Source organism: Bos indicus, chromosome 19, assembly GCF_029378745.1.
Source record: "Bos indicus isolate NIAB-ARS_2022 breed Sahiwal x Tharparkar chromosome 19, NIAB-ARS_B.indTharparkar_mat_pri_1.0, whole genome shotgun sequence".
NCBI classification, from domain to species: Eukaryota; Metazoa; Chordata; class Mammalia; order Artiodactyla; family Bovidae; genus Bos; species Bos indicus.
The window spans coordinates 34,113,403-34,174,350 of record NC_091778.1 but is presented as its reverse complement, the minus strand read 5'-3'; the positions used below and the strand labels follow the sequence as shown (position 1 = coordinate 34,174,350).

At 49.3% G+C, this 60,948-nt stretch overlaps 1 protein-coding gene across 4 annotated transcripts; it reads left to right on the top strand.

The window, feature by feature from the left end:
* Positions 1–1,488: 1,488 nt before the first annotated feature.
* On the top strand, positions 1,489–31,428 carry CDRT4 (CMT1A duplicated region transcript 4). 4 transcript variants are annotated; one of them, XM_070774353.1, is made up of 5 exons: positions 1,489–5,346; positions 5,697–5,874; positions 19,637–19,718; positions 25,993–26,067; positions 28,040–31,428. In XM_070774353.1, the coding sequence occupies exons 3-5, from the start codon at positions 19,649–19,651 to the stop codon at positions 28,492–28,494; spliced, it is 600 nt and encodes a 199-aa protein (XP_070630454.1). In that variant the 5' UTR covers positions 1,489–5,346; positions 5,697–5,874; positions 19,637–19,648; the 3' UTR covers positions 28,495–31,428. The 4 variants fall into 4 exon arrangements, with proteins under 4 accessions (XP_070630454.1, XP_070630455.1, XP_070630453.1 ...); XM_070774354.1 differs by lacking the exon at positions 5,697–5,874 and having other exon boundaries at positions 28,043–31,428; XM_070774352.1 differs by lacking the exon at positions 5,697–5,874 and having other exon boundaries at positions 1,490–5,346.
* The last annotated feature ends 29,520 nt before the right edge of the window (positions 31,429–60,948 follow it).

Sequence of the window (60,948 nt, the reverse complement as noted above, 5' to 3'; positions counted from 1 at the left end):
GGGGTGGGATAAATTGGGAGATTGGGATTGATGCATATACACTACTGTGTATAAAATAGTGAGAACCTACTATAAGGCACAGGGAGCTCTACTCAGTGCTCTCTGGTGACCTAAACTGAATGGTATCCAAAACAGAGGGGATATACGTACACGTATAGCTGATTCACTTTGCTTTATAGCTTTAAGCAATAAAAAGCATTGCTTTTTAGTTTTAGCAACTCCAATGAAATAAAAATGAAAAAATGTATTTAAAAAGGACCCACCTCCCAGAGTAATGGAAATAAAAGCAAAAATAAACAAATAGGACCTAATTAAACTTAAAGGCTTTTGCACAATGAAGGAAACTATAAGCAAGGTGAAAAGACAGCCTTCAGAATGGGAGAAAATAATAGAAAACAAAGCAACTGACAAAGAATTAATCTCAAAAATATAGAAGCAGCTCATGCAGCTCATGGAACAGGAAATGGCAACCCACTCCAGTGTTCTTGCCTGGAGAATCCCAGGGACAGAGGAGACTGGTGGGCTGCCATCTATGGGGTCACACAGAGTTGAATATGACTGAAGTGACTTAGCAGCAGCTGCAACATGCAGCTCAATACCAGAAAAATAAACAACCCAAGCAAAAAATGGGCCAAAGAATTGAACAGACATTTCTCCAAAGAAGACATACAGATGGCTAACAAACACAAGAAAAGATGCTCAACATCACTCATTATCAGAGAGATGCAAATCAAAACTACAATAAGGTACCATCTCATGCTGGTCAGAATGGCTGTCATCAAAAACTCTGCAAACAATAAATACTGAAGAGGGTGTGGATAAAAGGAAACCCTCTTACACTGTTGGTGGGAATGCAAACTAGTACAGCCACTGTGGAGAACAGTGTATTTCCTTAAAAAACTGGAAATAGAACTGCCATACAACCCAGCAATCCCACTGCTGGGCATACACACCAAGGAAACCAGAATTGAAAGAGACACGTGTACCCCAATGTTCATCACAGCACTGTTTACAATATCTAGGATATGGAAGCAACCTAGATGTCCATTGACAGACAAATGAATAAGAAAACTGTGGTACATATACACAATGGAATATTACTCAGCTGTTAAAAGGAATGCATTTGAGTTCTAATGAGGTGGATGAAACTGGAGCCTATTATACAGAGTGAAGTAAGTCAGAAAGAAAAACACCAGTACAGTATATTAATGCATATATATGGAATTTAGAAAGATGGTAACAACGACCCTATATGCAAGATAGCAAAAGAGACAAGGTTGTATAAAGAACAGACTTTGGGACTCTGTAAGAGAAGGTGAGGGTGGGATGATTTAAGAGAATAGCATTGGAACATGTATATTACCATACGTGAAATAGATTGCCAGTCCAAGTTTGATGCATGAAACAGGGCACTCAAAGCTGGTGCACTGAGACTACCCAGAGGGATGGGATGGGGAGGGAGGTGGGAGGGAGGGTCAGGATGGGGAACACATGTACACCCATGGCTGATTCATGTAAATACATGGCAAAAACCACCACAATATTGTAAAGTAATTCAGTTCAGTTCAGTTCAGTCACTCAGTCGTGCCCGACTCTTTGCAACCCCATGAATCGCAGCACGCCAGGCCTCCCTGTCCATCACCAACTCTGGGAGTTCACCCAAACCCATGTCCATTGAGTCAGTGATGCCATCTACCATCTCATCCTCTGTTGTCCCCTTCTCCTCCTGCCCTCAGTCTTTCCCAGCATCAGGGTCTTTTCCAATGAGTCATCTCTTCGCATCAGGTGGCCAAAGTATTGGAGTTTCAGCTTCAACATCAGTCCTTCCAATGAACACCCAGGACTGATCTCCTTTAGGATGGACTGGTTGGATCTCCTTGCAGTCCAAGGGACTCTCAAGAGTCTTCTCCAACACCACAGTTCAAAAGCATCAATTCTTCTGCACAAAGCTTTCTTTATAGTCCAACTCTCAAATCCATACATGACCACTGGAAAAGTAATTAGCCTCCAATTAAAATACATACATTAATCTTAAAAAGATAATGCTTTTCAATATACTTAAATCCCAGTACAATACAATTGCAGTATGCTAAATTAATTATAGGATTCCCAAAAAATGAGCTCAGTCATTTAGTCATGTCCGACTCTTTGTGACCCTGTGAATATAGCCCGCTAGGTTTCTCTGTCCGTGGGATTTTCCAGGCAAGAATACTGTAGTGGGTTGTCATTTCCTTCTCCAGGGTTCTAAGAAATAGTAGTTCAGTAATGTACAGCAGGAGGTGTGCCAGGTACATCGCCAGCCTTTTATGGCTCAGATGCAGCCGCCAACTAAAACACAGCTGCTAACCCTCAAGAAGCCAGAGCATTTCTACCTTATAGCAAAGTGAGTCAGCCATATGTACACATATGCCTCTTCTTTTTTGGATTTCTTTCCCATTTAGGTCACCACAGAGCATTGAGAAGAGTTTCCTATGCAACATTATAAAGCAACTATACTCCAATAAAAGTTAATTAGAAAGATAAAGACAAAATTAACATCTCTGATAAATATTATTGTGTAGTAAACACTTTGATGATATTTACAATATTGTTTTCATGTCTTTATATTTTTTTGTTTACGTGCAATTTATTTTTATTTACACACTTCTGTAACTATTAGGAGGGAATTGCTCAAATCTAATATACCAATGAATATGTGTGTGTGTTAGTCGCTCAGTTGTATCTGACTCTTTGCGACCCCATGGACTGTAGCTCTCCAGGGTCCTCTGTCCATGGAATTCTCCAGGCAAGAATACTGGAATGGGTTGCTATTTCCTTCTGCAAGACCAATGAATACATAATGGCCAAAAAAAAGAAAAGAGGAAGAAGCCATTGACCCACTGGGGTTAACATGCATGTGAAGAAGTGATGCTGTTACCATGAGACACGTATGCGTGGCACATCGGGAACCTCCAAGGGGGAATTAGGGGCTCTGCCTGGTGGGATGAGAGGCCTCGTGGAGGTGAAGTGAGCCTTGAAGAATGAGCGGTTTTGCACGTACAGAAGAGGGCTTTTTGGGTGCAGGGCCCAGCACGAACACACCTGATGGAGCTGGGAATAGGGAGCATTCTGGAGCCTCACTGGCTCAGCTCAAAAGGAAGCAAGCCCCCCGCAAATTTCCACTTGGTTTCTCCAGGGCAAGATTTTGCTTTCATGCCCCCAACCCATCATGGGGTTTTTGAGTCTCTCCTCCTGCTCGACTGGCGGGGGGGGGGCTGTTGGATGGTGGGTGTCTGTAGTTGACGGGTCACTCAGGGTCCACAGCTGACGTCAGGTTGGCCAGAGTCCCTTGCTGTCAGGGCTGCAGGACTCCAGCTGTGGACTCGGCTCCCTCCCCATCTGTCCTCTGTCCCCTCCACCTGCACCCGCTGTAGCTCCAGAGTTTCACCTGGGAGCAGCGGGAGCTCCTATTAATAGACACCCAAAGATTGCCCACAAAGCGGGACACCTGGGTTTGATCCCTGGGTTGGGAAGATCTCCTGGTGAAGGGAATGGCCACCCACTCCAATATTCTTGCCTGGAGAATTTCATGAACAGAAGCTACAGTCCATGGGGTCGCAAAGAGTCAGATACGACTGAGTGACTACATACAGTAAGAGGTGGAATTAGGTATGTGGATCTCTTGTGAAATAAATTATGTAGTGTTTCAAAGAGAAAAGAAATTCCTGCAGGCTTGCCTAGTCTGGAGCACTGTACACAGCACTTTCTGTCTTTATGGATTTATCTATTCTGGATGTTTCAGATAAATGGAATCAGCATATACTGTCTTTTAGGACCATCACATAGCCTTTATCCATGTATGTTCTGGAGTTGATTCTTATAGACTGTGTCAATGGACAACTCACTTACCATCTCTGTGCCTCATTGTGTTCACTTGTAAAATGGGGATTGAAGTAGTGAAACCTGCCTGTTAGCACGTGGAGAAGATTTTGAACGGTGGATCGGGGAGGGCCTGGTGAGATGAGGACAGTCCCTGGCACGGGGGGCATGTACCCGGAGCCGGCGCTTGACCCCTGGGTGTCCTAACTCATTGTGCTCCCGGTGGAGGGAGGGTGGGGCTGAGCACGTGCTGCAGGGCGATCACGGGGGAGCCAGGGATGAGGCTGGCCCTCCCCCATGGGGGGACGCTGGAAGCCTTGGGGCACTGGGAGGCCCATGGCTCGCCCTGCATGTTCCCTTAGGGGTCCCTCTTGAGGTGATGGCAGTGGGTGGGTGACTGCAGGGGCACAGCATGCTGACTCTCGGGGAATTTTCTGCCCACAGAGGAGGGAAAAATGCACCTCTCTAAGAGGGGACAATCAGAGGCCAGGCAGGCCCAGTGGGAGGAAGAGAACTCAGGCTGTAGGTTTTCTCTGTAGGGCTTGCAGCCTCGCCACAAACAACACAGACACAGCGTGACTAGCATCATGGCCCCCTGTGTGCTGGCAGGCGGTGGGGCTGAGGTCACTCCCAGAAGGCTCCTTAGCTGGTTGGTCCAAGGGTCTGGTCCCTGTTACCTGCAGCGCTAGGCCTGTGAGGGGCTCCAAGAGCCACCTTAAGCTGCAGAAGGCTTTACGGGCTGATTCTTTGGAGGTTCTTGTGAATCTGTGCTCACCTGCCCACCCTCCATGCTGCAAACCAGCCGCCACCCCAGGCCTTTGCACACAAGTGTCCACAGTCTCCCTAGGCTCCCAAGGAGAAGATGGAATGTTCTCAGAGCCCCCAAATATCACACAAGTGTCCACAGTCTTGTCTCTCTACACCCACCAGGAGAGAGGGCAGATTCTCAGAGCCCCCAAATGTCCAGAAATATGGACAGGTGAGTTCCAGATCTACTGAATCAGAAACTCTGGGGTGGGGTCTGGCAATCTGGGTCTCAATAGACCTTCCAGGTGACCACTGAATAGGGGTTTATTTGCCTCTCTGGGGCAGAGAACCCCCCTGCTACCTGGGCTAAGGCCCAGGACCCAGTCGGTGTTTATGACCGGGCCAGGGGTCGGGGGATCCCATACCAGGGTTTGAGGACAGCACCCTGCAGCAGGCTGAGCTCCAGGGAGATGAAGAGAAGAGGGAAGGAGCCTCTTCTGCTCCTCTTCTGTTCAGGGTGGTGACCATAACACCTGCTGACATCACAATGCCCATTTACTCTGGCCGCAGGCTCCTGGACCACCTGGGGCAGTGGAGAGAGGATGGCTGGCGGCCACGAGTAGAGGACCAACGGGGAAGTAGAGTCAAGGATACGGGGACATTTGGGGGCGAAAATAAGCCCCGGGAGGGAGAGTCACCAGGCTCCTGAAGGTAGCATGGAGAAGCACAGAAACCTCTCAGGTAACTTGGGGGTAGGTCCTGTCTTGCCTTGGAGCACCAGGTGTTCCAGAGAGAACAGTCAGGGATGAATGTGGAGAAAGGCCAGCCTGTCACAGTAGCAGGAGCCCTTTTGCTGGACGTCGGAGCCTCGGTCTTCCTCCTTCCATGCCATCCACCCCTGGACTCTAACTCTACTGAGGTCTGGATTAACTTTGCAGGAACTTAGGCCTGTCTTTTAAAATGGTCAGGTGACTCCACAAGGCAGCCAGGGCAACAAGTCTAAGAAACCAAAACAAACACACGAAATAAACCCGTTTCCTCCCTAGGGGTGGGGGACGGGGCTCCTATCACGTTCCCTCCCCACCCACCAGGAGCTCAGCACCCAGGACATGCTACATCGGGATTGGGGGAGGCCTTGACGGTTAAGGACCTATAAGAACCCGGAGGGGAGAAGGTCGTGACAGCCACACAGACAGCAGGTTTTAGAAAAAGTGATGATGAATATTCCAGTTGCTTATTGAAGAATAATAAAGAACAGGAGGAAAAAGGGTGAGTACGTAAACACAGCAGTCCATAAGCTTTCTGATCAGCGTGGACACAGTGTGAATGGGGAAGGGGAAGAGGGAGGGGGGGCTGGGCTCAAACCCAGGCCCCCAGAGGCTACCGTCTGTGCCAGCAGCTTCGGTTTTGCATGTGCTCGAGGTGTGAGGAGCTGCTGTGGGAGAAGCAGGAAGGGAGGGGCAAGGATGAGGGGGCCAGAGTCCTGGGTTCAGTTCAGACTGCCCCGTGTCCGGGAGAGGGTCACTGGCCAGCCTAGGGTCAGGGAGCTGGTCCTGTCCACTTCACCTGCTGCGTTCCAAGGTCACAGTCTTCCTTCAGGCCTCCAACCAGCACTTGCCTCCTTCCTTTTCAGCTGAGTTAGTTCGGAGTGTTTTCTGAGTGCTCCCAGCTGGGACCTGTGCAGGGTACAGGGACGCTTCCTCCCTAGTAATGAATGGTCAGGCCCACATGGCCTGGGTTGGAATGCAGGACAGCCATTCCAGTGTCTTCTCTTTGCCCTCCTGGTGCTGCCATGAGGGGTCTGGAGCCCTGGGATCCCTCCTCCTCCCCTAGTCAGAGCAGGGGGCCCTCGGTTGTTGTATTGGAATGGGTTAGTGTGTGTGTGTCTTTGTGTCTGTGTGGGCATGTGTGTATATGTGCTTGTGTGTGTGTTGGGGGCTTCCCAGGTGGCTCAGTGGTAAAGAATCCACCTGCCAATACAGGAGACTCAGGAGATGTGAGTTTGATCTCTGGGTTGGGGAAATTCCCTGGAAGAGGAAATGGCAACCCGCTCCAGTATTCTTGCCTGGAGAATTCCATGGACAGAGGAGCCTGGTGGACTATAGTCCATGGGGTCACAAGAATCAGACATGACTGAGTGTGCACATGTATTTATGTCTGTGTGTGCATTTCTGTTGTCTCTATGTACTTGTGTGTGTCTGGTGGACTCCAGTCGCCCATGGACACGGTTGAGCATGCACACGTGCATGGGTGTATGTATTCGTGTCTGTGTGTGCATCTGTTGCCTCTACGTATTTGTGTGTGTCGGTGTATGTCTGGGTGTGCATGTCTGTATTTCTGTGTGTGTGCCTGTGTGTACATGTTCGTGTGCATTTGTGTATATCTGTGTTCCTATGTGCATATGTGTTTCTGTGTGCATCAGTGTATATGTGTGTGTGTGCACACATGGGCCCAACCCCTGCACTTTCTAGCCCCTCCATGGCCGTGCCCCCTGTCCTTCCCCGTCAGCCTGTCAGTGGGGCCGTGGGGCTTGGTGGATGGGCGCCAGGCAGCTGGGCCTGGGGGAGTGAGGAAGGAATAGCAGCTGGTACAGGCCACTCCCTGGGGAGTTTTGGCAGAAGAAGGAGGAAAATAGAAGTCAGAGAAGCTTGGGGTCAAGGGAAGAATTTTCTAGAGGAGGGGAGACTTGGGAACGTTTGAAGCAGAGAGGGAGGGACATTTGGAAAATGCTGGTGATGGGGGCGAGGAGTGAGGCCAATGGGCGGGGTGGGCGGAAGGGGCCGAGCGTGGACAGTGGACGTCAGCACTGCTGCGGTCTGTCTCGGGCCAGTTGCCATGCGCCCAGATTGCTCACACCCCCAGCATCCATGCTGTCGATGTCCCCAGTGAGCGCTGACCAGCAAAGGGCGCAGAGAGAGGATGCCAAACACCATGCCCAGGCCGGGAGCTGGTCTCTGCCTTTAACAGGCTCAGCATCTCCTGGGACAAAGACGTATCAGTCTCCCGCTCCTGAGGGCTTGCCTGGCCCATGGGTCTTCACTTCTCTGCCACCCTTACCCTCACCCCTGCCCCACCCCCACCCCACCCTCTCTTCACTAGACAAAAATGAGGCCAAGTGAGGTTGGTAATTTGCCCAAAGTCACACAGCTGGCAAAAAACAGAACTAGGACAGGAACCCAGTACCCTCTGACCCGTGTTCGCGCTCTGGGCGAGTGTAGAGCACTGGGTTCCCAGCCCCTCTGGCAACCCTGACTCTGTTGCTTGCTTGACCTGTCATTTTGCCCACTCCTGGCGTGGCCCTTCACTGTCCAGACCTCAGCCAGTCCATGTGCCAGTTCTGACTTTCCCACCAACTACTGGCCCCTGTTTCTTCTCCAGGACCTCAGGACCTTCTTCTCCCAGTTCCCGTTTTCCTCAGGCCACCAGGTCTCTGGTGATGGGACAGACAGGTGTGCGGGAAGTCAGGCTCTGAGGAGGGGGCTGATGACAGGGCATTTCCAGCCGGATGGGTCAGTGTCAGGTCTGATGGCACCTGGTAAACTGCGTGGTGGGCAGTCTGCTGCAGAGAGAAGATGGGAAGTTGCTTCCTCAGCTCATGGAGGCTGGTGCTGCAGGGAAAATGCCCAGAAATCAACAGAAAGGAAGGAAAAGTTTGCCAAGTTGCTGTGAGGAATGCTCACGAGAAGACTCTTGAGAGTCCCTGGGACTGCAAGGAGATCAAACAAGTTCATCCTAAAGGAAATCAACTCTGAATAGTCTTTGGAAGGACTGATGCTGAAGCTGAAGCTCCAATATTTTGGCCACCTGATGTGAAAAGCCAACTCATTGGAAAAGACCCTGATGCTGGGAAAGACTGAGGGCAAGAGGAGAAGGGGGCAATAGAGGATGAGATGGTTGGACAGCATCACTGACTCAATGATGAATTTGAGCAAGCTCTGGGAGATTCTGAAGGACAGGGAGGCCTGACGCACTGCAGTCCACAGGGTCACAGTCAGACTTGACTGAGCGACTGAACAACAACAAGCGAGTGTCTGGTCTAGGTTAGGCATCAGGAATGTGCAGCAGGTCAGGCCAGCAGCCTGGGAAATACTTGGCCCGTTTTGGTTTTCATTTTTCATTGTTTATTTCTAACAAATGTTTATTTCACCGTTGTAATTCTTCAAGTTTTTAGGAACATGCCAGAGAATGACTTTGTTCTGGTTTTTAGACTCTTGACTTTTGGTCGCAGAGAGACAGAAGCCAATTAGCTAATCACAGTCATGGGCTGTCAGCCAGGGCTTCTTGGAGGGGCCACCTGCAGGATGTCTCCAGCCTGTATTGTTCTCCAGCCACCCTGGAACCATCATTTCACTCTTGCTCATCGAGACCCTGACCCTCCCTGACTCTGTAGCCCACTGGTTTTTCCACCACATCTGATCCTTTTTTTCTTCTTCCCAACTTCTTCAAACCAAGTCTCCTCTCTGACGCTAAAGAGAATCCCCTCTCCATATCTAGATGCACCCCCAGCTGGTGGCCCTACAGCGGTGCTGACAGTGGGGGATGTAAGGGTCCCCCTGACTCGGCTCCACAGTCTCTCATCTCTCTTTTCACTTCCCACACTCTTGCCTCCCTTTTCTGGCCCCTGCCATCCTTACATCCTTAAAACATTTTACATTAGTATGTGGTCTGCTGAGTTGCTTCAGTCATGGACTCTTTGTGACCCCATAGACTGTAACCTGCCAGGCTCCTCTGTCCATGGGATTCTCCAGACAAAAATACTGGAGTGGGTTGCCATGCCTTTCTCCACGGGATCTTCCCAGCCGAGAGATTGAACCTACATCTCTTGAGGCTCCTGCATTTACAGGTGGGTTCTTTACCACTAGTGCCACCTGGGAAGCCCCTTTACATTAATACACTTTACAATCAGCTTGTGAGTTTCTATAGACACTTTCAACTTGGTTGAGGTGACGTTGAATCTACAGCCCAAAGTAGGAGAACTGATATTTTTACAGTAAACATGGCATTTCTTTCCATTTATTCAGACTTCTAAACTAACACCCCCAAAAGATGTCCTTTTCATTATAGGGGACTGGAATGCAAAAGTAGGAAGTTAAGAAACACCTGGAGTAACAGGCAAATTTGGCCTTGGAGTGCAGAATGAAGCAGGGCAAAGGCTAATAGAGTTTTGCCAAGAGAACGCACTGGTTATAGCAAACACCCTCTTCCAACAACACAAGAGAAGACTCTACACATGGACATCACCAGATGACCAATACTGAAATCAGATTGATTATATTCTTTGCAGCCAAAAATGGAGAAGCTCTATACAGTCAGCAAAAATAAAACCGAAGCTGTCTATGGCTCAGATCATGAACTCCTTATTGCCAAATTCAGACTTAAATTTAAGAAAGTATGGAAAACCACTAGACCATTCAGGTATAACCTAAATCAAATCCCTTATGATTATACAGTGAAGTGAGAAATATATTTAAGGGATTAGATCTGATAGACAGAGTGCTCGATGAACTATGGACAGAGGTTTGTGACATTGTACAGGAGACAGGAATCAAGACCATCCCCAAGAAAAAGAAATGCAAAAAAGCACAATGGCTGTCTGAGGAGGCCTTACAAGTAGCTGTGAAAAGAAGAGAAGCGAAAAGCAAAACAGAAAAGGAAAGATACACCCATTTGAAGCAGAGTTCCAAAGAATAGGAAGGAGAGATAAGAAAGCCTTCTTCAATGATCAGTGCAAAGAAATAGAGAAAAACAATAGAATGGGAAAGACTAGAGATCTCTTCAAGAAAATTAGAGATACCAAGGGAACATTTCATGCAAAGATGGGCTCAATAAAGGACAGAAATGGTATGGAGCTAACAGAAGCAGAAGATATTAAGAAGAGGTGGCAAGAATACACAGAAGAACTATACAAAAAAGATCTTCATGACCCACATAATCATGATGGTGTGATCACCCACCTAGAGCCAGACATCCTGGAATCTGAAGTCAAGTGGGCCTTAGGAAGCATCGCTACAAACAAAGCTAGTGGAAGTGATGAAATTCCAGTTGAGCTCTTTCAAATCCTAAAAGATGATGCTGTGAAAGTGCTGTACTCAATATGTCAGCAAATTTGGAAAACTCAGCAGTGGCTATAGGACTGGAATAGGTCAGTTTTCATTCCTATCCCAAAGAAAGGCAATGCCAAAGAATGCTCAAACTACTTCACAGTTGCACTCATCTCACATGCTAGCAAAGTAATGCTCAAAATCCTCCAAGCCAGGCTTTAATAGTACTTGAACCGTGAACTTCCAGATATTCAAGCTGATTTTAGAAAAGGCAGAGGAACCAGACTTCAAATTGCCAACATCTGCTGGATCATTGAAAAAGCAAGAGAATTCCAGAAAAACATCTATTTCTGCCTTATTGACTATGCCAAAGCCTTTGACTGTGTGGATCACAATAAACTGTGGAAAATTCTGAAAGAGATGGGAATACCAGACCACCTGACCTGCCTCTTGAGAAAGCTGTTTGCAGGTCAGGAAGCAACAGTTAGAATTGGACATGGAACAACAGACTGGTTCCAAATAGGAAAAGGATAACATCAAGGCTGTATATTGTCACCCTGGTTATTTAACTTATATGCAGAGTACATCATGCGAAATGCTGGGCTGGATGAAGCAAAAGCTAGAATCAAAACTGCCAGGAGAAATATCAATAACCTCATATATGCAGATGACACCACCCTTATGGCAGAAAGTAAAGAAGAACTAAAGAGCCTCTTGATAAAAGTGAAAAGGAGAATGAAAAAGTTGGCTTAAAGCTCAACATTCAGAAAACTAAGATCATGGCATCTGGTCCCATCACTTCCTGGCAAATAGATGTGGAAACAGTGGCTAACTTTATTTTTGGGGGCTCCAAAATCACTGCAGATGGTGATTGCAGCCATGAAATTAACAGACGCTTACTCCTTGGAAGGAAAGTTATGACCAACCTAGATAGCATATTCAAAAGCAGAGACATTACTTTGCCAACAAAGGTCCATCTAGTCAAGCCATGGTTTTTCCAGTGGTCATGTATGGATGTGAGAGTTGGACTATGAAGAAAACTGAGTGCTGAAGAATTGATGCTTTTGAACTGTGGTGTTGGAGAAGGCTCTTGAGAGTCTCTTGGACTGCGAGGAGGTCCAACCAGTCCATCCTAAAGGAGATCAGTCCTGGGTGTTCATTGGAAGGACCGATGCTAAAGCTGAAACTCCAGTATTTTGGCCACCTGATGTGAAGAACTGACTTCATTTGAAAAGACCCTGATGGTGGGAAGGATTGAAGTCAGGAGGAGAAGGGGACCACAGAAGATGAGATTGTTGGATGACATCACTCACTTGGTGGACATGAGTTTGGGTAAACTTTGGGAGCTGGTGATGGACAGGGAGGCCTGGCGTGCTGTGGTCCATGGGGTCGCAAAGAGTCAGATGCGATTGAACTGAACTGAAACGTGTTTTTTTAATAATGTATAATTTTCTGCAGAGAGGACTTGCACATATTTTGTTGGATTTATTTACTGACTTTGGCATTTTTGAAGTAATTGAAAACAGTAACTTTTTCAGACGTTTGTTTCTGGCTGGTATTTAGTAGTATGTTGTCTTTGCCTCCAACAAGTTTGCTAAACTCGGTAATTCTAATAGTTTATTTGTAGATTCACTTGGGTATCTACAGATACAGTCAGAGTCTTCCCTCTGTGTCCTTGGGGGATTGTTCCAGGACCCTTTGAGGGTATCAAAGTCCACGGATGCTCAGATCCCTCACAGTTGGTCCCATATACGCGGGTTCAGCAGCTATAGCTCCGAGGGGCAACTGTCCGCTAGTTACAAGCAGGTTTTAGAATCAAATTGACTTGCTTTTGAATTCTAACCTCAGCATTTGCCAACTGCAGGGCTTTGAGACAGTTGCTTGGTGTTTCGGAGGCTCATCACTCCCTTTACAGAATGGGGACACCATGTCATAGGTGGACAGTGGTAAGGAATGAATGGCATGAAGTGGGTCCCTCTGGTGGCACTGCTGGCCCTCCCGGGTCTCCATTTACATTATTCCCATCCCTGTCCCCACAGCCGCCTCCCCCATGAACTCTGTAGCTCTCCCAGTTCTGGCTTTCACCCCATCATTTTATGGAATCAGCCTCATACACGCTCCTAGTGTCAATGTCAACGGATTCATTTGGTCCTTGAGTTTCTTGACGCCTCTGTGGCCTTCACATGTCCATGTCCATGACATCTTTTTTCTGACACCAAATGTATAGCTTCTGACACCAGCTGATTCTCCCCTCCTCCACCACCAGCTGGGTGCTTACACGTGAATTCAATTCAGCTTCTGTCTCCCTGGAGAGCGTCAGATAGAGGGCTCAGTCTCACAAGACTGCCCCCATTTCAATTCAAGTCCCAAGGGCCTCCTCTACTTCTCACTGGCTATAAATTTGGGGGATCCCATCACCCCTTCCTCAGATTTGCTCATTTGCTAGAATAACTCACAGAACTCAGGAAATGCTTTACTGTTACTTTACAGGAAATGTTCACCAGGTTATTGTAGAGGATACAGTTCAGGACAGCCAAATGGAACAGATGGAGTTTGGTGACGTGCAGTTGGTCAGTTGCTCAGTTGTGTCTGACTCTTTGTGACCCCATGGACTGCAGCACGCCAGGCTTCCCTGTCCTTTACCATCTCCCACAGTTTGCTCAAACTCATGTCCATTGAGTTGGTGATGCCATCCAATCATCTCATTCTCTGTCACACCTTTCCTCATCCTGCCTTCAATCTTTCCCAGCATCAGGGTCTTTTCCAACGAGTGGGCTCTTTGCATCAGGTGGTCAAAGTATTAGAGCTTCAGCTTCAGCATCAGTCCTTGCAATGAATATTCAGCATCATTTGCCAAAGGGACAAATGAGATTTTACTTCCTCGGCCAGTACTTTTCTTTACAAATCAGCTCAGTCAGAGAGTCTGGCTGTATCCTCTCCTTGTCGCCCCTTGAAGCACTAGGTGAGGAGGGAGCCCTGGCAACAGCAGGCCCTCCAAGCAGAGCTGTGATGCGCCCAGGGCTGGCAGCTGCTGCAAGAGCCAAGAAATCTCGCCGTTTTCTTGCCCGCCCCTTGGCTTCAAAGTAAAGTTTTAGAAACCACCCGTCAAGGGTGACCACACTGAGGTGGAAAAAGTGTTTCTGAAGCTGGAGTCAAAAATTTCCACTGACACCAGACTTTGGCACAGCAGTTCTTAGTCCAGGCGACATTCACACACCATTTCTGTGACTTCTTGGAAGCCAACATGAACCTCTCAGCCTTTCTCTGCTATCCGGTGGGGAGATGGCAGAGGACAGCTCTCCTGTGAACCAGCATCGCCTGGCAGGCTTGTTGAACTCAGGTTCCAGCCCCATGCCAGAGTTTCCAATGCAGCAGGCCTGGGTGGACCAGAGGAAAAGCATTGCCAACAAGCAGCCAGGTGATGCTGAGGCTGGTCCCCGGACCACCTTGGTGACCTCTGGTCCGGGTCATATGCTCACTGAGCAGGGAAGTCCCAGTGGGAGTCATCAATGTGTGCGTGCTCAGTCATGTCCAGCCCTTGGAGACCCTGTGGACTGTATGCCATGCTTCTCTGTCCGTGGGATTTCCCAGGAAAGAATACTGGTTGCCATGCCCTCCTCCAAGGGATCTTCCTGACCCAGGGATCGAACCTGAGTCTCTTACGTCTCCTGAATTGGCAGGCAGTTTCTTTACCACTAGTGCCACATGGGAAGCCCAGTGGAAGGCATCAATAAGTCCACTTAAATACGCCCTCTGTGCATCCTTTGGGGCTGAGGACGGGGTGAGAGCCATGGTGAGGGTCAGGGCCCACAGGGTGGCCGTGCACCTCTGTTGCTGCCCCTAAACTGCTTGGCAGCCCTGCTGGAGGTCCTGGGGCAAAGCAGCCATCCTCAGGCTCTGTCTGCACCGTCTCCTTGAAGCCTTCTTGACTTGCAGAGTTCCTCCTGAACTGTGACTGTCAGAAACTGTCAACAGTTCCGGTCAGGCCTATCTGTTGGCAGGGGCACTTCAGGCAGAGGGACGCCATGACCCAAAGACACCTTCCTGGGACCCCCACATAGCCCCAGGAAAAGCCAGCCCCTCGTCTCCCCACCCCAGGGCTGGAGAACATGGGGTGGGGCCGGGCCCATGGCTCCTTCAAAGCCAGGTAGATGCTGGCGGTCAAAGCGAGCCCGGCCCTTGCGGCTCCTGGTTGCAGGCGCTGCGTCCCCGCTGCATATACAGAGCCTCCTTTCTTCCTCCAGGAGAAGCCACTATTTCATAGGCGGTGCAGTCGAAGGAAGTGGAAAGTCCCAGACAGAGCCTATGAGCCCCTCTGGGTCCCTTTGCCTCTTCTGGCCCCTCCCAAGGACAGGGAGGCGTGGCCTCTGCAGGTGGGCAGGGTCCTGCCCAGAATCAGGGTTTCTGGAGCCAAGGCCAGGATCGAGGGAGGGAAGGGGGAAGCCCCAGGCCTGGGCTCTGGGCTGGACCGCAGCCTCAGCCGGCCCTCCCGCCGTGGCCCAGGAGGGCCGTGCTGAGAAGCTGCTGATCTCCACCCCGCCGGCTCCACATTCCTGGATGCTGAGGGAGGGATCCCAGTGTTTATTCCGAACAATGTTTTCCTCTGTCTGTACTGACTGGGCGGTAAATTCTTCCAGATTTCTGGCTCCACGTCGTAACTCCAACGGGAGAGAAACAGGTTTACGGCAGTTGGCAAGGGTGGGAACGCAGGGTCGGTTCCTGTACCTCGTGCGTCTAGAATTTCCATGGGTGGATGGAAAGACTGCTGGCTGTTTGGTGGCAGTGGTGGTGGGGCTCACCCCAGCTCTGCACCCTGCCTTTCACATTTCCCACCCTAGAGGGCAAAGTGAGCTTTCTCTTCTGGAACCCGGCAGAAAGGGGGCCGAGTGCTGAAGGTCAGGGCTTGCTGTGCTTTCTTGGTTGCGATAAACTCAGAAGTTGGGCTCACATGGAACTCATTTGGTGGGGTGCTGGGAAGCTGGCGTGCATCCTGGGTCCTGGGCTGCTGTGTGGGGAGGAGGTCAGAGCTGGAGAGAGAGAGAGGAAAAAAAACAACAACCCTATTTTCACAGAGAAATCTAGTGACATGAGGGCTAGACTGTTGGGCCAGAAAGACCCCAACATAGCTGGTTGGGTCTCAGAACCATGCTGGTCGGTGCCTGTGATGATCTGTGACTGTTGCTGTCCTTTAATAGGATGTCCTTTAGCAGGATGATCACACAACGGGGCCACGGAGACCCTCTTCTCTTTATTAACGATATAGAGACCTTTGGGAAACCAGTGGGATCAATTCAAAGATAAAGGCACCCTTCCCTTGAACACAATAACCTGGTTCCTGGATTTTTCTCGGTGATGATTTGCTCTCTGTGGGGTCCTGGGTGAAGCCTCAGCCCTGGGGGCAGGTGCCCTTCAGCCTTTTGGATAGGAACAGCCTAGATCCACATCAGGCAGGGGGCAGATGGGGGCCTTGAAACCCCCAGTTTTCTTATCCTGTGCTCTCAGACCCTGAAAACCTACTTCTGAATCCCATTCATGGTTTGTGTATGTGTGTGCATGTGCGAGTACACACATGCACTCATGCACACACAGCAGGAGAGAAAGGTGGCTGGCCAGCCACCCAGATCCAGAGCCCAAACAGCATTTATGTTGTAGAGGGGGTGTATGCGTAAAATAATTGCGTGATAGAACTTGACTTTATAATCTGGCTGCTTTCACAAAGCCATTTTGATGCCAAAGTCATTTTTACTTGGCATCATCTAACCACTAAAGCTGCAGCTTTCTGAACCTCTCAAGGAACATGTGAAGAAAGCACCCTGGCATCATCTCTGAGCCCCACCTCCACCCCTTTCCACCCCTCCCTGTCCCCTCTCTGCCTTGACCCCTCCAGCCACAGCAGTGTGTCTGCAGTATCAAGATGGCCTTGTCCAAACTGGCTTTGTTAGATGATGGCCTCATTTCTGTGGTGTTTGATAGCCATGAATTCTTTACATACACATGCTCCCTTGTAGCAGGAGTTGCATTGTTCCCCAGAGATGGGAGCAGAGTGGAAGGAGGAACCATGTAGGGGAATTACCCCCACGGCTGGCGGAGTCCACGTCTCTGTTCAGTATCAGGAGTAGGATCCTTCCTTGGGAAGTCTGATATGGGATGGGCCTTGTATCAGTTACCTCTTGCTGTGTAACAAGTACCCCCAAATTTAGTTTCTTAAAACACACATGTACCTCCCAGTCTCCATGGGTTGAGAATCTGAGTGGGACTTAACTGTGCCTCTGTCTCCAGGCCTCTTTGTGGGGGACAGTTGTGGTTTTGGCTGGGGCTGTGGTCCTACCCAAGAGGCTAACTGGGGAGGGTCCCTGCCAGAGCTCACTCGCATGGTTACTGGCAAGATCAAGTTCCTCACAGGTTGTGAAACTAAGGGCCTCCGTTCCTTGCTGGCTAGAAATATCCCTGGCCATTAGCTTCCCCCTAGGGTGGCTTATAATAGGGTTTCCCTCTGATGTACAGAGACAAAGAAAGACAGACAGAGACAGAGAGTGAGTTCAAGAAGGAAGCCAAGGTTTCTGTGTAACCTAATCGCCATGTAATGTCCCATCACTTTGATCACATTCTATCTGTTAGAAAGGAGACATTAGATACTGGTGGGGGGTGGGTTTCAGAGGATGTGAGTTCTGGTGGGCAGAGGATCTTTGGGGGCCTTCTGGGAGGCTGCCTGCCAAGGCTTCTGGGCCCAGTTCTGTTCAGTCTGTTCAGCCTGTGGGCCCTGGAACCCTGGTGGTTCTGATAAGCCCGTGGCTGTGAGGGGAGAGATAAACGAGTTCTGCGGTCACCAGAGAGTAAGACACAGTGTTCTGAAGACCACCCGGGGCTGGTGATTCTGAGCTCCTGAACTGGTTACACTTGCCCTCCACTCTCTCCTCTCGTCCCACCTCCACCCTCTGCTCTCTCTGGAATTCATCTAGTTCTTGTCTTGGGTGCCCATGTTACGTCATCATCTTGCTACACACACGCGCCCCAGTCACACATCAGAGAGGTATGTTCATGCCATTAGTTCAGGCTTCCTGATCTTCTCTACAAAAGCAGACAGTTTAGAACTTACTGATCATGACATCCTTCTCCCTGAATCAACTGGATTGGAGTAACATCCATGGGACAGGGTGTGTCTCATGGAGAAACTGAAATTTGGAAGGACCGAGTAACCTACTCAAGACTGGACCAAAGATGCAGAGCTGGGTCTCAGAACTCTCCTCCAGCCCACGTCCCCTTTAAGCTGCTCACATACCCAAGTCTCCAGATTGTTTCCAGCAGGAATCTGGCGAGACTTTTTGGCCCGGTTTGCTCATGAAGTCATCGCAGGCTGGAGCTGCAGTGGCCTGAGGAGAGGAGAAACGGGGTCAGCTGGGACCAGGGGTGTTGAAGCTGAGGGTTTCCCAGAGGCATGCCTGGGGACATCAGGGAGTTGCATGGGGCTTGTGTGTGCACGTGTGCATGTGCACATGTGTGTGTGTAGATAATAGAACCCCCCCTTCACCTTGGGGATCAGGGCCGTGCGCATATCTGTACATTTGGACTCGAGTGGCTGCAGATTGACTGGGATGCCTCAGACCTGCTGGGCTCAGGTCACCTCCAGAGGGTGTCGTTTCTACAAGCAGATGATATAAGCAGGGCTTCTGGGAACTGAGAGTGGCATTGATGTGCGGGATGGGTGGGACTTGGGGACAGAAGTGTGCCCCCACTCCTGTAGCCCATCATTTCATCTCCCCCTGCTCCAGCCTCTTCCTGGATGTCACAGTCCTGCATGACAGTCACCCAAGGAGGGTGAGGGCGGTCCAACCTGGGCTCCCACCTGCTTCACATAATGTACCTCACGACAGAGCCGTCAAGGCCAGAGAAATCCTGTTACTGCCCCTAGTTTACAGACGAGGTCATCGAGCCTCAGGAAGTTTAAGGATCCCACTGCAGGTCACACAGCTGGGCAGCAGCCGGCCTGTCCTGCCCTCATGCTCTTAATTGTACATGCTGTGTTGTGCTTAGTCACTCAGTCAGGTCTGACTCTTTGTGACCCCATGAACTGTAGTCTGACAGACTCCTGTCCATGGGGATTCTCCAGGAAAGAGTACTAGAGTGTGTTGCCATGCCCTCCTCCAGGGGATCTTGCCAACCCAGGGATCAAACCCAGGTCTCCCGCATTGTGGGCAGATTCTTTACCGTCTGAACCACCAGGGAAGCCCACGAATACTGGAGTGGGTAGCCTATCCCTTCTTCAGGGAATCTTCCCGACCCAGGGGTCGAACCAGAGTCTCCTGCATTGCAGGCAGATTCTTTACCAACTGAGGTACCAGGGAAGCCCCTTGATTGTATACTTTACTCCATACAACTGCTTCATATGTATCTTTGTCCCGTTAGGTATATTCTCGTATGTTGCCTCTTGGAGTTGTTGAAATACAAACACAGTTAGGTCACAGAAACACTGTGGGAGCACTGAGGAGAGAGCTGGCTCTCATGCAGGGCTGCACGAGGCTGGGTCTGGAAGGTTGGGCCTCTGTCAGGAGAGGATGTCCCCCCAGCACATATCGTGGAGGGCCCGTTCCCGGAGAGTAAACCTGCTCCGTGCACCCCTCTACTGTGCTAAGGGGAGACACATTAAAACCCTTGTTGAATTGGATTTCTGACTCAACAAAAACTCCTTTTGTCAGAGCCTCAGAACTTCCTGGCACGTGACCGCACATATTTCCTATATGCTAATGGGTCGCTGTGGACTGTTTGTATGTCGGTGCCTAGAAAAATTCGTTTAAAATGAGTAACTCAGTTTTTCTCTCCAATTGCAAAGACCCCTTTCTTGATCTTTGGGTACTCAATCTTTGCTATTTTCTCTTTTAACTGCAGGCAACAGTTTTCCTGCATATTCAGCTGTCCGTTTCCCCTAGAGCATCCATGGTAGTTACATGATAGTGTATTTTACCAGTTTACCTTCCTCATTCTGTATTTTTCAGAAACCTCTTGAAATGAGCCACACCAGAGACTTTCAGAAGCTTGCACGCTGGAGAAACAGAAACCAGAGACGGTCAGAGCGAGGTGAGCAAACCTGGGGAGAGAGACCCCAATACCAAGTCACGCACAATGGGACAAAGGGCCCTGGTAGACCAGGCACAGATAAGACACTTGAGAGAAGAGGTTAGAGTAGGTATAAGGCCGCTGGGGGTGCTGATCGGCCTCCCAAAAGAAGAGTCAAAACAGTCCTGGAAGGAGAGATGAAGGGGTGTCTGAATTTATCGTCGTTCGGAGGGAAGAAAAGGCCACTCCATCCTCTAAGAGCAGATGGGAGGCCGCCCGGGGCCGCATCGAGTAGCAGCGGCATCCCTGTGTATGGTGGGCGTGCAGGGGACGGAGCGCGTGCTGGACCAGACGAAAGGACACGCGGCTTCCGAGGAAAAGCGGGGTTGGAATTCAGTCTGTTTGGGCCCTGTGGTTTTCTGTGTGAGACAGGGTTTCAGTGAAGCCTGAATCCTGGACTTGCTGGCTTCAAGCCAGTGTCTTGGGCTCATTTCTGGGCAGGGCTGCCCGGGTGCCACTGGTGGTGTATCCTCCTCCCCTCACTCCGCTGCTTTGCAGGAGACGCAAGAGATGCAAGTTCGATTCCTGGGTCAGGAAGATCCCCTGGAGAAGGGCATGGCAACCCACTCCAGTATTCTTGCCTGGAGAATCCCGTGGACAGGGAGCCTGGCGGGCTACGGTCTATGGGGTTGCAAAAAGTCGAACATGACTGAAGCGATCTGGCACGCATGCATGTATATGTGTATGTATATGTGTATGTATATGCTGAGTTGTTCAGTCGTATATGACTCTTTGAGACCCTAGGGACTGTAACTCATCAGGCTCCTCTGTCCATGGAATTTCCCAGGCAAGAATACTGGGGTGGGCTTCCAGTTCCTTCTCCAAGGGATCTTCCTGACCCAGGGATCAAACCCCTCTCTCCTGCATTGGCAGGCAGATTCTTTACCACTGTGCAACCAGGGAAGCCCATAGGTTATGTGTATGTTGGGATAACTGACCTCTGAAGAAGGTGGCCACATTAGCTCTTTGCTTCCAGGCAGAGTCTCAAATGCAATCACCATTTTTCTTTAAAAAAAAAAAAAAAAAACAAGATAGGGATTTTAATATGATTAAGTGAAGTCGCTCAGTTGTGTCCTGCTCCTTGTGACCCCATGGACTGTAGTCTACCAGCTCCTCCATCCATGGGATTTTCCAGACAAGAGTACTGGAGTGGGTTGCCGTTTCCTTCTCCAGGAGATCTTCCCAACCCAGGAATCGAACCAGGGCCTCCTGCATTGCAGGCAGATTCTTTACCAACTGAGCTATGAGGGAAGCCTCCTCATATTTTATCCTTTTAATATGATTAAAGTGAAGTTAAAAAAAATCAGGTAAAACATGGCCTTATAAAAATCTTCCAATTAAGAAAAATATACAGGTAAACAGGCAAAAAAATAAAATTAATATTGTGTAAGGATACATAAAATTTTGCTCATCATTATTATCTAAAATATTAACTTTTGAAAAAGAAAGCATTATTTCTAGGATTTGCTTGATATTTATTATTTTTTTCTTAAAGATATTTTAAATGTAAGTAATATATACCAGGTTGAAAATTCACAGTGTTCATTAAGGATGAAATGAAATTTGATTTCTCTCTGGTCTCCTGGTCCCTGACTTGAAGGGTAATCAATGTTAGCTGTTAGCAAGTCACCATCTTTAAAGCAAACCCTGGGTTCCTGGTGCTTTGAGCACTGTAGAATCGGGTGGTGGGGCCCACTGATTGCAGCCACCCTGGAGATGCCAGTCTGTCCTCCCATTGTTCCAGTGGAGCAGAGCTTCCTCTTTCTGATTGATTACACTCTGCGAAGCCACATGTTTTCATGGTCCCTTTACTCCTGAGCCAGCTGTCAGGCAGAGAGAAGGTCCCTGGGCACAACTGCTTCACGCCTTTCATGTCTGATTTCCTGAGTATGAAGGCAGGGCTGGTTCCTGCTGCCTGTCTTTTCATCTTTCCTAGCCGTCTTGCCTGTCTGTGTACCCGGCTACTGAAAACATCCACAGAAGGAAAAGGTTGAACAGTGTTCCTCTGATTGTGCCTGTTTGGCTCATTTTGGAAATTTTATTTAAAAATTTGAACCTTGATCTCTAGACAGTATGGCCATGGGTGCTGTTTGCTGAATGAGTCTTCATATTACATTTAAATTGGGAATTTTACTATTTATCATGGAACAGTCCTCAGATAAATATGAAATTTAGATTTGTAGTTTTACCCAAGGCTCAGTTCTGCTTCCTGCAGCGCATCTGTCAAGTGTTTATTCTGCCAATTCAGCATCATGGTTCATAGGCAGAAACCCTGCAGCCTGTGTGAGCTGCACCCAGAGAGGAAGGTGGGCCCGAGTAGAGACACACTTCACTCAGGACTTGAACTCCTCAGGACTCACTGCCCCTCCCCCGCCAGTCCATCAGGACTCAGCACAACCATCTTCTCTTCTTGAACCTGTTTCATGCTTTCCCATCCTGACCTGGGTTGAGTTGGGAAGCTTGTGGTCTGGCTCCTCAATGGGCCGTGTGCTCCTTGAACTGAAGCTCCAGGCCTGGTGCGTGGTGACAGTGGACCCCCCCATCTGCAGAGTGGCTGAGGGGCCTGCTTCTGGTCTCTGTAGGAACTTCTCTTCTTTTATTTTTGATGACTCGGATGACATGGGCCGGTTGTGTTTGATGTGTTATGGGCATGGGAGACAAACGTGCTTTGTGGACCCTTGGCACTGTGAAGGGTAGACCCCTTCCCCCCCACCCCCCGAAAGCAAGAGATGAACATGGAGAATCCACTGTGAGTTCTCGGGGAGGGTGGGACCCACACCTCTTAGAAGTGCTGTGTTTGGGGCTCAGTATGGATTTGGTGAACACCTGCACCTGTGCATGAACTGATACGTGTGGCAGTGGGCACTTCAACTCTGCTTCCACTTCTGGTGTCCCTCAAAGTCCACGTGTAATCATTAGAGAACATGGATGTGCAGAAGCGTCTTCAAGAAGCAGCGTGCCCCCCTTCTCCCTCCTGCCACTGTGATGAGTCAGTGATGCCAGGCCTGTGTCAGAAGATGGGCACTTCGATGAGACTCCTGCCTCCCACCCCAGGGTGGTGCCCACCCCCCTCATCCCTGCCCTGGAAAGAGGTGTGATCTCGATCAGGACCAGCTGACAGCTACCATAGCTGCCCATCGTGTACAAGTAGGCTTTTTAGCAGAGCTCAGTGATGGGCTTGTTTCTCCTCTCTTGGAGTAGGCGTGTGTTTGAGGTTGAGAAGGTGGCCAGCAAGTTGTCTCATAGGGAGTGGGGAGCGGAGGCCAGTTTGCCCCTCCCCACCCCTGTCCCCTCTGTCTTAGCTCTGGAATTCTCAGGGCTTCCCAGTATCATATCAGGATCTCCTGGGTGCCCTCTGGAGCCTGTCAGCTCCATAGTGTTGGGTGGGGGGATGGGGCAGCGTGAAGAGGTGGAGGGAGTCTTGGTAAGTGGGCGGTGGGCTCATGGTAAGTCTGTTGGGGGGCCCAGTGCTTCCCTAGGTCTGAAGTGCGGGGTGTCAGAGAGTGTTCTCAGCCTATAAGACGAGGGTCCGCTCAGGATGAAGGTCAGCATGGGAACACCACGCGGCACCAGGCTGGTTCAGGTCTTAGAGATAAGACTCCCAGGACACTTCTGCCCTAAGTGGAAGCTTCCTCTTCAGCCCAAAATAAATGCAGAGTAACCAGAAGGCAGACAAGGAAACGGGCAGGCCAGGGAGGAGACCGGAGGTTGAGAAGGGTAAGTGCAGAGGTGGAAAGAAACTCTGCACCAGCTTCCTGCTGGAGAAAATATGGTTCTCCATCCGTTGGGGGTGGGGGGCCGAGGGGGGGTCAGACAAACTCCTTGGATGGCTCAGGGAGAAGAGGGAGATGAGATGCAAGCAAGACAAGATGCCTGCAGTCTGAAGCAGAGAAGGGGGCAGGCCAGGCAGAAGGAAGGAAGCAGGTCTACTTTCCAGGGAGCACTGAGCCCTCCATTTGGCTTGGCCTTTCCCAGGTGGTGCTAGTGGTAAAGAACCCACCTGCCAATGCAGGAGACATAGAGATGTGGGTTCGATCCCTGGGTCAGGAAGATCCCCTGGAGGAGGGCATGGCAACCACTCCAGTATTCTTGCCTGGAGAAACCCTGTTCTTGCCTGGGAAATCCCATGGACACAGGAGCCTGGCAGGCTACAGTCCTTGGGGTCGCAAAGAATCGGACATGACTGAGTGACTAACACTTTCACTTTTTTCACTGTTTCTTTTGCATTCTGTGGGGCACAGCTTGGGAAACACTGGATTAAGACACTGTCCTGCCCATCAGGGGTGTGCATACAGCACTATTTTCACAGTGTCTGTGGGGCAAACAATCTGAGTGTTCGGGGTGGATTTGTACCCGCTGATTCATCAGTCTTTCCTGGAACCCACAAAATCCTTTTGCAGGATGGTTTCCTGAGATAAGAATTCGGCTGGTGGCCATGGACAGAGTGTGAACCAGTTCTGCATGAAAGCACCATCCTTAGCCCCCACTTTGAGACACTGGTTCTTTAATCTTCCTGATTCCAGTATTAGCAGGTGGTGGTGGGAATGCTCTACAGCCCTTCATTAAAAAAAAAAAAATTATTTTTTAAAGATTTTTATTTTGATGTGGAATTTTTTAAAAGTCTTTATTGAATTTGCTGCAATATTGCTTCTGTTTTATTTATTTATTTATTTGGCTGTGAGGCATGTTATAATAAAGCTCTGACCTTGGAAATGATTTACTTTATAACTACAGTAGGATTGATGGTGGCCCTGTTGAGAGCTCCCTTCCCTGCCTTCCCCAGTGGCTCCTCAATGGGGAGGGAAAGGGGGCAGACAGTCTTGGAATTGCTCACCTGAGGGGCGTTTCCTACCTGCACAAGCCAAGCCTCGTGTATGTTGCAGCTGAAAGAAAGATTTTAGAATCATCATTCAGCCTCTAACAGGGCCACTAAGAGTAGGTCCTCACACTGGCAGCGGCACCTGGGCATGACTTGCTGCTGCTGCTGCTGCTAAGTCGCTTCAGTCGTGTCCGACTCTGTGTGACCCCAGAGATGGCAGCCCACCAGGCTCCCCCGTCCCTGGGATTCTCCAGGCAAGAATACTGGAGTGGGTTGCCATTTCCTTCTCCAATGGGCATGACTTAGACATGCACATTCTCAGGCCCCCAGAGCAGGCGGCGGACCCTGCATCCCTGGTGCGGGACCCTGCTGCTGTGTTTTCCCAGCCCCACCCCCCAGGGTTCCCATGGAGTGGCACCCATGGTTCTCAAAGCAGGGTCTCCTGGACACAGCTCCAGACTCACCCTCAAGCTTGTTCAGAGCCACTCAAATTCTTAGTCCCTGGGTGTTGACAGGAGGCAGTGGGCATGCTCCCTGGGCCCTCCCAATGCTCAAGGAATGAATCTATAAAGTCATCCATTCTCCGATGTGCATTTCTGGGGCTTGGAAGTAGAAAAGAGCTGAAAAGGTCGCTGCTGCTGCTGCTGCTGCATCACTTCAGTCGTGTCTGACTCTTAGTGACCCCATGGACTGCAGCCTTCCAGGCTCCTCTGTCCATGGGATTTTCCAGGCAGGAGTACTGGAGTGGGGTGCCATTGCCTTCTCTGGAAAAGGTTGCTAAGTGGTTAATAATAAAATCTCACCAATTTCCTTGCTGAAGATTTGAGTTGTGGCTCTGGACCTGGGCCCAGGGATGTTTTAACAACCCTCCAGGCGGATGGACCCTCAGGCTCGAGTTCCTAGACTACAGTTACCATCGGATTCCCACATGTACATGGTCATGTTGGGCAGGAAGGCAGCCTTATTGCAGCCTCTGCCTGAGGGCCTGAGGTTGACTACAGGCAGCTGCCCATCTCTGCTGCCCCTTCCCCTGATAGCAGGCCAAGGGTGCTGCCGGGGAGAGGTATTCCGCCCAACGGCAGTAATGTGCTCACTTGGGCTCTGGTGGAGAAGAAGACGTGGTTTTGAAGTGGGAGCGTTTCTTTCTTCACTTTTTCCCTAGTCCAGCCTTGATGCAGCCCCCAAGCCAGCCCCGCACTGGGTCCTCAAAAGCTGGCAGTCAGAAGGTGGAGGCCTGGAGCTGGCCTGCCCTCCCAGCATGCCCTGGGTTCAGCCCCTCTCTCCGGCTCCCGGAGGCTCCTCCTTGTCTCTGAGACGACAGAGGCCCTTGAGCTCAGGCTCCCAGGGAGGCTGCTCGTTGCTTTCTTCCAGGACTCTCTGTTGGGAGTCCAGGCTCACAGATGTTTTTCTCCTAAGGTATCCAGGCCTTTGCTGTGAAGAATTTGGTAAACATGGAGAGGCTCGATGCAAGAAAGATGAAGATGGAAGAAGGTAAAGCTCAGGTCTTTGCAGCGGGCGGGGTTGGCCGAGGTTAGGGGGTGGTGGGGGCAGGGGAGGCACTGAGGTGGCCGCTCTGTCACACTGGTGCGAGGATCTGGTGGCTTGGAGAGACAGAAGGGGCAGGTCTCTGGGTAGTTTCATCTCTGTCCTGTACAGTGGTTGCCCTAACCCGCAGGACCCTGGAGTTTTGCGTCTGCTTTGGGCAGGCAAGGACGGGTGGTCACGTCTGTGCCTGGAAGCTTGGATGCTCTTCTTCTAGAGTGAGGTGACGTCACGCATCCTGTCTTCCCCCAGGCACAGTGACACCCTTGTCGGGACCTGGAACCTTCCACGATGCTCTTCCTCATGGCCCTGTCTCCGAGAAGCTCTTGTTTCCCCACAAGGGAGCCTGAGAATCACTTTAGTATCTGCCTCTTCTCTTGAGTTATAGTGCTTTTCACTGAATTCAGGCTGGAAATGGCAAGATGAACCTTTTAAGTCCCCTGCCTCTCCAATTCATATCAAAATGACCAAAGGACTATAAAATTAGGGCAAGTAGGCAACACCTGAGGAAACGGGGGAGGAGAAGCTGTGGGAGGGAAATTTGGAGGCCCTTCTTCGGGACCAAGTGAAGCTGCAAAGGAAAGAAAGAAGATCTGACCTGGAAGGACTTGGTATTCACAGAGGGATGGGCTGCTTGGCAAACTAATGGGTGGATTTTCCAGTAAAGCTCGCCCCAACCCAGACACCCAACACTTCTGGCCAGCAGCCAAAGTGAAAAGCTTATGTATGTGTGAGCCTGTGAGACTTGAGTTCAAACACACCATGTGCTAGCTGTGCAGGATGGACAGCCGTGGGCTTGTCCTCTCTTAAAGGGAGATGACACTCTTTATCAGGTGTAACAAGGATTAAATGAAAAAGGCAGTGAGACTCAGCCAAGATGTTCATAGTTGCTGTTCACTGATTACTCTATGCCAGGTACTGTGCTAAATAAAATCTTTACATATATTGCTTCCTTTAATCCACAAGAAAGCTCTTTGGGGTTGGTCTTTTTCTAATCACTGCTTTACACACAAAGCCGATGAAGTTAAGGAGGGTCAGAGACTTGCTCGAGATTCACAGATAAGAAGACGGGGTGGAGAATGAATTTGAACTCAGATAGTCCAAGTGCACGGAGAAGGCAATGGCACCCCACTCCAGTACTCTTGCCTGGAAAATCCCATGGACAGAGGAGCCTGGTGGGCTGCAGCCCATGGGGTCGCTAAGAGTCGGACACGACTGAGTGACTTCACTTTCACTTTTCACCTTCCTGCATTGGAGAAGGAAATGGCAACCCACTCCAGTGTTCTTGCCCGGAGAATCCCAGGGACCAGGGAGCCTGGTAGGCTGCCCTCTATGGGGTCACAGAGTCGGACATGACTGAAGCGACTTAGCAGCAGTAGCAGCAGCAGTCCAAGTGCAAAGCCCATGCTTTCAACCCTGAGCTACACCGTTACAAGTCCTTGACTTATATTACTTTATTTCATCCTTCCTATAGCCTTATGGTAACCATTTTTACTGGTGAAATGACCAGTAAAAAAAAAAAAAAAACACCTGAAAACCAGCAGGTTTATAGGTTAAACAATTTGATGTATGCAAAGATTTGAAACCAAGCCTATTGGACTCCAAGGTCCCACTCTTGTTTTCCTTAACTAATATACTCCGTGGAGTGTCATTCTGTATCCCAACTTTACAGATTTTCCAGTAAAGTTCCCCCCACCTCAGACACCCAAAACTTCTGACCAGCAGCTAGAGTGAGAAGTTTATGGATGTGTGAGCCCATTAGACTTGAGTTCAAGCCCACCATTTTATTCCCACTGAATATAGGGGGTGGAAGGGCTATCATGCCTGATGGGGAGAAATCCAAACTCTGATTCCTCTGACCCCTAAAGAATGGAACCACTGCCGCGAGTGCCTCTAAATTGCCCATGTTTCTCTTTGCCAGTAGAACTCACTGAGAACATCGGGCTCCCAGTGAATCTGCTTGAGAAACACGACCCGTGGCCAGCCTATGTCACGTACACCTCCCCAATGGTGAAGAGACTCATCGAGAAGAGCAAGGCCAGAGAGCTGGAGTGCTTGCAAACGGTGGAGGAGAGTCGGCGGGTGGGCAAGCAGAGCAAGCCAGCCAGCCTCATCCAGCTGAAGAGGAGGAAGTCCTCCAAGTCCTCGGGCACCACCACCTTCAAGGACCTGAGGTCCGAAACCATGCTGTCTGTGTGGGGCCCCCTCACCATGTCGGCCATGGGGCCCTCGGGGGTCCCAGAGCCCCTCCACCTGCACTCGGACTCCAGGGCAAGTCCCACCGCCAGCTACAACAAGATCATCTTTGCCCGGGCACCCACCATGAGGACGCTCCCTTACACGGCCGGGCGGCCGTCGGAAATGTTTTGCCTCTAGCCAGAGTCCCCGCAGCCGACCCCCGAGCTTGTATGGCAATTAAGTGCCGTTTGCCACACATTATGTGGCGGCCCTTGCATTGGAACTCGCCCCTGCTGGTGCAGAGTTTGGCTGAGATCAACCCCACGGGATGGGGGCCATGGGTGGGCGGGTACGTTCCCTCTGGCAGTGCAATTAAGTGGGCCTGGGAATGCCAGGCTCCAGTTCCTGGTGTAGATGCTTAGGACCCAGCTGGGGATGAATCAGTTCTGGTCCAGGCAGCAGACAGAAACCACACCAGAGATTCTTTCTATTAATAGAAAGAATCCCTAAGCAGGCCACTGAAAAGGCAAGAAGAGGGTTCAGAGGGCGTGGATGGAGAGGCACCTGCAGGAAGCAGCCTGGGGCATGCACCCAGGGAAGAAGCAAATATATTAAGTTAGACGCTTGGTGACGGGCAGGTGGGCTGATCTCTGATTCCTGAGGTGGGCTAACGAATGCTTCTCAGCAGACACTGGTGTCCTGAGCTCGGAGGACAGCCCTGTGGGGTGGCACCCCCACCTCTTGGCTCATGGACGCCCCAAGCTTGGTTCCAAGAGTGTTGGGGAAACCCAAGAGGGACTCAGATTTTTCTGGAAGGAGTTGACACCGCCCAAGTGAATGAGTATTGCTGAGGAGAGGAAGCCAGCAGGAACCAAATCTGGAGCAAGTCTCTTCTTCCTCCTCCAGCCTTGACGCTCCCTCTGGTCTCCTGATAGGCGGAGCCTAACTGGGAGGGAAATAGAAATGTGGTTTGCAGCAACTCAAACCCTGCGTCTTGAAGCAGAGTGTGAAAGGATGGACTTAGAGCCAGGGAGTTAAGCTTGAGTCCCTTTCCAGTGGGTTCCAAGAGATCCCACCTTGCCATCCCACTTGGTTCCTGAACCTGTACTGGGAGGTTTCTTCCTTGGAAGTGCTTACAAAGCCGCCATGGGGGTCCAAGTGTCCGCTGCTGAGAGATGGGGGATTCTGTCCCCTGGACTTCTCTGAGGCTTGTGGAGCGGAGCTGGCGGGGAGACAGCTCCAGCTGGCCCCCAGCTGTGCTTTGTCAGACAGCTGGAATTGGTCCACCCATGCTTGGGCTATTCCCAGCTGGCCCTAGAGCAAACGATGCTGTCCTCAGTCTGGAGGCAGACACACTACGTGTTTAGTCACAGAGGGACCCCATGTGACAGGCAGACCACCCAGTCTCAGCTGTGGGGCTCCTCCACTGAGCGTGGCTTCACTGATCGCATCTCTCTTCTTTGCCTCACCCAGCTTGTGTTAGTGAAATGGTTAATACTCACCCAGCTTCTCACAGAGACACAGAAGATGCAATGAGTTAGTTGTTGGAAAAGGTGGAAGCTGCCCTGCGAATGTGCCCTCTCCACCCAGGAGCCCTGCAGAAACACTTGGCTGCACTCTGGCTGCCGTAAGCTGTGTAGAGAGCTGCACAAGTTAGGAGCTCCAGATCCATTCCTGGGTCCGCAGCTCTTGGCCAGAATGAATTCTTACAAAAATAATGTGATTTACAGTGAATCCGAATGACTGTCTTTTGGGTCCATGGAACATTTACAGACATGGAGGCAAGTGATGAATTCCCAACGAAAAGTTTTCTTTTCTCTATCCCTTTATGGGAGTTCATAGCTAGAGTATACTTGGGCAGTGATGGATTATAGATTTTCATTGTGTCAGTATTTGCAGGGGTTTAGGCTGATTTCTTTCCATTCCTTTGAAGGCAGAGTTGTTACATAATGTTTTGTTTTGTTTTTGGTGGCTGTTGCTTTTTAAATTTCTAGGTGTTTCACAGTTTTTACAAATATATACTCTAAATTAATGGTTGTTTTATAGATAACATTGCTTAGATTAATTTAATTCTCAGTCTGTTATAACATACAAGCAGGAGCTAAGCACCTTACGCTGTGATGAGAATGGCTTGTGTCTGTGGCTGCAGTACAGATGTGTTGCCTTCTGGGGCTGTTTTAAGAAAGAAAAACTATTAATTGCTTTGAAAGGGAGGAGTCTGTTCAAGGCCAAACTGGGTTCATGGGTTCAGCCGCTTCAAGGACTTGACCATGTTGGCTTGAGGACCGAGGGGGCTACCTGGAAGGGGTTCTCCTGGGGAGGCAGCTGATGGACAGAGTAGCTGGACCAGTGATGAAGCCTCCATCACTGAAGGAAGGAGGGTGACCCTGAGGTATCAAAGCGGCGGTTGCTTAAATTTGTCTCCAGGCCCAGATGCCTGACTGCATGGAGGTGGGGGCCCTGGAGCTGAACTTGTGCTAAACTCGTGGAGGACTCGCTAAAATCCTGGGAGGCCCTGAAGTAACAACAAAAAGTGGGGGAGAGACTTCTTGATGTCACAAGGCACCCACGTGCAGGTCCCCGCCCTGGGTGTGGACATGAAACTGTGGGTCTGCAGAGCCCAGTGGATGCTTGGCAGGACTGGACAGCTTTGTTCATGAAGCTGGGAGACTTCCCCGTGCTCCCAGGGCCCGCAAGCAGCCTTCCAGCCGCCTGGAGTCGGCCCAGTGGGCGGGGCTTGGAGTGGAATGTGGATTCTTCCGAGTGCAACCTCCAGTGCAACCTCAGCCGCCTTCTGAGTAGAGGGCCTGGGGGAGCTCAGGTTCCCTTGGATGTGCTGGACTCAGCGCTGGGAGTCCACAGCCCGTAGCCGCCGCCTCTTTATCTCCACAGCATCTGAAAAGTTCTGTTTGGCAGGGGAGCTGTTTTGTCTCCCCACTCTGGTTGGTGTGTGAAACACCAGAGTGTATCTTTTGTTAGCCCTTCTGTGCTGCTCAGTAACTAAGGACCCCTCTGCCTCTGACACGTTGAGTAGCTGTTTTTGAGCAAATTCTCTGGCTCCCATGCATGATATGGTTTTTGTCTGTTTGCAGATTCCACAGTCGGTGTTTAAACAGTTGACGTTTACCTTCAGCTGAGCCTGTGGTCCTTGCCATTCAGGGGTTCGGAGGGGTGGGGGTGGGGAAGGTGGGCTGTAAGGACAGACGATCTGGCAGTTCCTGGAGCTGGTGTGTGCCAGCCAGATGTTTGGGGGTGGCCCAGGGATCCTCCAATTGAAAAGGGAGGCCAGGGCGGGGCCTAAGGCCAGGGGCTTGGTGGAGCCATGGACTTAACTGACAGTGCGTGTGATTACAAATCCTTCTGGTCCATTAGGGGGCCTGAGGGCCTTGTGTGGGAGGCATAAATGCCTCACAGTCCCCCTAGTCTTTTTTTTCAGGACAGAGATAAAATAATGGGTCCCCTGAGGTAGGGGTTTGGACCCCTGGGCTTTGGTGGGGGCTCTGGGAGGGAGAGGGGACACAGCTCAGGAATCCCAACCAAGGGCCAGCCCCACGTCCCTGGAGACGGAAAGCCAGCAGCGGGAACCCCAGCCCTGCAGCCTCACTCCGCATGTCCACAGAAGTGGTAGAAAAGATTGTAAAGTGCACTGTGGGATGTGGGTGCGCCCATTGTGCCTGTCCTGCCCCTGCGGCTCTCTCCAGCTCTATCTGAGTCAGTCACTCCTTGAAGCTTCTTGGAATCCCCACCCTTCTGGAGTGACGGGCGTGTGTGCAAAACCCACACCTTATCAGTGATGAGACTGAATGAGAGCTGGAGGGGCAGTAAACAAGGGCCTGGGATTTACCAGGATCCGGTGCTTGAGAGTAATGTTACTGATTCTTAAGTATAATGGCATTTTCTTGATACAGGTATGTATAAGTGTACTCCTAACCTTGAAAAGGGATGGTTAATAGATATTCTTATGAGTAGGAGAATCTAAGAGTGTTCATATAACTCATAGGTGCTTAAACTTGTCTTGGCAAAGAGTTTTTCCTTCTTCAGATTAAAACAGTAGTTGAGTTAATGAACTGGCGTTATCTGTTGAACACAGGTGGCCCTTCTTAGTCTCTTACAAAGAGGAAATAAACTCAAAGCGACTCTAAAAAGATAGAATGTAAGGGAGATAAAATTTAGATATGAGGAGCTTCCTGTTACTTTTGCTTACTTTAGGTTACCAGTGAGAAGTAAAAAAATTGGTAGAACTTAATAGTATTTAGTCTTAGGTTACCAACCCAGTGAGAAGTAAAAAAATTGGTAGAACTTAATAGTATTTAGTCTGTAGGCTGCCCTGCTCCTGTGTGGGTGCTCAGTGCTCAGTGTTGTCTGACTATGCGACCCCGTGGTCTGCAGCCTGCCAGACTGCTCTGTCCATGGAGGTTTCCAGGCAAGAATACTGGAGTGGGTTGCCATTTTCTACTTTCCAAGCAGGAGGCCCAACAAAGCAGACAAAATCCTTGCCCACAGAGATCTTATGTTCTGATAACAGACTCTTCCTTAGTTTACAACTGTGCTCCTTTCATGGATGACTTGAATTATGAGTGGGATTTGGCATGTGTGACGTTTTCTACACTTTGCTTAGAAGCTGTGATTCGAGCTTTACTATTTTTAACAAGAGAGAAGGAAGAGGAGGTTTTCTATAACTGGACAAAAACTGAAATATGAAAAGAGGAAGTAGGAAGGGGGAAATAGTGTTGTACCTAAGATTAAAATGTGAGCCAAAGATAAAAAAAAAAAAGAGATTCCTACATTAGGCATGTGGGAAGCTGGGGAAAACACCATTTACTGTCCAGTCTCAGATAGAGGAGTTCTTGGACAGGAGAATGGGCGAAAAGATGGAATAGTGGGAGAAGGGTAAACAGGGCTTTTAACAAGTCTGGTTTAAGTAACTTGGGATGTTCCTATAAAATATATGTTATTTGTGTTTGGAAAAGACCCTTTTCCTTTTCTTTTGTGAACATAGTTGAAAGATTAGTGGTTGGCCAGTAGTGTCTGAAATACTGTCCCTGATTTGTGACTGCTGATCTGTCTCTGGTTAGTTGACAGTTCTGTTGAGGTTAGCTGATGGAGTCAATCCATCTCTTAGTTTATTGTCCTCAAATTGCCCTGTATATCGAACTGCATCCCTTAATTCCATAGCTGTTTATGTATTACTTGAAGTTGTGCCTTTGTTTTCCTGCCTTGTAAGTTTCTGCATGATGTCCTGTTGTACTTAAGAGACAAAGCAGGTGCTTAGTTTTCTACTTTCTGTTTACAGCTTTTTTTCAGTGACCATCCAGTTTGGTAAAGAAGTCTCTTCTTGAGTTTACACAATACATTGCACACTTTTAAAGATAAGCATGAGAGATCTTTGATGTTTGTTTTTGTTTTAATGCATAATCGTTTTTTGCTTTCATTTATGAGTCATTCCGTCAGAGTCTCATGTGATCTTGCCTGCTGTAGTGAATTGAGATAGATTTTTTAATGATTTTTTTATTATAAAGCAAATCAACTTCTGTTTATTTCAGTGCTCCAATATGAAAATGAACACTAGTTCCATTCATGCCTAAGAGACTCCCTTTATAACACCCGAATAAGCCTTCAGAGTACTGGTTTCACTTTTAATGTATTTTTGTAACTGTATTTATCACTTTTATCAAAACTCTAATGTGCAGAACTTGAACTTTTGAATATATTAAATTTAAGATTGTAATTCAGACAAGGTTCATTAAGCTGTTCAACATCTGGACATCTTTGAGTGCCTATATTTTAGACTGAAAAATGAAGCAAAAATAACCTTACTTGATTTCTAAAATTATCTTTTATAAAGTGTTGGTGACTCTAGGTCCTAAATGTAAGGAAATTGAGTTTAGCTTCTTTCTAGTCAACTGTTTTGGAGTGTTTTGAATCAGAATGTGAAAGTGAAATAGTAACTTTTAGCTTAAGACATAATAGATTCAGTTATACTTTCATTTTGTTTTTGTTTTATAAAATCTGACTCTAGTTTGTAAGGGAAGTAGAGGCTTCTAAGGATTAGTGATAATTTAGGATGTTATTACTCTTAACATCGTGAGTCTTTTTCTCAGTGATAGGTTTGTATTTTAGTTCAGTTTATTTGCTGTTGGGCTTTTGATTTATGTTGCTCTTTCTGCCTCTGTCTCTGCTTACTTGCCTTTTTTTTTAAGTACAGGGTGGCCACCAAATCTGGAAACAACAACAATAAAAAACCATACACGACAAATGGTTTATTGATGTTATAGAATATGTTAACATAATACCCATGTTTTCAGACTTTATGACCATCCTATAGAGTGGAATTCATGTAAGTAGGTCTTCTGTTTTTGTTTGGATATATATTAATTACATGGCTATTATGGAGTCAGGTATAAGGTATTGAATATAAAGGAGTAGAGATACATAGTTAATGATAGACAGAGCTGGCTAGAATAACATTGATCCTGGGATTTAAGGGGACTGAAAACTATCTAACAAGGTAAAAATAAGTGTGATGGTTAGTTGGTTTGCAATATTTGGCTAACAAAGTTTGGGAGATGTTGGATAAGCAGTAGCTTCAGGACTATATTTGAGAGATGGTGTTGGGAAGAGTCAGACACGACTGAGCGACTTCACTTTCACTTTTCACTTTCATGCATTGGAGAAGGAAATGGCAACCCACTCCAGTGTTCTTGCCTGGAGAATCTCAGGGACAGCGGAGCCTGGTGGGCTGCCGTCTATGGGGTTGCACAGAGTCGGACACGACTGAAGCGATTTAGCAGCAGCAGCAGCAGCAGTGTCGCTGAGCCTTGACTGAAGTTCAGACAATCAGGAAATCTTCCCTCTTCTTTGCTCACTACCCCCTTCCCCAGCCCCAACTCTCACCAGGGACCCAAAGCCTCAGCCACCTGCTTTCCTTCTAAGTTGCTTCAGTTGTGTCTGACTCTTTGCGACCCCACGGACTATGGCCCGCCAGGCTCCTCTGTCCAGTGGATTCTCCCGGCAAGAATACTGGAGTGGGTTGCTATGCCCTCCTCCGGGGGTTCTTCCTGACCCAGAGAGTGGACCTGTGTCTTTTACGTCTCCTGCATTGGCAGGCGTGTTCTTTACCACTAGTGCCATCTGCTTAGGTACTTGGAACTCACACTGTGCTGCCCTAAACCAGTGAGGCATGGCTGGGCATATGCAGGGGGCTTCCTCTGGGGCATTGGGATGGGCATGGGGGGCAGGCAGGGGATGCGGGAACACCCCAGTTTTAGGTGGAGCCCACCACTGCCCCCACATTCTATGCCTTGGTCCCCACCTCGATCCAGTTTCCACATGGGACAGGCAGGAAAAACAGTGATATGGAGATGACCTTGGACTTGGTGCCGAGAGCCCCGTCTCTTCTCCTAGGCTCTCTGTTCCAGGGCAAAGAATTTCCACCCCACCCAAGGCCTTTCTAGGAAGCTCCTAGTTCTGAGGGCCCAGCAAGGTTCCAGGTAACACACTTCCCCTTCAGGTCCAGTTTCCAGCCACCCAGTAACCTCCATCATTTTTTGGTAGATAAGGCAGGCAGGAAGCTTCTGCATTTCAGACAAGTCAGAATGGTTTCTGTGGGTCCACCAGTCGGGAGGGGTCTTGCAGAGAGGCGAACTGGTCCCAGGGGAAGTGACCACTGGAAGGACGATTGCCCTGTGGGCCCTGAGTGCACCAGGCCCTCTGTGCCCACTTCTGTGTGTTCCAGCTCGTCCAGGTCCATTCACTGCCTGGGGGCTTCTGTCTGCTGTCCTGGCTAGAAGGGAGCCATTCTGGGACTGGACCCAAGCCCTCAGGTCTAATTCCTGGCTACCTTCCCTGTACCTGGGTCCCCTTCCCCCCTCTTCCTTCTCTTCCTCCTTGTTTTCATCACTGGCAGTCCTGCTGGTGTATCCTCAGAAGGGCCAGGTGAGCTTGGCCTGTGGCTTTGACCCTCAGGGTCAGTGCCAGGCATCCTTTTGGAAGGCATCCACTCCTCCTTGAGAGTGGCTTTACCAGAAGCCCGTCCTTCATGGCCCATTCCCCAAGGCCAACTCACCTGCCGCCGGACCAGCCAAGTTGGGAAGGAGGCTCTGAAAGTGTCGTGAGAGCTGGACGAGGTCAGCCATGCTCATGGTCATCTTCCTAGAACATGGCCCATGGCCTGACACATGATTTGAGCTCAATTACAAATAATTTTCAACAGCAGTTCCCAACACCTGAAACAGAATGAATTGCGATGTGGTGGTATCTTTTGTAATGTTCAGAGGCTGGAGAAACCACTTGGCCAGGGTTGTGTAGAAGGTTTGAGGCAAGGGGCAGGCGGCTTTGCTGCAAAGCTCCTTTTGGCCCTGATGGTGTGATTTGAATAAAGACGCAGGCGGTACCCTGGATGTGCCCTTCCCTGAAGGACATGGAGGAGCAGTGGGCACAGTTTCTCAAAATTCAACATCTAGTTACTTTGTCCTCTTAAAATGACCAGCCCATGCCCGTCTGATGGAACTCCAAGTTAATGTATTTTCTCCATCCTTTATCAGAAGGGATGTAAATTCACAGACCTAATGCCATCTCCCTTTCTGACATCAGCAGCCATCCAATGGGCACCTGACAAATATGTGCTGGGTGCTGGCTTGTGCCAGGGACCCCATGGGAGCCCAGCGTGAGCACGGCAGACACTCGGTCTTCCGTCTGGCAGTGCAGACCCTGGTCCGTCGCCCTTGCATGTTACAGAGAAGCTTGGGGTTCTGTGGAGTGCTCTTGCTTGAAGCACCTGGTGTGTTCCCCCAGGCTCATGAGAAAGGGATTAGGGAAGAGGCAGGATTAGTATCAGGACAGCTGCTTATAAAAGGGGGTGAGGTCATGTTGAATTTTTGGCCAAACTGAAGTTTGGCGGCCTGCTGAGTTTTTTGAGCTTTGCCAAGCTGCCTTCAGTTTACGCTTACCCGGCTGCCGTGTTTGTTTCTGTAGCACCATGGAGCTGTCCCCGGGGCGTGGCCTCTCTCTCCCGGCCCGGCCCCTCGCAGCAGAACAGAGGCAGCACCCACATCTGCAGGCTGCTCGCCCTAGGACTCTTACCTCTTGCCTTCCTGGCTGGAGGGCTGGGGCTGGGCGAGGCAGCTTCAGATGTAGGGGGCCACCTCCAGTGTCTGTACTTTCCCCACCGGGTGGTGCCAAGCCCTTAGCATCTGGGCCCCCAGGCACATGAGCCTCACCTGAACTTCCCCAGGTCTCAGAGCAAAGAGACCAGGTCTGGCTTTCCATGGTTTCTACCTGCCTTTTGGGTTTTGGGGGACCCCTCTGTAGACCAGAGCGAGGGGTGCCCTTCAACAAAGGGACAAGGCGTGGTCCCCGGCTCCACCTCGTCGTCCTCCTGGTCATACCTGCAGAGCCCTCCCTCTCCGCTTGCCTGTCTCCCTCCCTTTTCCTCCTTCCTTTCCATCTGATTTTCATTGTTGTTTATTTTTTTGTCATTGCAAAATGAAATGATGCTTGTTGTGACTCAATCTCCCTGCGGTAGAAGTGACTGAGATGGCCTGGGCTGCACAAATTTTGGGAGAAGCAGGTCCCTTTGTGCTCAGATCCTGGGTCTGAGCCTCCATCCTGAGGAGGTGAGATGTGCTCAGGTGCCCCCTGGGAAGCTCTGAGGACTGTGTGTCACCTGAGGTCACCCTGGCCATTCTCTCCAGAGCCATTGCTCCAAGGTCCCAGGCCACTGCTGTCCCTCTTCTCCACTGGGTCCCCCTCTGGTTTCCTAGGGCATGGCTCCTCCAGGTTGACACACATCAGTAAATCTGCCCTGAAGGCCTGGGGGTGGCAGAAACTCAACAGAATAAATTACAATTCTACTGGAAGTGTGTATTTGGGGAGGCCCACAGCCTAATTCTGAGTGGTACTCCCTGGTGAGGACCAGCTCCACCTCCAACATGGATCTCAGGGCATCTCCGTTAACTCAGATTCCGGAACCAGTTCCCCCTGAATCCTTCATCTTCCCTTCCTGCATCAATAGCTTCCCTCTTGATCACAGAATTGCTGCTAGGATACCAGGTGCCCCATTTCTAAGAAGACGTTTAGTAGTTCTGACCTGGAGAAGGCAGTCCCAATGTTCAACAGAACACACTGCAATTAATAGCTCAGAATGGTTAGCAGGGGGCTTTTGTCTAGTCCTCTTTAGGGTCCTGCTGGCAGAATTTGGGCAAACTTTGCCTTCTGATGTGCCAGAGTGGGGAGCTCCTGGCAGAACACACACTACCACACCACCACCACCATTTCCACCTGCAAATCCATCACCACGACCGTGACCATCACCACCACCACCACCACCATCACCGTCATCGTCTTCATCACCACCACCACCACCATCTCCATCACCGTCATCGTCTCCATCACCACCACCACCACCACCATCTCCATCACCATCATCGTCTCCATCACCACCACCACCGCCATCTCCATCACCGTCATCGTCTTCATCACCACCACCACCACCATCTCCACCACCGTCATCATCTCCATCACCACCACCGCTTTCACCTTCACCACCTCCATCAGGCCACGTCACCTCTGAACAAACTTATTAAAGTGCAGCCCTTATTTATTGAACAATTATGAAACCAGCAAAGACACAGTCTCATTAAAGGGCCTATTGATAAGTTAGACGGAGGAAGACAAATACTGTACAGTGTGTGAGTGCTTAGTCACTCAGTCATGTCTGACTCTTTTGGGACCCCATGGACTACAGCCCACAGACTCCTTTCTCCATGGACTTCTCTAGGCAAAATACTGGAATGGGTTGCCATTCCCTTCTCCAGGAGATCTACCCAACCCAGAGATCGAACTCAGGTCTCCTGCATTGCAGGCAGATTCTTTACCATCTGAGCCATCAGGGAAGCCCTTAGGTAGAATCTAAGAATGCTCAACTCAGAAACAGGAGAGTGGAGTGGTGGTTCCCCAGGGGCTGGGCGTGGGGGAGGAGTAGATATTAGTCCAAGGGTAAAACTTCCAGTTATAAGATTGATGAGACCTAATGTACAGGATGCCGATTATAGCTAATAATACCATGTAAAGGTTTGAAGGAGGACTGAAGAATGCATTCTGAGAAGCCCCAGTATGAGTGGGTGGGGTGGGGTGAGGGATCCAAGTAGAGGTTGGGAAGTAAGGGGGTAAGAGTGGGTCAACTCAGGACACAAAAATGAAAGACCATTTTCCCCCTAAGAATGACCAACAGCTACAGCAGGGTTTCAGGCAGGGAAATAGCGAGATCTATGAGAGGCTAAACTCTGTTTGGATTCCTGGTTCCCTGGCCTGGTACCATGAACATGAGCTCACCAACCACCTTAAACATCAAGAGACGAGGAAAAGAGGGATACGAGGCCCGCCTCTGAGGAGTAAAGAGTATTATATATACATGAATTTTGTTCTCAAGTGAGGGCTATCCCCTCCAAGTCATCCATGTGATGCCGTGTCCTCAACCTGAGAAGTTGTGTCCTGTTCAAAAAGCTGGCTCTGCTTGGAGCCTTCTGAGCTCCACTTTCGTTGTCATTTTCTGATTCAGTTCATGGGCTGTAGCAAAACTCAGCTGCTCTAGGACCACAGAAAGAGGGAGGGCCTGTAAGAGTGGCTTCTTTAATCTCCCCCAGTCATTCTGAAGATAAGAAGACAAGGTTAGAGAGGCCCAGTGGTTTCTGGAGGATTTGAAAGCAGTTCATCCTGGTCTTCCTGATCCACTGCTGACGTCTGCCATGGATCAGGGAAGGGGGCCTCTCCAGATAGCCTTGAGTGCGAGGCTGGAATTTCTTTGTGGAGGGGGTGGGTGGACCACTATCTGCAATTCCTTTTCTTAAGAAAATCGCCAAATATAGTTTTCCCCAGAGATTTTGTTGAAACTTATTTTCCCAGCAGAGCGCCCAGGCAAGTCATGTTTGCGTGCAAACCCTCCTTCCAAGGTGGTTCTAGATTCTTGTGCTCCAGGAGAGTTTTTTGAAACATTTCCAAGCCCACCTGGTTCTCCTTTACTGATTTCATCTTCATGTGGAATGAGTTAAAGACCAGCATCCTTTACAAAAGACAGGGTGAAAATACCCATGGGGCAAACCACTGCCAAGACTTTTTAAAGGCAACATTCACGTCCCCTCCCCTGCCCGCACTCCAGGCACCAATAACTCTCCACCTGGAGCTTTCTCTCGATGCCCTGGAGGGGACAAGGAGTTCAGGTCCCGGGAAATGCCCTCAGTATGGCCAACAGGAGTGGGAGGACAAATAGCCCAGCTTCCTACCCCTCCCCCACTCCCCAGTTTGGGCGTGTAAGTGAGGGAGTCCCATGCTGGTGACAGACTTGAGTATTTGAGTGGCCATCTGCTCAAGGATGCCCTGTACCTCAGCCTGTGTTCTTCCTCTGCCCACTTCTCCACTCCCCTGCCTGTGTCTCTGGGTTTACACCCCCCAGTAGGCTCCTTGTTCTCCAATCCTCATCTCAGAGTCTGCTTTTGGGGAACCCAAGCTAAAACATCATGCAGGCAACCCCTGGCTTACCCAGCCACCCAAGAATAAAGGAGGCCCTTTGCGGGGGAAGTTCTTTATTTTGTGTTTCACTCAGGGCACAAGGGCTCTTTGAAACGTGAAAAAAAAGCAAGGCGTGCATGTTTGCGGTCAAGAAACAAAAAAGACATCTACGGAATATGATGAGAAATCATTCTCCGCCCCCACCTCCCTGCCGGCCTCCTGCCATTCCTCTGCCTGGAGGTGACCACCATTAACGGGTGGATGTGCAACGGCAACCCACTCCAGTATTCATGCCTGGAAAATCCCATGGACCGAGGAGCCTGGTGGGCTACAATCCGTGGGGGTCACAAAGAGTCGGACATGACTGAGTGACTTCTGTGTGTGTGTGTGTGTGTGTGTGTGCGTGTGTGTGCATTCCTTGGGGGATTTTTCTCTGTGCGCTCTTAAACCCTGAAGTCAGGTCACGTCACATCTCCTCTCAGTAAGAGACCAGAATCCTTTGTACAACCAGCAAGCTCTTCTGGCTTCCTTTCTGTGCCTCTTCTCCACGTTCTCCTTCCAACTGGCAGCTCCCGCCTGCCTGGACTGTCAGGCTTCCTTCTCTGCGCCCTCCTGGCTGAAACGCTCCCACCCCATCCTCACTCTCTCTCTCCCACATGGTAGGAATCTTGGCTCAAATACCCTCTTCTTGGTAAAGCTCCAACCTGTCCCCTGCATCCCTCATATCTCTTCGTTTTTTTCTACATCACTTTCCACCTGGTGGCCAGCCCCCCCACCTACTTACTGCTTGTCATTCTCCCAGGAGGATACATTCTCAGGAGAGCAGAGGATCTGTGTTGTGTTTACCGCTGGGCCCCCGGCTCTTGGAACAGTTTCCATATCAGGCAGCTGCTTGGCAAAGCTTTGCTGAATGAATGCACATGTGTGTGCATGCGCACACTCCCCCCACCCCCCCACATGTTGTATGATACGCAGCGTCCTGCTTGGTGCTTTTCGCACTTAGCCATCTTGGAGGTGGTTTCTCTGGGCACATAGAATCACTGCATCCTTTTAAGCAGCCACAGAGTGTAATGTTGTTGTGTGTCCACCATGAATATAGCTCTTTAGCCGGCCTCCCCGTAGTGGACATTTGGTGGTTCCTGGACGCAGAGCTGCTGTGTGTCTGCTCACACGAGGGGCACATCAGCAAGGTGAATTCCTGGAGTGCAGCTGCCCTGGTTCATTCTTATCTGGACAGAAACTATTACCAAATTGACCTCAGAAAAGGTCACACCTATTCACACTCCCCCTACAGTTGTGAGAAGCCCTGTTTCCCCCACTTCCTAATCGGCACATGTGTTAATAAATTTTTGGTCTTTACTAAAAGACTTCCCTAATGGCTCAGATAGTAAAGGGTCCACCTGCAATGCAGAGACCAGGGTTTGATCCCTGGGTTGGGAGGATCCCCTGGAGAAGGGAATGGCTAGTCCAATATTCTTGCCTGGAGAATCCTGTGGACAGAAGAGCGTGGAGGGCTACAGTCAATGGGATTGCAAAGAGGAGGACACAGCTGAGCGACTAATACTTTCATTTTTGACCTAATTAGTAAAAATTTTACAGATTTTAATGTGCCTTTTCTTTCTTTGCATTTGTTTATTCACCATTTCTAATGCTCTCTCTGTGTGAACCATTTGTAAAATATGTTTTACTGATTAAAAAAAATTAACTTGGCCTTTTACTTGTGGCTCTCAAGTCCTCTTTTTGTATTAAGCTCTTCAGTCCTTTGTTCATAACCCATCTTTCCAATATTTCCCAACCTTTCCTTTGTATTTTGATTCCATTTTAGTACTTTTGAAATGCATAAACTTTAAAATATTTATACAGTCAGCCTCATCAATATTTGTCTAATTCAGACAAAAAAAATTTGTCTTAATTATAAAAGCTTTTTCCTCTCCTAATCAGATGTGAAAAAATTAACTCATATCCTTTTCTAGTACTTTTACAGTTTTTCTGTTTTTTTTAAAATTAATTTTAGTATAAATTGTAATTAATTAATTTTAGTATAAAGGCAGGAAGGAGGATTTAGTTGAACTTTCCCTCTCCGGTCAGCCAGTTTTCCCAACAACATTTATGGAACAATCCATCTTTCCCTCAATGATTGGAAACTTGCCTTTCTTATACCTTAAATTATTCTACATTTTCCAGTCTCTTTGGGGACTTTCTATTTCAGTTCATTGATCTGCCTGTTTGCCAGAGTCAGATTGCTTCCATTATGGCAGCTTTAACATCTCTTTTATTGTTTGATAAGAGTAAGCCCAGAGAATCTTTCTGAATTTTTTTTCCTGATGACCACTAAGCCTCTTGGTGAGAATGAAAGTGATTTTCAGGTAGTAAAATTGCCCTCTTTTCTCTTAGGTAATGAGACTGGTGACTAGAAGGCAGGCTCCTTGACCCTTGTAATTGACAGTCCTCTTGTTCCTGCTGAAAGGCTGAACTCCATAACAAGGTGACAGCAAGGTACCTGTATTCCCTCACCTCCAGGCAGTGATAACCATGGTGTGCTGGGGCTGACTCACCTCCAGCAGGTGAGATGGGAACATCAGAACTTGAATTTGCCAACTCACGTAGTGGTCTGAAGGCCTGCCCTTTCCACTTGGGAAAGTGATACCAAAATAGAAGGAAAACGCAGTTCAGAAGGAAATTCCTCCTTCGTCACCCTTGGAAAAGGACTGGTGCAGATGATGCTGACAAATATTTAAGGACACTGAAAGCTCAGAGCATGGGGCCAAGGCCTTGGGGCCGCCGCGGACCTAGAAGTGGTGCAGAGCAGCCGCCCCCACCCTGACAGCTCCTGTCTCTGGTCCCCAGCAGTGGGAGCTTGGTATGAAGTTAATGTTCGCAGTGGGTGAGGCGTGGGAAGCAAAACAGATACGAAGACATTTTTCCTTCTCGGCTTCTTTCTCTTAGACTATTCCTGGTTCCTCAGGAACAGGCTTTCATTGTGCGTGCCCACCCTGGGGAGCTTGGCCAGGGTGCCATAGCCCGCCCCAGGAGAGAGTGTGCCGGGCCCTGGGGGGCAGAGCTCGGCTCCAGAGTTGCAGCTACAAGACCGCTCAGACCCCCCCCTCCCAGCATGCCCCTTCTCCACCAGCATCTGTCCTGCAGAATCACTCAAAACTCAGGAAGAGTCCAGAGCTTGACACTCAGAGATGAGCCCACTAGTGGGTCCTCATACCTAGCCGATGAGCATCACGTACAACTGGGCTCATCCGTTTCTTGAGGACCACGCTGGTGTGTGTCTTAGATGGAGAAGGGCGGATGAGGATAACAGGGAGGGAGAGTGAAGGAGCTGCATTGTTGTTCATTCGCTCAGTTGTGTCCGACTCTTTGCGACCCCATGGACTGCAGCACGCCAGGCTTCACCATCTCTTAGAGTTTGCTCAATCTCATGTCCGTCAAGTCGGTGATGCCATCCAACCATCTCGTCCTCTATTGTTCCCTTCTCCTCCTGCCTTCAATCTTTCCCAGCATCAGGGTCTTATCTAATGAGTCGGCTCTTTGTATCAGGTGTCCAAAGTATTGAAGCTTCAGCTTCAGCATCAGTCCTTCCAATAAATATTCAGGATTGATTTCCTTTAGGACTGACTGGTTGGATCTCCTTTCAGTCCAAAGGACTCTCAAGAGTCTTCTCCAACACCACACTTCAAAAGCATCAATTCTTCAGCACTCAGCATTCTTTATAATCCAATTCTCACATCTGTATATATCTACTGGAAAAACCATAGCTTTGACTATACGGACCTTTGTCAGCAAAGTGATGTCTCTGCTTTTTAATAAGCTTTGAGTACAGGTCAAGTGAGGGAAGGGCCCCTGCCTCTAGCCCAGTGCCCAGTAAAGCCCCACCCCCCTGTACTTCTGTGAGTGTTCAGCTCAATCAACAGGTGCTAGAGACTTTTGGTTTTTTGGTTTTAGAGTTACATTTGTACAAAACAATTTTTAAATTTTTTAAGAAGAAAGCATGAACATAATATGTAAAGAAGTAATTACAAAACATTTTAACATAAATAGTACAAGTTGTAGAAAAATTGTAAACCTGCCATCTAAAACCGATTACCCTTAAGAAAATTTCATGCTGTTCGACAGCTCCAGAGTGACTTATTATAGGCCTTGGCTCATGCAGTGATGGAGGCCAAGAAGGCGCATGGTCTGCCCTCTGCAAGCTGAAGAATCAGGAAAGCCTGTGGTCTAACTGTTGTTATTTAATCACTCAGTCACGTCTGACTCTTTGTGGACTGCAGCACACCAGGCTTTCCTGTCCTTCACTGTCTCCTGTCAATGCTTCCACTTTTCCCCTCTTTATTTGCTATGAAGTGATGGGACTGGATGCCATGATCTTAGTTTTTTGAATGTTGCGATTGAAGCCAGCTTTTTCACTCTCCTCTTTCACCCTCGTTAAGAGGCTCTTTAGTTCCTCTTCACTTTCTGAGTGGTGTAACTGAATCTGAGTTAAAGATCTGGGAATTCGGGCACCGATGGTATAAGAGCTGGTCTGCATCCCAAAGTCCAAGAACCAGGAGCATCAGTGCTAGAGGGCAGGGGAAGAGGAGTGTTTCAGCTCCAGCAGAGAGAGAGAGAATTTGCCTTTCTCTGTCTTATTCTAGTCAGGCCCTCAGCATGGTGGATGAGGCCCACCTGCACAGGTGGGGGTGATCTTTACTCTATCCATGGATTCAAAGGCTAATCTCCTCCAGAGACACCCTCACCACTGACACTCAGAAATAACATTTTACCAGCTCTCTGGGCATCCCTTAGCCCAGCCCAGCTGATACTGTCACAGTTTATCCCCAAGGAGGTCTGTCACAAGGGGAACTGTGGCATCATCTTCCCCATGCCTGACAGACAGACATCGGCTGCACTCAGCTACTGAAAAGAGTGAATAAAATGATGTATGGAGTAATAAGGACAGTTATGGTTGTGTTTGTTTACTGAGAGCTTCCCATGAGCCAGGCAGGGCTTAGTCACCTTGTATGACTTCAGACTTTACAAAACCAGAGAGGTAAGTACTCTTAATTGTTCCTATTGTCATAGATAAATCATAGTTTAAATGCTAGGATTCAGTGAACCTAAAGAAATGCCTAGTTCCTAGACAAATCTCAGTTAATGTGGCTGGAACAGCCACTCACAGGGGCTCATAAGAGCTAACTGTATGAATACTTCCAATGCCAAGAACAGCTGGCCCCTTGCCGACTCCGCGACATTATGTTGGCAGCTTGAAATGGACCAGGGTGGGAGTGTTCACACCACAGAAATCAGCAGATACTACAAATCAGGTTTTTGGTTTTTTTCCTAAAGAGCCCGCTTCAGCACCATGACTACTTACTAAGATTATACTCCTATGACCTAGAAATTATCTTAGAATTGACCCCTACTAAAATCAATATGGGCTTCTTTCCTGGCTCAGATGGTAAAGAATCTGCCTGTAATGCAGGAGACCTGGGTTTGAACCCTGAGTCGGGAAGATCCCCTGGAGAAAATCAATGCACTGAAAGAGGGGACCGGCCTAAATGGCTTAAAGTGGTGGGAACATCTTTATCATACTGATGATAAATTTCAATCAGGAAAGAATTTTACTCTTGTGGTCTTCAGCCTCAGGGGCAGGAGAACACCTTCGAGGGGTCTGTGCTCAGGGGCAAACGGTTTGGGGAACCTCCAGGTACAGGTGTGATGTCAGGGACAGGTAAGTGGGTGTCACGGTGCCCTGCCACACATTTTTCTGAACAGGTCCTTGAAAGCAAACATGCTGCCCGGGAGCCCACATCCCTGCAGGAACTTAGGAAAGCCACTTGGAATGTCTGTTCTTTTCCGTAAAGTAAGGGAATTTGATCTAGAAGGAGCTCCAGAAGCACCCAGCCCATCACTGCTCCATACAGACTCTCTGTTCACAGAAAATTCTGAAGACTGTGAATCATCGCCTAAGTGCAATCACCACGATTTTCATGATAACAGGTCTCCTTATTTTAGCACAAACCCAAGTGTGTGTTGTAAGGAATAAAGCTGACCGGAGGTTTGAATGCAAAGACTTAAGGGAAGAAAGAGACAGACGGTGTGCACATCTTATCAAGCAACCGAACTTTCGCCAAGCACCTGGGGTGATCGCAACCTGCTGCCCCGCCTCATGCTGCTTTTTATGTCCTTTGTTATCATTTCCCCTCCCCATCCCCAGATTATGAGATTCTTCAAGGGCAGGGCTCAAATTGTATTCATGTCTTCATTCAACAAACATTCTTAAAAGCCTATTACATGCTTCAAAGGGGATTAAAAGAAGATGACACGAAATTCTTCTGTTAGGAGCTCACTGGGAGGAGGAGTCAGAGAGAAACCGGAGGCAGGATGTGATGAGACCCTGGCTGGGCAGGTGGAGCTTGAAGGTGCTGAAGATGCTGAGAAAGGGTGAGGTTAGTAGCGGGTGGTGACAGACAGGGCTAGAAGAAGCTCTGAGGTGGAGGACTTAGGACTGAAACTGGCAGCCACGTGGCTGATGAGAGCTTACAAGAGAGACAGCCCCTGTGCTCACAGGGAACTTGATGCACTTGAGATAGTGAAAAGGGACCCCTGAGCCACAGCAGAAACAAAAGGCAGGAAGTTAGAACCCTCTAGGGACTTCCCTGGTGGTCCAGTGGTTAAGAACCTGCCTTCCAACGCAGGGGATGCAGGTTCAATCTCCTGTAGGGTAACTGAGATCCCACATGCCGCATAGCAATGAAGACCCGATGCAGCCAAATAAAATAAATGGGGAAAAAAAAAAAACCAAACCCAAACAAACCCCACTCTCTTGCTTTTTAAAAAAACTCTCCAAAGCTAAGATTGAGCTTGACATATACATACCACTCCCTGGAGAAGGAAATGACAACCCACTCCAATATTCTTGCCTGGAGAATTCCATGGACAGAGGAGCCTGGTGAGCAACAGTCCATAGGGTGGCACAGAGTTGGACCCGACTGAGCGACTGAGCATGCATAGATAATAGAACCTACTGTATATCACAGGGAACCCTATCCAACACTCTGTAATGACCTACGTGGGAAAAGAATCTAAAAAAGAGTGGATATATGTGTATGTATAACTGATTCACTTTGTTGTACACTTTAAATGAACACAACAGTGTAAATCAGCTATATCCCCATTAAAAGACAAAAGAACTCTTGAAAGCCAGGAAGGCAGCACATCCGAGTGGAGCCCAGGGCACTGTGAATGAACTGAGCTGGCCGCCAGGCTGGGTGGAGCCCTGAAGGCTTAGGTCACTGTAGGCCCCATGGCTGAGCAGGGGTACAGAGCAGGGGTACAGATAGGGGGGCATCAGGTACTGTGCCCCCGACCTCTGGCCAGGCCGACTGCCTTGAGAGGCGCATTGCATGCTGGAGAAGGAGCTGTGAGCCTCCAGAGGGACTGTGGGCAGCTGGGTGCCCCACTTGGGATGTAACCCAAGGCTTGGCATCTCCAAGCTTGGGGCCCTGGGCGTACCCAAGCAAGCCAGACACCCAGGGAACAGCATAACTCAGCCTTGCACACCTCAGAATGGATGCTGGCTCTACAGAGTAGGTGCCTCTGAGTGGATGCCAGCTAGTCCAGCCTCTGACAGGTGGGAGTGAGCACCCCGTCCTGAGGGCAATCAAAAATGCCACTCCATGGAGGGCATCCTGGAGGGGCTTCCTGCCTCAGACCAGTGTGTGGGTTCATGGAGATGGGGGTTGCTCCTAAGGCTGAAATTCTATCTCTCTGAGCAAGTGCATTCTCTGTGACTGGAAGATATTTATAGACCCCAAGTCCATAAAGACAGTCCTTTAATGAGCGTGCTGGCGAGGTTGCCCGGAGCTCCGAAAGCCTCTCTGGGTTTCCCGTCAGGCCCTGCCTCACCCTGGGGCCCTGGAGCAGAGACATCTCACACAGGACATTCCATCACCTGTACGTAGGGCCCCTCTCCCAACCTCACAATAAGAACCCTCCTCCCCACCTCAGTCCCCTCAGCATGGAGCTCGATGCTTCCCAGAGAGAAGGCCCCACTAAGGACTGGGGACAGAATGAGAGCAGGTCCAGTACAGGCTTCCCAAGTGGCTCAGTGGTGAAGGAATCTGATTGCCAAAGCAGGGCACACGGGTTTGATCCCTAGGTTGGGAAGATCCCCTGAAGGGGGAAATGGCAACCCACTCCAGTATTCTGCCTGGGAAATCCCATGGACGGTAGCCCGCCAGGTTCCTCTGTCTGTGGGCTTGCGAAGAGTCGGATGAGACTGAGTGACTGAGCCCACAGTGCAGGCAGCACCCATGTCTGTCCTGGAGCCGCTCTGCTCGCTGCACCCCATGCCCACCCGTGAGGACCTTAAGTCAGGATGACGGTCCAGGGCCTGCTTCTTGCACAACACACCTCTGAGGCCAGGCCCTGCAGCCACCTGGCGAGCTCAGCCCTTCCTTTCCCAGGAGGGGCTTCCACAGAGGCAGCCACATCTGTACAACATCTCGGTGCTCACGGCCTCTTTGGGGAGGAAGAGCCGGTTCTCTCGGCTGGCTTGACTTTGAAGCGTTAATTTGGGACACACAAGACCCGCCAAGGGCATTCTTGCCAGAGATCATCTCCATCCAAACAGTCCTCGTTTTTGACGTCTGAGCATCTTCCCTAGGGACAGATCTCCTCCAGAGTTAGTTTCCTGTTGGCCTGAAGAGCTCTTTCTCATTAGGAATGAATTGTAGACACACGTGTCGAATCCATGTGATTCAGAAAAGGCATCATAGGCAAGAGGAATATTTATATTTAAAAAATTAAAAAATATTTATTGATATATAGTTGATTGACAATGTTGTGTTAACTTCTGCACAGTGAAGTGACTCAGGTATGCACACATATATTCTTTTCCATGATGGCTTATCACAGGGTATTGAATGTAGTTCCCTGTATTTCACCATAGAAACTTTTTGTTGGATATTTGTATTTTGAGTAATTTTATATGCATGTCAAAATCAGCTAAATCAGTGGCATATATACATATTTATAAGTATATATATAATTAGTGTATTATGCTATATATATTACAGTGTAATACTATATAATACACATATACATTATTTATTATATGTGTGCTCAGTTGCTCAGTCGTGTCTGACTCTCTGTGTGACCCCATGGACTGTAACCCACCAGGCTCCTCTGGCCATGGAATTTTTCAGGCAAGAATACTGGAGCAGATTGCCATTTCCTCCTCCAGGGTTATAGTATTATCCTATGTTATATCTGTGGTGGTAGTCAGTGGCTCAGTCGTGTCTGACTCTCTGCAACCCAATGGACAGTAGCCCACCAGTCTCCTCTGTCCATGGGGTTTTTCAGGCAAGAGTACTGGAGTGTGTTGCCATTTCCTCCACCAGGGGATCTTTCCGACCCAGGGATGCAACCCCTGCCTCCTGTGGCTCCTGCACTGGCAGGCAGATTCTTTATGACTAGCACCAACTGAGAAGCTCCCATACAACATATAATATTATACTAATTATATACCATTATATATAATCTAGTATATTATAATTAATGTGTATTGATATTATATATAGAATATTTATTTTATATACTCTTTGTAATCATAGAGACTTTTCTTCCCATGAAATGATTTTGGGGTGAAATCAAGCAGGTGAAAGCTGGGGGGTCTGCTTGGAGGCAGGGAGAAGGCTGGGGCTGAAGGGGAGGGAGGGGCTCTGGAGCTGGTCAGGCTCACCCCCCTTCCCTGCAGGAGGTTGAGCACATGCTGGGAGCTCAGTAGGCAAACCACCAGTTCTAAGAAGCCCTACAATTACGATCCTCTAACACATGATTTCAAACCTTTCCCAAATGTAAATTGCTATTGTCAGGAGCTACACTACCCCTCATCACCCCCTCCCACCCATATCCACACCAGGAATTTGGTTTAAAAAATTGTTATTTTAAACTTTATATTGCCTTTTTTTTTTTTTTACTGTGAGAGAACAAATAGGCTATTTTTATTTTTTAAAAATTATTTTCTTTTGACCTTGATGGGTCTTTGTTGCTGCACGTGCGCTTTCTTTGGTTGTGAGTGGAGGCTACCCTCTAGTTACGGTGTGCGGGCTTCTCACTGCGGTGGCTTCTCTTGTGGAGCTCGGGCTGTAGAGCATGAAGGCTCAGTAGTTGTGGCTCCTGGGCCGAGCAGCTCTGTGGCAAGAAGGATCTTCCCTGAACCCGTGTCCTCTGCATTGGCAGGCAGATTCTTAACCACTGGGCCACCAGAGAAGTCCAGGCCTACTTTATTTTGCTTTGTTTTGGCCACACTGTGCAGAATGTGGGCTCTTATTTCCCCGACCAGGGATTGAACCTGTGCCCCTTGCTTTGGAAGCTCAGAGTGTTAACCACTGGACCGCCAGGGAAGCCCCAGGAATTTGGGTTTTCATGCCAACTGTTTGCTCCTCCTGCAGAACAGAGGAGCCTGTTGGGCTACAGTCCATGGGGTCGCAGAGAGTTGGACGCGACTGAACACAGCACGACAGCATTGATGTTTTTACAGAGGCAGCACTGGCCGAGGGCTGCCTTGTCAGCCCCCATCTCTCCTTGTCAATGCACTGTTGGCTGCTTTGGACATTGAGGGGGCATCTTAGCAGAGTCATTGTCTGGGTGGGGAGGAGGTGGGGGCGGGGAGGGCAGGAGAAGGAATTGGGTTGGGTAGGCTTCCTACAGTACCATGCACAGGTGACGGGTTGAGTAAAACAACAAAGACAAGTTTTTCAAGGAAAACAGCTAACTTATTTGGGACTAATTACGATGCCTTTATTAGAGGGATTTTGAATCTTGGGAGCATTGTCTTTAACTGAACTCAAACTATATTCTCTGCTGACTGTTAATTTAGGCTTGTAGAGTCATTCTAACTTCAAGTTTAAAAGTCCTGCATGCATCCGCCAGCTGCCAAAACTCACTAATGAGGATCCCAGGGGCCTCTGGAGGGTGTTGGGGTGAAAGCGTCAGGCTTGATTTATGGATGCAGGGTAGTCAATAAATCTGGGCAAACTTGAGGAACCACCCACATTTGAGGGAACTTTTAAAAACCAAACTTTCTGGGATTTTTGCATCACCACACAAAAATTTCCTATGACTTAGACGACCAAGAGGGAAAACAATACTGTTTTTCATAAACAGTTGAATCTTTTGCTCGGGGAGCAGAATCATGCATATATGCCCACCTGCCTTTGCCAAGGTCAGGTGCAAGACCACCAAAACTGCTGCTGGCACTGTGTGTGGCCACTGGCTGTGATGGAGGCAGACAGTCTTAACACCCCAGTGGCTGAAAAGGAGCAACACTAAGACATCTGTCACCCTGGATAAACATTCCAGGCCATCCAGGGGCTCCTGGGCAGCCTGGGTGAATTTCAGAGGGAAGAAATATCCACCTTCTGGGATGCCCCCATTCCCAGAAATGGACCCTTGATACCTGCGCACATTCATGATTGGATAAGAAAGATATTCCCAGCCCGGCAGCTCCTTCCTCCTCCTCATTGACACTGAAGTCAGCCCTGGGTGACCACTTTCTTGGGGTGCAGGGACCCCCCGCCCTGCCCTGCCTGACTCAGCAGGTTGGATTACATGTGCCCTGTCCCAGGAAGCACATGGCTGCTTCAACTGCACAATTGGGCTCAAAAGGTCAAGCTCCTCCCTTAGTTTGTACAGGACAAACCTGGCACCTTTATGAGCGGGTATGAAAAACTACACCCCCAAATGCCAATCCCACCACCTCCCCCACCGCCACGTTAAAGTAGATCTAATTTGCCAGTTCAGGTTTCATCCCCTACCTTCCCAGCCCCATCCAACTCCAGGCATGCATATTTCCACCTGGATGTTCAGCTCCCTGCCCCTGACAGTATAAACATTTTTGATCACAGCCACCTCTGTAATAACAGGTTGAGTTCCACCTTTAGGGGGCACACGAGATCCGTCTGGGGATGGGACGTGCCTGAGGTGAGGCCTGGCACGAGCTGGGCCCCACCTGCCCCAACGCCCAGCCCATTTGCTGAGCGCACGCCCTGCTTCTGCTCCTCTCGAAGGCTGATCACCCCAAAGCTGGCCGCCTGGCTCCTGCTCACATGCCCAACAGCTTGTTGGTTCTGCCGCCTTGAATAGGGTGATTGGTGAAAGAAAGACATTGATCTTTAGGCTAAAAGGCCCTGATTTTTAACTTTTTAAACACTGTGGTAAAAGACATGTACATGAAGTTTACTATCTTAACCATTTTTTTGGGGGGGGGCAGGCAGTTCCCAGGTGGTGCTTCCCTGGTGGCTCAGACAGTAAAGAGACTGTCTGGAATGCTGAAGACCTGAGTTCGATCCCTGGGTTGGGAAGATCCCCTGGAGAAGGAAACGGCAATCCATGCTGGTATTCTTGCCTGGAAAATTCCATGGATGGAGGAGCCTGGCAGGCTACAGTCCATGGTCACAAAGAGTCGGACAAGACTGAGTGACTTTTACCAGGTGGCACTAGTGGTAAAGAATCTGCCTGCCAATGCAGGAGGACTTAAAGAGACACGAGTTTGATCCCTGGGTCAGGAAGATCCCCTGGAGCAGGGCATGGCAACACTTTCCAGTATTCTTGCCTGGACAATCCCATGGACAGAGGAGCCTGGTGGGCTACAGTCCATGGGGTTTCACAGAGTTGGACACAACTGAAATGACTTAGCAGGCACGCATGCACATTATACTTCACCTAATAGATGCAAAATATGCTCATTTCAGCATGGCAGCAACATAAATGTTTTCAATTTGATCTTTCACACCGTTTCTGCACACTAAGCTCTTGACACCTGTGTGTGTTTTGCACTTACAGCATCTTGGCTTGGATGAGCCATGTTGCTCAGTGGCCACGTGTATTGGTCAGTTCAGACCTAAATCAAACCTTACAGCTCACCTCTGCGAAAACCTATTGTCCGAGGAACTGGCTAATTCCACACCCCTTGGCACTCAGGTGGGCCACACCTTGGGCTGGCTGAGAGTGAGGGATATACCAGCCTCGATATCAGGGTTCTGTGACCTTGGGAACCAGTCCTTGGTCAGCAGCTGCCTCCCCAACCCTGTTCAGTGGCTCCCACATCAGAGCTTGTCTAGAGGGTCAGGGAAGAAGCACGTGCCCTGAGATGCACGTGGACCTCTTTGGACAAGCAGAGCCAGCAGCAGCTTTTAAAGGACCTGAAATGGACTCCAGGCGGTAGAAAGGGAGTGGAGCTCTGGAAGCTGGTCCAGTGGCCTGGATTGGAGGGACTGGGGATTCTGCACTAGTCCTCTGGGCTGACCTGCGGGCCTCCAGCATCAGGGCCAGACGGAGCATTCCTCCCAGGACTTGGCAGTGCCGCCCCCATGCAGCCACCTCTGGAGATGGCTGGAATGCCAGCAGCCCACGGGCCTCCTGTGTCAGCAAAAAGAGCCCTGGAGATGGGTGGCTGGATAAAAAGTCTTCTGTGTGCCATGGGCGGGGACAATGTCCACGACTGCCCACGCTTCCATTATGGGGACATTTCTTGCTCTGCTCTAGGCTCCTGACAGAAGTGCAGATTTTCTGCAGAATTTGTGGCTTACTGGGCTTCCATTCTACTGTTTCCTTGGAGAGGCTGCTATTCAGAGCCCGGCCCCCTACTCTCTGCCTGCATCCCCCACAAGTCCTGGCAGGTGCAGAGCGTGTTTTGAGCTGGTGGAAGGAGAGGTGTGTGCAGAGGAGTCCGTATATTTTGCATCGACCGGATGAAATATATTATGATTCATTTCAGTTTTTATTTATTTTTATTAAAAATTTTTTTGGCCATGTGGCCTGTGGGATCTTAATTCTCTGACTGAGGATTGAACCTGTGCCTTCTTAAGTGGAAGATCAGAGTCTTAACCACTGGACCACCAGAGAAATCCCCATTTCACTTTTTAAAATGTTTATTTTTATTTTTTAGAGGTGAGAGAGAGACAGTGCACTAAGTCATGTCCGACTCTTGCGACCCCATGGACTGTAGCCTGCCAGGCTCCTCTGTCTATGGGATTCTCCAGGCAAGAATACTGGAGTGGGTTGCCATTTCCTTCTCCTTTTTAGGGGTATAATTTTTTAAATTGAAGTACAGTTGATTACAATGTTGTGTTAATTTCTGCCATACAGAAAATTGATTCAGTTATACATGTATGTGTTCTTTTCCATTATGGTTTATCTTAAGATATTGAATATAGGTCCCTGTGCTATACCATAGGACCTTATTGTTTATCCATCCTATATGTAGTATGTAATAGTTTGCTTCTGCTAATGTGTTTGGATATAATCTTATTATACAGTCTCAACAATTCAGTACAGACTTCAATCATAGAAAAGAAAAAGCTTGTGTTCAGGTTGGTTTCATATCTTCAAAAATTTTTTAACTTGGCATAATTCGCTTTTGTGATCTAGATGCCCATTTCACTTTTTAAATGGGGCCGCTCGAAAGTTAAAAAGCACAACTGGGACTCATATCTTTCTTCTGTCGGGCAGCGTGTGCCTGGTGGGTGCTGGGTGTTATGACATCATGATGTCTGAGTTCCAGTATCACCTATCAGTTCAGTTCAGTGGCTCAGTCGTGTCTGACTCTTTGCGACCCCATAGACTGCAGCATGTCAGGCCTCCCTGTCCATCACCAACTCCTGGAATTTACTCAAACTCATGTATCACCTATGGGTCCTCCCCAAATAAAAGACTTCGAGCAAATCCTTTCTCTGGGCCTCCATTTCCTCTTTTGTGAAATAGGGGAGTTGAATTAGCTAACATCTGAGCCTCCTACAATTCTTTTCCACTTCTCTGCTACCCACTCCAGTATTGTTGCCTGGGAAATCTCATGGACAGAGGAACCTGGCAGGCTATAGTCCGTGGGGTTGCAAAAGAGTCGGACATGACTGAGCGACGAACACTTTCTGCTACCCAAATAATGTGGGTGAACTGGGAAGCAGTGCTGGTTGGCCCAGTCTGTCTCGGTTCCTGCAGGTTAGGGGTGACACTCACCTCTCAGATCAAAGATTAAATAGCACAGTGTCGGTGAATGGATGTCAGGGGCATCTCGGGAGCTTTTATTTATTCATTAGCCAAAGCCCCCTGAATTCCCCGAGGACAGTTCTTTCTTTGGAAACCTGACCTCCCTGAGTCCCATCAAAAACCCACCCAGGAGAGGGGATGTATCTGAGAAACCCCACTGGTGGCCAGCCCGTGAACACCTGGACTGCTTCTCAGAAATGGATTTCAGGGCCGGGAGCAGAGGCATTAACCACCTCTTCCAGAAACACTCCTCCAGCAGTCTTTTAAGAGCTGGAGGTGGGGGCAGCTGCCTCTGGGCTCTTGCTTATGCATGCAGACATTGAAATAAATATTTAAGATGAGCAGAGAGAAGGGCTAGAAGAAACCCATGTCTGTCTGTACGTGTTTCTCAGTCCTCTCTGCAGACCCCTAGTCCACTGGCCGGTCATCACTTCCTTCCCTGCTGGTCGCTTCTTTGCCTTACATACCTTGACCTGTTTCTCCTTCTCCGGAGCAGAATCTGGTCTGGTGTTGGGTGCTCCCTTGCTCTGGCCCCTCCCCCAGCCCAGGCTCCCCTCCCCTACACCCCCCAAATCCATCCAGCCCAGCCCTGTGTCCTGGCCCAGGATCCCCTCTGCTGGAAAGGCCTTTTCCTCCAGTTTCCAGCCCTGGAATCCAACCCATCTCTGTGTTCTTAGCTTTTATGGCCTGGAATTCCCCACAGTCATGACCCTTTACTGTGGGCTTAGTCTGTAACCAATTTGTTTTCCTTCATCCTGCAGACAACCACACCCAGTGGGACTGTCCCCCAGGGAGGGTAGGTGAGGGAGTTGGAACCCAGTCAGTTGGCTCTGGAATCCACACGAGTGGCCCCTGAGTGGACCACTTTCCCGTCTGCCATCTTCTCGGTCTGCTGGCTTTCTGAATAAAGTCGCTATTCCTTGCCTCAACGCCTCCTCTCCCGTTGTGCAGTAAGCAGAGTGACCTTGGTCTTGGTAACACACACAGTGTTCCCTCGCCCCTGCCTCACTCCGTACACATCTTTGTCCTGCTCTCCTCTTGTCAGAAGAACACTGGTCAGATTGGATGAGGGCCCATCCCTGTGACCTTATTTTATCTCTACTCCCTCTTGGCTTCATCTCCAGATGCATCACATGTGTAGGTGGCAGGAGGAGGACGTCCAGATGTGAATCTGGGGACATGACTCAGCCCACAGCTGCAGGATCGGGGTCAATTCTAGACTGCAGTGGTATAGGTGATACTTACCCTGATTCAGCCCTGAGTCCCTCTCGGTGCTAAATCCCGCTCAGCACTTGTGAGGAGACACTTGAGATTTTGAGCAAGTCTGGGCCTTGGACCACGACAGCCTGAGGGTCACTGTGCATGGCAGGAGCATGCGTGACGTCATTTGCTTTTACCTGGATGTTTCGTGTGTCATCAATCAGAGCATCACTGTCACCCACTCTGCTTCTAGTTAGAAGAGAGTCTCAGGAGGCCTGGGGGTCCTATGGGCTTTGCAGGAGGTCCTGGGGTTAGGGAGAGAGGTTCAGGTAGAGCAGACAGCTTGCATGTGGGTCTCAGAAGTGAGGGGGTGTGGTTGGACACCCTTGTGTGTGAGCACAGGGCAGTGAAGGTGAGAGAGTGACAGCTGACATCCCCAGGTGTGGCTGCCGCTTGGCTTTGGGACATTATGGACTTGGCCCAAGGGGCTGGGTCTCTTGGCTCCTCATTGTACAGAAAGTCCAATCAGAGGTTAAGATGCGGAGCTGGGCTGTGAAAGGGCAGAGGGCGGTGCTGATAAAGTGCTGATGAGCTCAGGGTAGACCCAGATCCTTCCTCAGGTCTGTTGAGTGGAGTATCTGGGGAGGTTCATCTAGAGTCCTGACTGATGCTTTTTTTTTTTTTTGGTATAATAACAGCTAATATTTATTGAATGTTTATTAAGTGTGGGTAATTATTATAAAGCTTTTATTGGGATTATCTGAATTAATGCTCAAAACAAGTAGTTGTCAAACTAAGGCCTATGGGCCAAATCTAGCCCTTCATCTTTTTTTTTTTTTTTGGTTGGGGGGGTGAAGTTGTTTTACGATGCTGTGTTAGTCTCTGCTGTACAATGAAGTGAATCAGCCATATGTATACATATACCCCCTCCCTCTTAGACCTCCCCCCCATTCCCACATCCCACCTCTCTAGGTCATCACAGGGCACCAAGCTGAGCTCCCTGTGCTATACAGCAGGTTCCCACTAGCTATCTGTTTTACACACAGTGGTATAGAGAAGGTGATGGCACCCTACTCCAGTACTTTTGCCTGGAAAATCCCATGGACGAGGAGCCCGGTAAGCTGCAGTCTATGGGGTTGTGAAGAGTTGGACACGACTGAGGGCCTCCCCTTTCACTTTTCACTTTCATGCATTGGAGAAGGAAATGGCAACCCACTCCAGTGTTCTTGCCTGGAGAATCCCAGGCACAGGGGAGCCTGGTGGGCTGCTGTCTATGGGGACAGAGACTGACACGACTGAAGTGACTTAGCAGCAGCAGCAGCAGTGTATATATGTCCATGCTACTGTCCCAATTCATCTCACCCTTCTCCCACTGCCCACGCGTCCATTTTCTACGTCTACATCTCTACTCCTGTCCTGTAAATAGGTACATCTGTACCATTTTTATAGATCCACGTATATGCTTTTCTATTTCCTTTAAGTAAGAAAGATACACCACATCTGGCTGAACAGTCCCTAGGGCTCCCTGTCTTGGTAAATGTCACCACACAGATGCCCAGTTGGAAATGGGACCACCGCCCAGACTCCTGAACTGCTTTCTCTGGAGCGAATGCATTCCCAGATCCCAGTGAGTTCACCTGCTGCAGGCCTCGTGGGCCCTGCAGGACCACGCACAAGGCTCCAGCCTCTCCCTGGGGACCTGTGGGGGCTGGGTTCCCTCCTGGCCTGAGATCCCTCCCCTGGGATTTTTCTTACCCTCATGATCATCTTTCCAGAATGTGAATCCTTCCCCTGCCTGGGAGTTTCCCAGGGCTCTCCACAGTTCTTCAAGGTTAGTCCAAACTGTTAGGTGACCTCCAAGCCTGTGTGAGCCCCGGGCCGTGTGGGTGGTGGTTTGAGTTGTGCCTTTGGCTTGGTCCAAATCTGCCCCCTTTGTTTCTCTAAACCTCACTCACCTCACTCGACCCCTCATCTGGGATCACATATAGCTCTCTACACCCCTCAGCAAAGTATGGCCCTTTGGGACTTCTGGTGCAAGAAGGCAGATGGGACCCATATTCACAAAATTCTGTGAACATCACTGAGGAGGGGCTGGGGTAAAAAGGCTCACATCTGTAAGGGTAAAGAAGATGAGAGAAGAGTCAACTGCAGGGACATTTTGGAAGGTAAAAGATAGGGACACACAGCAAGTGATTTTGCAGATGTGGGAGGCTCACTGCTAATCCTGGGTGAGAAAAATGAAGCCCAGTTTCCAGCCCAGAAGTCCCCAAAGCCTGAAGAATGGCAGCCCCCATGTGCCTTTAAAAGTGGACATCAAAGTACATCATTCCTTGAAAAGCTGTTTAAGAAGAAGTGAGATATTCCTTCCCCAACTCCCCTTTCCTCCTTTGCTCTGTTCGGCAGGTAACCGCCTGGCCCACAGGCTAATACAAAACCAGAAGTTCTTCTCTCTGGAAATGCTTCAGCTGCAGGTGTCTGGACAGGAGGACACTAAACACAATGACACAAAACGCAAATGGATGTTTTGGAACTCTTCTTGCAGGTGTTGAGCTGGATCCTGCAGAAGCTGGTGGCTCTGAATTGATGGAGGTATTTAGCACAAAGGCCAGGGGAGGCCAGTTGTGGAGGAGATGGTCTTGGCTGGAGCCAAAGAGGGATGGTACGGGGCACACAAGAATGGGAAGTTGAAGCGGGCTCTCAGGGCAGTGATACTGTCAGACTGGGGACTCTGATTCAGTGAGAAAGATCCTTGCTGGCTTAGCAAGCAAGACATGGAATGATGGACATGGGATTTCAGAAAGACTTTTCTGAAGCTGAAGATCTAGGCTGGGGCCTGGGGAAGCAGGGAATCCAGGAAAATGCTAACTAAGGGGTAGTAGGGTATAGGTGAGGACAGGGGTGGGATGGGAGTGAGAAAAAACCCCACAAACCCAGAAGGCAAAGGCTTGTCTATTCCCGTGACCCTGCCCATCAGCTCTCCTAAGACCCTGCCGAGTTTCATAAATGCAAAGAGGTTTTTGGCAGGGAAGAACACTAGATTTGTAAAAGCAAAACCCCAGCTCTTTGAATTATTTGAAGGAATCCCAGCCAAAAAAGGAAATGAACTCGACTTTAGACAGAAAAAAAAAATTCTCTTAAGAGATTTTTCAATCCATTAGCAACCTTTGTCCATTCCCAGAGCACTGGATGTACTGTCCACACAGGGGAACATCCAGAAGGCAGTGAAGTCCCACTTGCTGTCATGAGGCCTGAAGCCTCCATGAGGTCCTCTGGGCCGCATCCTTTCCTGCCTTCCTTCCTTCTGGGCCCACCTCTCTCCTCTCTACTGCTGACCCCGTAAGGCAAGCAAGGCAAGCAATCGCTCAGTCATGTCCGACTCTTCACGATCCCATGGACTGTAGTCTACCAGGCTTCTCTGTCCATGGCATTTTCCAGGCAAGAGTACTGGAGTGGGTTGCCATTTCCTTCTCCAGGGGATCTTCCTGACCCAGCGATCGAACCCAGGTCTCCGTAAGGGGGGCACGATATACCTTGCAGGTAGTAAGTGCTCAATAAAGCCAGCTGGTATTTTTGATCATTACAGTTAAACCTCAGGGACCCTCCTGACATCGCTAATGGTTCAACCTCTGACCTGCAAGGGAAATAGGAGTTGGAGTTGCCGGACATCACATAGCCTATTCCACGAGCAAGTGGGTGGGCAGCACTTCCCCAGGTACCCAAGACATGAAAGCAGCCTAAATGCCCATCGACAGAGAAATGGATGAAGAAGATGTGGTACCTATATGCAATGGAATGTTAATATTACTCAGCCATTAAAAAGGATGAAATAATGCCACTCGCAGCAACAGGGATGTACCTAGAGACTGTCATATCGAATGGAGTAAGTCAGGCAGAGAAGGAGAAATATCATAT

Coding starts and splice junctions, on each gene's coding strand:
- CDRT4 (XM_070774353.1), top strand. CDS start 19,649: ATGAGCCACACCAGAGACTTTCAGAAGCTTGCACGCTGGAGAAACAGA. Junction 19,719..25,992: donor CCAGAGACGGTCAGAGCGAG/GTGAGCAAACCT, acceptor TTTTCTCCTAAG/GTATCCAGGCCTTTGCTGTG. Junction 26,068..28,039: donor AAAGATGAAGATGGAAGAAG/GTAAAGCTCAGG, acceptor TCTCTTTGCCAG/TAGAACTCACTGAGAACATC.